The sequence below is a fragment of the Carassius gibelio genome, chromosome A21 (assembly GCF_023724105.1).
Source record: "Carassius gibelio isolate Cgi1373 ecotype wild population from Czech Republic chromosome A21, carGib1.2-hapl.c, whole genome shotgun sequence".
In the NCBI taxonomy this organism is placed as follows: domain Eukaryota; kingdom Metazoa; phylum Chordata; class Actinopteri; order Cypriniformes; family Cyprinidae; genus Carassius; species Carassius gibelio.
The window spans coordinates 7,972,497-8,042,494 of record NC_068391.1 but is presented as its reverse complement, the minus strand read 5'-3'; the positions used below and the strand labels follow the sequence as shown (position 1 = coordinate 8,042,494).

The window sequence follows — 69,998 nt, the reverse complement described above, 5'->3', positions numbered from 1 at the left end:
TTTTTTTTTTTTTTTTTTAAGAGTGGGTAAACTCAATTATTGCCAACATTACACAGTAATATTTCAATTAGAGATCCATATATGTCTGTTGTTTAGGGCTTGCTGGAAGCATTGGTTGGCAGAATGTTTACACTGTTTTTTTTTTTTTTTTCATTTTAAAGAGGGATTTTATATGGCATCTGTTCACTGAGATTAAGATGAGGGCTTTAGGTGAACATATTTAGTTCAAACAATTACAGTTGTTGAGTTGGCATTTACCCCTTTAGCTCCAAACACTGGGTGTAGTAGTCACATGTGGAGGTGCGAAATGCCTCAGAGACTCTCTATACCTAGATTGTGCCTAAAGTATATGGCATAAACACATACATAAGTTCATATGTTGTCACATATGTTGGCGCTAGAGCTGTTAGGGTGTAAATTTCATCGTGATGGTGTTTTAAAGCATGTGTGATTGTGGATCTGAGAGCATTACGGCGTTCTCTCGAGGTGGTCGCTGTACCCCAGAGGCGTGTGACCCCTGTGTGCCTCCGGAATAATCCTTTTCTGCACCTCTACATCCACAGCCTTAAATATACAAGCGTCTGGAGACAGAGGACAAACAAAACAACAAACAAACAGCAAATCAGAAGAGAGAGGGTGAGAATGAGCAAAAGAAAACAAGAAGGGAGAAAGAGAGAGAGAGAGAGAGAGAGAGAGAGAGAGAGAGAGAGACAAGACTAAGCTTATACAAACGCTGCCAATGCCATACTCCATTGCTCTCCTGGGCGTCGTGCCAAACTCCGGTCTCTGTGGAAACCGTCGCCGCCAGCGATATAGGTGGCAGGATGGATGCCAGAATGGCAGAGACGGTGTTAGGGCTGTTGGCAGCTACCAGACTGGGTGGATTGTACGTGTGTCTATGTGTGTGCGTCCGTGTTTTAGTTAGGCCAGGGCATGTGGATGGTGCCAGGGCTGGCTGTTGTGCAGCTGTGCCCAGTGTAGGCTTAGCAGACCTGGGCATCCCCACTCACAAGCACTCCAGCCATACTGGGCTACAGCGCCCCCTGTGGCCACCACTATGTCTAACAACTCTGTCTTTCCAAGTCACCTCTAGAGAGTCCTTCCAGTCTGGGTTTCTTGAAGTTATTGCTCTTTCTGTTACACTCTCCACTCTTTAAGTGGAAGTGAAGCAGTCAGTCAAATTTACATTATTTTGTAAACTGATTTCCACTTTGATTCAAAAATATATAACAAAAACCATTAATGAGCAAACCAACCCTGTGACATCACATGCTTTTTTCTTTCTTTTTTTATTAAAGGGTATAATGTAAACTTGACTGACTCCTTCACTTCCACTTAAGGCCTTTTGAACTGTATGGAGGTACGCGACAGCATTGTAACACTGAGCCAAAAGTTCTAATCATTTCAGCTTTGACCCTATTTGCTGCTGACCATTCTAAAAAAAAAGCCAAAGATTAGCAAACAAATTTCACAGGTAATCTGAACAATTTAACAGCTACTTTTGTGATTTTCACACTTGACTTTGCCTCATTTTATGATCAGTTCTTCTCAACTAGTTGTTGGTAAGTGCTCAGATTAAACATTAGATTTGGCATGAGCCATAATTACACTTTTTCTTTTGTTTTTAAAGTTATTAATATTTTTATTCAGCAAGGATTTGATAAATTGCTAATAAATGCAGATTTTTTTTCTTCTATTCATTAAAGAATCCTGATGAAGTTTTATTAGTATTTCCTTATATATGTTAAGCAGCACAATTGTTTTCAACATAAGAATGAGTGCTTAATCAGCATTAGAATGTTTTCTGAAGGATCATATGGCACTGAAGAATGGAGCAATGGCTGTTGAAAATTCAGCTTTGCATTACAGGAATACTTCTATATATATATATATATATATATATATATATATATATATATATATATATATATATATATATATATATATATATATATATATATATATATATATATATATATATATATATATATTTCAAACTGAAAACAGTTATTTCAAATTAAATCACCTACTGATACTCAACTCAATGGACCCAGGTGGTGAAATTCTTTGGTTCAAATCTTGTAGGTTTCCCCATATTTAATAAAGTCTCGGTCTTATTTTTGCCTGTTGTATAGTTTTGTTCATGATTTTCAACAGTGAAAGCATGTCATGCAACATCTGCCAAATTTAATTAACTTCTGCCAAGTGACAGATACATTTGTAGTAAAATGCTTTGATTGGGCACAGAGGATTTGACATCAGCATCAAAAAATAAAGAGTTTTCTCCTCACTTTTAAAAGTTGAAAAGTTATTTTTTTTTTCTGTTCTAACTATATATGGTTATATATCATGTAATATTTTATTTACATTTAGTGCTGGTTTTCATTTAGTGTCCATGACCCTATCAACCCGAACAATTTACCAACCCCCCAGTTGAAAGCACTGATTTAGTGTACAGCAAATATAAAAAATGCCCTTCTTATAATTTAAATTCATCAAGACTTCTTTTCGATCTCTGCAACGTATCAAAGGCATCGGCAGGACTTTCTTCTGCTCTAGTCTCAAATGTATGTTTTCCCTATTTACAATGCACCCAGTTGCTTTCTTGCTATCTAGCGACCTCGAAAAATCGCCTTGCTGTGACATTATCTGCACTGCTTTTCATGTGGAGGTCAAAGCGGAGTGTAGTCTTTGCTTTAAGAGGTGCATTGAATCCCTGACGTGAGTCATGCGAAAGTGCTCCCCTGGCTCCGTGCCTTTCCTCTTCTCCATCTGCACCTCCTCTCTGTATCATGTGCTAGTACAAGAATGGTACACTCCTTTACCCCACACCAACCTCTCATTTCTTTCCCTACTTCTCTCATCCTCTCTTTCTACAGCTCCACCCTTTTCACCCAGTCTCTGGTACCCGGCCATATGTGTCAGCTGTACCAGCACTCCTCCCTTCCCCTTCATCCTCCTCCTTTAGCCCCCGAGCCCCGGACCCCCTGCATGCGCCACCCCATCCTCTGCTCCCCCTGTGAGGCGCCGGCTTTGTAGGCTAATTAGCAGAGAAATTGGTGAATTGCAGGCTCGGGCACACATGCACAGACACTTCAGCTGCAGCAAGCGCCACTTTAGACACTGAAAGGACCCTGGAATACAGAACACAAAGAGAGAGAGAGAGGAAGAGGGGGCTAGGGCTAGAGGAGAAAGAGGGAGAAAGAAAAGAGAGTTGTGAGAAGAGCGAGAGAGTTTCTCCGTATGAGTGGACCAGTTGGACTCTTTCTCTTTCATTCTATCCCAAGCTGCTTTAAGTTTTATCTCTCACACCACATGCATTCCATCTAGTTTGTTTGTCAACCTGTTGCTGTTAGTTTTTAGGCCTTTGTGATGGTTTGTCATCATACACAAATTGTTGGTACTTTTGCTACAAGTAATTAAATAATCTTGTCTTTTGTATTCATATAATGTAATATTAAAGGAGAAAATAATAAAATCAAATAATAAATATTTAAATATTAACACTGACATTTGTTAAAGTTGGATTTTTAAATTTAAATTAATTTGTATGGTTATTAAAATTTGAAATAAAACTTTTCGAATATTAACACTGAGATAAAAGATTTTGTTCATTTCATTGACTGCAAACATGTGTTAACAATCTGGTTTAATTTAGAGTTTTTAAATTGCCCCATTCTCTGACACGTTGATAATGTTGCTTACATGATGTTCATGTTGGTATCATGATTTATTATATTATATTATATTATATTATATTATATTATATTATATTATATTATATTATATTATATTATATTATATTATATTATATTACACTCTACTTTAATTATTTATTTATACATGGTTGCTACATGGTGTCAAAATTGTAATAATTTTCAATAATATGACCTTTTAATGCACAGCCAGTGATTAGGAGAAGTTTTATTTTATTTTATTTCAGTTACCAGTCAATTATTTAATTTAATTTAATTTAATTTCATTGACAGTTGCACAGGAGACCAGAAGGTAGCAGGGTTAGGATGACACAAGTTGTATTTAAAATGCAGCATTATAGGATGTACAGTGCTTGTCAGGCCACGTCTTTAACACCTCACCATTGCCATATCTATGCTTCTCTCAATAAAAGTGGAAAAAAGCCAAAAATGTAATTTAGAAAAAGACAGAACTGTTTAATTCTTAAAAAAAAAAAAAAAAAAACCTGTGTGGTCTTTTTTCACCCCATCAACAACAAGTGTGTAAGTGCTGGAGTAAGGGTAGACTGATGGACGGACGTCGTCCCTCTCTAATGATGGTTGAGAGAAGACACCCATTCCATCATCCCCCTCTCATCTCCTCTTCCCCCAGTCTCATCAGATCTGATATTAACAGGCAGCATTAAAATCATGCAACGGCTTAACAGACTCATTTAAAATTAATAACTGGTAATTATAGAGGAAGCCGTTTCACCGTAGTTAGGGAGGGGGAAGGGGCTAAAAGAAGGAGACAAGGAATGGAGGACACTGAATATGGCCATAACTCTAGTGTCAATACTGAACATATATATGGTATTTACATACATCCCTCCTGCTTTATTTATTTACTAGTTTTAAGTATTTCTGGGTCTTATATTTTGAGAAGACAGTCGAATATTTTGTCAAAATTTACTCATCATTTGCTCACCTTTTTCAGCTTGCGAAAGATTGAGTCTTTGTTTCACATTCTGAATGTGTTTGGAAATTTAAAATTCTATATACTATAGCATGCACTATATTATGTATGCTGTCTAAAATAGTGCATGAAACAATTTGAAATATGCAATTATGTCACATGAACATAATATGTTTAATTTTATGACTTGTAAGTCAAATATCCTTTTTGATTTAATGCAAAAATGTCTTAACTTGTAATTTTGATACAGATGAACAAAGAAAGTGGTTAATTTCAAGGTTATTATATCTGGTTCTTTGGTCACACTTGAGATGGAAGGTCAGGTGACCACATCGCATTGTGGGATATCCATGTATAAAATGTTAGGTCATCCATGCATACAGAAAATTTGCTTAATTTTTCAAGTACAATATGCCATATGCCATTCTGAGCATAGCCAAAGGGTCTCAGTCTTCTGCAATCCCACAATTCCTCTGGGATTCTGTGTACATAAATGCTCTGTCATTATCACAGAGGTTAATAAACCCTGGCTGGAGAATAACCTTCCATGATCAATACTCTCTCTCTTTCACACACACACAAACACACTTTGCTATGGCAGTGGCTACAGTGTGCTGCTGCTTTCTATAATGGAAAATATTGTGATTCCATTCCACTCAGTTCCATTATCCAGACATTATCATGAAAGAGGGAGAAAAGAGGTGTTGCTGTATCTAGTAAACAGATCAGATGACTTATGTGAGGTGACAACATATGTACACATTTTGTTAGATAGAAAATGTAGCTCAGGTATCACATTGTTTTCCTGTTTTCCAGAAATTCCCCATATGTTCTTTGGACTGGATTGTGGTTTATCCAGCCCTTGTAAAACACAAATGTTTTTTCCCCTCTCTCTCTTTTTCTCCTCATTACAGAAGAGAGGGGCTGAGGGGGATGAGATGACAGGGTGCTGAGGTGTGAGCGTGCTGGTCCCAGCCTGTCTGTGTAAGACCACCGTTGGCAGAAGTGAGATTTGTAATTTTAATTTTAAACATAATTGCAATTAAACAACCGAAACCTGGCATACACAAAAATGTCAGCCTGTACAAAGGTACTTCAACAATAATAGACTTAAACAGTGAATGAATATTTAAAGCAAAGGGCAACATTTTTGTCAATGTGAAATGCTGTTCACACCCTATTTAACTAACATATGATGTACACCAACGTGAGATTTTTTTATGTTTTTGAAAGTCTCTTACATTCACCAAGGCTGCGTTTATTTGATCAAAAATAAAGAGAGACAACAGTAATATTATGGAATATTATTACAATTTAAAATAACCGATTACTATTTTAATATATTTTTAAATGTAATTAAAGGTATAGGTTGCATGACATGCCACGAGAGGGCGCACTACCAAAACAATAACAATCGCGTGGAATGATGGGATTTGTTGTCTTCTACTCAACCGCTGACGGCCATCAATCAGACGGAAAGATAAATCATGGATTTAACGAATGAGGTAAAGTTTTATAAATGTTGTGTTTGATGTCATAATTTTCAAACGCGAGTTCAACGATTTGCGCGAGCAGATTACAAACAAATCAATGCAAAGACGTGACCAGACTATGGATCAGACGCGTCCTTGAATGGGTCTAGAGACACGGTGCCCCGTGTATTTGGCGTGTATGCCCCATAATACTAATATTATTGATCATTATAATAGCATACGTTTTCTGTAAAGATATGAATCAAAACAACTGCTTGAAGCAAGCTAGTGGTTTGCTGGGCGCTAGACACTACTTCAGCATTTATCCATTTTGTCCAGTAAAGGTGGTAACAAAGGGTAACTAACGTCATTGACAGGTGACTGCACTGCCATTTGTCACTGTTTAGAATGGGAATTTTATCATGATTTACAAGTAGTTGAAAACATTAGAGTTTTCTTTCTATTGTAAGTAATCAGCTGGACAAAATATATAACACAAGCCTAGTGGTTTTTGGATATTTTACTGCAAATATCTTACAAATTGTTCCTTTAATTCCTGTGAAGGCAAAACCGATTTTACAGCAGCCATAACTCCAGTTTTTTAAATGTCACATGATCCTTCAAAAATCATTCTAATATGATTTACTGTCACTTTTGATCATTTAAATGTGTACTGGCTGACTTTTGAAGTGAATCAACATATTCTACAAGACAAAAACTAGGCTTTCACTTTATTTCAGTAATGGAACTGAGTATTTAATGAGACAAAATGTCAAATGAGATTTTTGTCTTTTGCAGCCGACCAGTGGGAATGTTTTGGAATCCTTTTTTTTTATTTATTTATTATCATATTATTATTGCAGTTCTGTTCAATTTGATAAATCCAAAGAAGCCATCAAAGAGTTTTAGCTGCGCCTTATTATCTTAAAGGGATCATATGATGCGATTTCAAGTTTTCCTGTCTCTTTGGAGTGTTACAAGCTGTTCGTGAATAGATAAGATCCCTGGAGTTGCAAAGACTAAACTCTCAAACCCAAAGATATATTCTTTATGAAAGCAAAGACTTGTCCACGACCTCCTAAAACGCCTTGTTAAAACCCACATGCCTACATCACTGTGCTGGAAGATTTGCATAATGCCGCCCAAATGTTAACACAAAGAAAGAAAGTTCTTGCTGTAGTATTGTTGCTGCCACCGCCATGTCGTGGAGATGCTGTGTGTTTCGTTCTGAAAGCGAAACTACGTTGTTTGGCCTTCCAAAAGAGGAGACAACTAGAAATCAGTGGTTAAGTTGTATTAACAACACTGTTCCAGAACAGTTCAAACCAAATATTTGTGTGTGTGCAGTGCATTTAACGGAGGACTATTTCCTCAACCTATATGTCGGCTGTTCTGACTCACAACCTGTAAGTATATTTTCATATTTTGAAATTTTGCTACTGATATTTCAAACATGAGTTTTGAGCTTTGCAGAGTTGCGCTTGTTGTTTGTTTTTTCTCAGATCACAAATTCAGACATGGTTTTACGTTCAATACGCAACATGTAAATAGACTATGTAAATCATTTTAATCCGTAATTATGTCCCCACTGGATTAAACAAATACCTGGTTTGTAATGGGTAATTGTTTCATCAAGCAGGGACATGGCATCACAGTATGGTAAGGGGCGTAACATTTCCGTCAAATGTTTGATGTATTTGATCTATCACAACGCACTAGATAGCTGGCCAGTTAGAGAACACCTCACTTTTTAGATCGATGTCTAGAAGTTTCAGAAAGGCGGGGAATAGAAGCAACAATAATGTACAGTATGTGGAAAATAATGTGTTTTTTGAACACCAAATAATCTTCTTTTTAGCAACGTCATCTGAACCCCTTAAATGTTCAGGTTTAAAAAAATTCTTTCACTTTATTAAAGGAGAGGTTGACTGAGCTTTCAATGTGTGTGTGCGTGTGACTGCACCTTGTTAGCACATCTCTTAGCAGGTAGACATTAAAGTCATTTGACCACATTTTAATTAAAAAAAGGTGTAAGAAAACGCTAGAACGGAAAAAGTAGAACGGAAATGACTCGTAGGAACATTTCTTAGGATTTCTCCTTCCTTCTCACACAAACACTCATATACACACAATCAGGTGTGACAGTGATATGTAGCCGTACCTCCTGACACATATACCACTGCACCCAACACACATTACCAAACAGATACACACATTAAATAAAACATTAAAACAGGTCACAGAACAGATATGCAGCCAGCTCAAACACACAAGCAGTCAGTCATTAATGAGCACTAACAAGGCCAAGAGCAGAGCAGCACTCTTTTAAAAAAGCCAAACAAACCCCTCGCTCTCTCTCATACACTCTCTCTCTCGCTCTATCATGATTATACATTGAGCTGGTGAGGCCCAGTCTAGCACCTCTGTCTTATCAAAGGCCAGAGAAGGAAGAGGAGAGGAGAAGAGAAGAGGAAAGTGTATGTGTGTGATGACACCTTCCTTGACGATCCTCCCAGCCCCCTAGCTTTGCCTGTAGGCTTTCTTTAATTAGCTTGACACTTTTTTCCTCTTTCTCTTCAACCTTCTCTCTCCACCTCTCCATTTCTGATTTCTACTTTTCTCCCATAGTATTTCTTTCTACTTTTACCTCAGATATGTTTATTTCAAATGTCCGTTGTGTAATGTTTGCACCAGTAGTGGTATCAAATTAATGATTGTTTCCGAACAGGTTTCCCAGTTACTCCTATTGCCTGTCAGTGATTGGACAAACAAAAAAACAAATGTTGGTTCATTCGGAGATTGGCATTTCAGACAGTTTAAATAGAGCAACAGTATATAGCATTATATAATTAGCATTAGCATGTTGACAGCCATAACTCACATTGAGGACTCCAGCTCATTTATTGTATCCCTAGTTTAAAAACAAAACAAAAAATTCTTCTTCACAAAAATATTTATAATTTATAATATATTTATAACATTTTTCAACATTTGGTGATAATAATAAATGTTTCTTGAGTGCCAAATCAGCTAATTAAAAGGATTTCTGAAGACTGGAGTATGATGGCTGAAATTCATCTTTGCCATCAAAGGAATAAATTACATATGAAAATATATTAAAATAGACTTTTGAATGGTATTGCATGTTGTAGAATGACATTCTAGAACAATGTTGAATATGGTGCAGAGTATAAGTGTTTATACATTTTGTGGATATTCATCACAAATATATGAATTGCTTCTGTGCTTGGTTTCATGCATTGCTGCATTCTAAAACTTAGAACAAAACATGTAACATTGGGCAATGCAAGTACATGTTGCTTTCTCAGGGTTGACTCAAGGAGCGCTAAAGTGTAAAATGCAGTAAATTGTCTTTTAAAGTTTTTCTTATAGGTCAACCAATGTCATGGCCAAGGAAAAGTTCGAAGAGGATCTTCCTGGGTAAGTTAGTTAAGTTGGTTATCTGATCAATAATGCATCTGGTGCCACAGTAATTTGAGGTATCTCTAGCGCCCCCAAAGGAGGTTTATTACTGCCACAGTAAAACTCAAATACTTTTTAAGAATACAATGACTGTGTCAAGCATTTCGAGTTGCGTACGTGTCTAAAGTGTGTTTCTAGTTGTACTCAAGCAAGAATGAGTGAGAGAATGGATCTTAGCACTGAAAAAAATAAATATGCCTGTGTTTTCAAGACCCGTAACATATATCACAACATTCTACGATATATCACTCTCCTGTTATGACATTTAATATGACAGTGAATGTAAGAGACAGGATATTTTGCCCATTAAGGCACAACACAGGAACCGAGGTTGTCATTTTATCTTGCACAAGTGGCAAGTGTGTACAGTATATGTGTTAGTAGCACATTTGTGCTTTGTGGCTAACTCATTGTGGTCACTGTGTGAGTGTGTGTGCATGAATAGGTCTGTGGGGAGGCAGACAGATTGAGCATTAGCAGCCATCGCTGTCATCTCAAACAGCTGTCCTTTTCCCATCGAGCTATTCACACAGACATGTTTGCATTGTGCCGCACGACCTTTCCCAGAGGACCCACACCGAGTGAGAGAGAGAAATAGAAACGCCCCCTTGTGTCATTCATTTTTTCCAATCTCTCCCTCCATCCGTTCTCCCCCTCCTCCCTTCATTTTAAGGAGTTGTTACGTGCTGATGTGTCTTATCATACAGCTCAGAGATATGTCTCAGGCACACACACATGTGCAAACAAATACACACACTTATCATAACTCTCAGAGATGTGTCCACTTTATCTCCCTTTTCCAGAGGCCAGTTGGAAGCTTTCATGCATATTAAATGAACACAATTTTTCCTCCTCCTTTTTTTTTCTAAATTAATGCAGGCAACTGAGGAATTTCTGCTTAACAATCACAACAATAAGCACATATGCTGAAATGCACACATGCCGGGGTCAACATTTGAAAAGGTCTCCATAATTTGGTATAGCGTTCATTTTTAAACTTTAGATTTTATGCAGGTAAAATAATGGGTGTTACATGTAATTTTAACACTTCAACTTTGTGTTTCTATTTCCAACTGAACATTAACACCCAGCATTTCTCAGTGTCGTTAGTGAAGTTCAACCAAACAAGTTCACGTGCAGATTTTCTGTCACATGACTCCACACACATTCTGATCAAGAATAACTGATTTCTTCAGTTTTACATTTTACATTTACATTTTACAATTACATTTGTTTCCTTCCACGGGGATGATGTGTGCCTTGGGCCTTTTGTAGATGATGTTATGTGGTACTTTGTTTTGTCAGATTCTGTCAAGGTTTTGTTTTGCTCTGTTTTGTTTTGTCTTGTTTTATTCTGTTTTTGTTTAGTTTTTAGCTGTTTTTGTTAAGATTTTAGCTGTTTTTCTTTAGTTTTTTCTTATTTTGTTTTGTTGTAATAGTTTTGTTTCGTATTTCTAACGTCTAATGACATGTTTGTAAAGAGAGTTTTAAAAAGCCACACATAGCGGAAAAAAATAAATCCAAATAAAATATAGAAATTGAAATCCAACGCAAGTTCTGAATGCTACCATATACCAAAGAACATAATCAATTCGTCCAATAGGAAAAAGATGTTCACAGTAGCATTTACAATGGAAGTCTATGGGGCAGGTCAACAGCACCCTGAATAATGTTTATAATATAGAGCCAGCCGTGAATGTATCTGTGAACCCATGCCATGACTCAGGCTTTGTTTCTATGAAATTCATGTAAGGATGCCAACAAGTTATGTGACATATGTGTGGAATTTTAACAGCAAGTAAAAAAAAATCTGACATACATCCACTTAAAAAAATAATAAAAAATTCAGTATGCATTTTTGTTCGTAGAAACCGATGGACAAGTTGAAAATATTTCCATTGACAATCATCAGCATGCCACAGATGCCTCTGATGGAGCTTATGTTGCCTGTATTCAACCTGCAATTTTTCTTTGAAAACATAGACATTCATAGGGACCATCGCTGTTAGTTAGGATGAGTGGGCTGTAAATTATGTTCATGCTGTCTCACAGAAAAAGAATCTCCGATTAGATTTCAGTCTTTGGAACCCCACACTTTTCAAATAATAATAACAAATCTGAAAAGGTTTGTCTTCAGTGTTAGGCATTTCATCATTCTATGCTTAAATGAAACAGTGCTGGAACTAAATACGATGTGGATTATTCTTGCACAAAGTGACTTCAACGTGTTGTTTGACTTCAGTTTTGTGCACTACTGAGATCTCTGAAAAAAGTTTTGTGATGATTTTGAGGTCTTTTTGGCTCATAAAGTTTGTTACAAATTCATTGTAGAGCACAAACGCTAGTATTTGGTGATTTTGCTTTCCATGCACCTTATATCTAAATAACACAAATCCAAACCCAATCAGTGTCCAGCATGAGCCACAACCAAAAGCAGATACAGACTGGTGACCCAATGAGAAGCAGGTGGGGTTGGTATAAACGGTCCCCCTATCCCCCCCTTGTCATCGGTCCACTATGGGGCATCCAGGCAAAGAAGGGTCAGAATTGTTGCGATGGCCAGTGATCTACATGTCAGGGGTGATGTGTCTATGTGCATGTGCATGTGTGTGTTGTAGACTGTTGTACTGCGGCTCAGATAGGCATCTCCAGACCCCCCCTCTCAGCCCACAAGAATCAGCCCGGCACAGAGCACCTCAGCTAGGCAGATAGAAGCTCCTCTGGGTGGTGTGGGGAATCACAGGACCTGGAATTAGGAAGCTTAGCCTGCTTCCCAATAACATGATGGGGATCCGAAAAAGTTAGGGATGTGGAAGTGCATGGAATGGGGTGTTTAGAAAGGAGATGCAGGGTGAACATGATCGGATTCGGGGGTAGTTGCAATTTAACTTGGACTGGAAAATACAAAAACTAGAGTAAAATCCTCTAGGGAAATTCTTTTTTTTTTGATGATCCACAAATCTCTATGTGGAGTCCTTTGAGGTTTTAAAGCACTTCCTAAACCGAGAGATATGCTATTTACTGTAGGTTTGTGTACTTTTACGTTAATATAACAGGATTGACTGTATTTCTGGGTCATTTAGTTTTAAGTGTTTTGACAGAGTGTCCGCATTACAAAATATAATTTTCATAAGCAGTAGCTCTGTCTTTTTTTTTTTTTTTTGTAAGCATACTTAAAGAACACTACCAAAGACATGAAGACTTGTTTTTAGAAAATATATCTTAAATTAACTTTTTTTTTTTTTTAACCCTTATCTTGCTGTCATTGTTACCCGGAGAAGATTCGTTTTTTCCTGATAATGCTGTAGTTAATGTTATCGCATTGGACTTCAGCATACTGACTTAGCTCACATAGGGTATAACAACACTCTTTCATGTGAAGAAAAATAGAGATTTGCTCATTACAGTCACATTTGCAGTGTTGTTCTCTCTGAGTGCCTCCACCCCACCCACCCACCCAATTCAATCTAGCAATAATAATTCCTCAACCTCTCTCTTTCTCTGGCAGCCGTATTTTTTCACACTCCTTCTCTCCACGCCCGCCCTCCCCTCTTCTCTCCCATCCGCCGCTTCTCCCTTATCTCCTCTCCGCCGTCCTCAGTAATTATTATTATGTGCTGCAGAGATAATTTGAAAGCTGTGAGGGAAGAGAGAGTAAAAAAAAAAGACGGATGAAAGAAACAGTGACTGTGGCTTCTTGGACTGTGGCTTCTTATCTGACCTTGGGCAGAGCCACCCATTGTTAGGCAAATCTCACAAGCGAGAGAGGGAGAGAGCAATACGAATGGAGGAGGGAGTGTTTTATGGGCCGATAGAAGAACGAGAGGAACGACTAGAGAGAGATGAAGGAGGCGGAACACAGATCGAAGAAGGGTGAAGCCATTCAGAGGAAGGGAGGGGATGAGAGAATGGAGGGGACTTCATTTTACAGCAGTATATTGGCAGAGACGCTCGCAACCTCTCGTCAATAAAAGTCCACATTCAGGAGGAATAGAAATGCTTCCGTTTGTGGAATTCATTGGTTCGGGACACCTGGCCCCTCTCCACACTGTACAGACTCTTTGGAAAGTCTCGTGTCTCGCACGGGTGCTCAGGTGTTCCGCCTCTGTGAAGACGAACAATTCAGCTTGTGCATTTGAGATTATGACAGCCGTGAAAAACCTTTCTCAATCTCTAAGCCTTATGTTACCCCGAGTTCTCTTTTGCACTGATATAGATGATTTCTTGGCTTGCACAATAGCCAAAAACACCTTTCCCAGGTGTAATTTGAGTCATCAGGCTTTCTACACGCTGTACCAGAGAAGGTGACGGGGGATGGAAATGAAAAAGCATATGAGTGGGTTTCTTTGCTCTCCTTAACCAATTTATAACTTCTTTTCTGGGGTTATTTGCACTGAACAGCTAACACAGTGGGGTGTTAATATGCCTTGTCGTTCGCAGGTTCTTTTACTGCTTTCCTCAGGCCTTCCTAAATATCTGCAGCAATGTGAAAACTGACCTGGTGTCTTTTGGGCAAACAGATGTGGCTAATTAAGGCTTCTTGGTGGATGAAGTAGGATGCTATTTTCCTTGCTTTGTTCGAGTAATCAGATTAGAACTATTAAAACCAAACACATTATGCATGACACATAATCTTCAGAATTTAAGGTAAATCTTTACAAGTTGCATTACAAGTACACAACTAAACATCTGTTGATAAGATAAAGGAACAATGTATAGAAATGAGCCGATGTCCAGTGTTCAAGTAATATTACAAGTTTAGTCATTTACTGAATTGTGTGATTTAGGTGCTATGCTTAAAGTGTGGACATTTCAATGTAATGTTTTAACACAACAATAATTATTATTTTAAAGGGGGGGTGAAATGCTATTTCATGCATACTGAGTTTTTTACTCAGTTAAAGAGTTGGATTCCCATGCTAAACATGGACAAAGTTTCAAAAATTAAGTTGTACGTTTGAAGGAGTATTTCTGTTCCAAAAATAGTCCTTCCGGTTTGTCACAAGTTTCGGAAAGTTTTTTTCGAGTATGGCTCTGTGTGACGTTAGATGGAGCGGAATTTCCTTATATGGGTCCTAAGGCACTTCTGCCGGAAGAGCACGCGGTCCCGTATAGCAGAGCACTGAGAGCACAACAGACTTCACTGATCAGAGCGAGAGCGTCGCGAAATGTCACAAAAGAAGTGTGTTTTTGGTTGCCAGGGCAAGACAACCCTGCACAGATTACCAAAAGAGAAACGGCATTAAGGGACCAGTGGATGGAGTTTATTTTTACAGAGCATCAGAGTTGTGCAAGTGTTTGTTCCCCTGCATTTCAAAAATGCTTGTTTTACAAACAAGGTCCAGTTTGACACGGATTTGCACATCGTATATTTCTTAAGGATAATGCAGTCCCAACGAAAAAGGGTCACGATCGAGTGTTGGAACCGCAGGCGGTGAGTAAAACTGCTTCAAATATCTCTGTGTTGTTAACTTAGCTATCGGCACGTAAGCACATCAAGTAAACAACATGCGATGTTGTCATCAAACTGCACTTTCCACATTTACAGCTAAAAAAAAAAAAAAAAAGACGACAAAGAGGAACTTAGTCATTTTCCAAAACCGCTAAGCAAATATATACAGTTTCAGTACATACCACATAGAGACGTCATTGCTGATGCTGCTCTTGTTAAATTTCAGCCTCTGGATCTGATTCTGGATCATAAATATACGCTGAATCTGACTGTTAGCCATGGTTTGTTTTGGTTGTTTTTGTCCTCAAGCTTCCAAACGCTCTCAATGCAAAAGCCTACTCGAGCTCGTGATTCTTTAGCTCCGCCCACACGTCACGCCTCCAGCCGGTCGTGTTTTTCCGGGAAAAATCGGTACAGACTATCTTTCTCTTATGAATATAATAAAGCTAAAGACTTTTTGGAGTTATGAAGGATGCAGTACTACTCTATAGGTACTCAAGATTAACAGGATATTGAGTGAAAACGAGCATTTCACCCCCCCTTTAAAGCTAATAATTTAAAGCCTCGTTTGTCTTTCTTAAAAAAAAAAACCCCAAATGTTATGTTTATATAAAGTCATTTTGTTTGAAGGTCAGCAGCTAAGATTCTGGTTAATAAATGGACTTAAATACATAAAGGATATTTGTGTTACTTAACATTTTGCATTATATTCAGAGTTTGCATTTGATGGTTGCATTTTTATTCATTTTGAGGAATACTGTATCTGTTTTTGTGTAAGTTAGATGAGTAAATGCATGTTGACATTTAGTCTAGAACTACTGAACAGTAATCATGTTCACACAGCGCACACAATGCTTCTGCACTCACTCCTGATTTCTCTCAAGTTGAAGAAAGGAAAGCTGTCAGTCAGTACATGGGAAAACAGTAACTGGTGTTGTATTTGAAAAAGTAACTGATATTTTCTTGTAAATTAAAAAGTAATGCATTACTTTACTAGTTACTTAAAAAAAGTAATGTGATTATGTAACCCACGTTACTTGTAATGCATTACCCCAACACTGTTAATAAACGATATTTAGTGTCAGCACACAAAAATGCTAGAGCATACACAACTCTATAGGTTAATGTTATTTATGTAGGTTTAAAACATTTTGCAATTCCTCCAAAAACTAAAAGATGTAATTAGCCAAAGGAAATCTTTAGGGGAATATGTGACCTTCTACATGTGCTAGAGAGTGTGAGGTGTATGTTTTCAAATGCTAGTGAATGTGTTTGTATCAACATGCACATCTGTGACTGTGTTCAACTTCACCCAGATGTGTGTGTGTGTGCACAAGACGCTGGCTGCTGCCCCAGCACAGTTTCTTGCACTTTCTCCTTCTCTACGAGCTGAAGTAATAAATCCCCATCAGCATTGTCCACGGGCTGCTCGGCGCTGACGTGTGGCCTTTCCCCTTAATTACGTTCCATTCTGCAGGAACAACACTGCGTCCTTCTGCCAGATTTAAAACTGCCTATTCCAGTAATTAATGGCCCCTTGTGTCCTTCACAAGGTGCAATAAGTACAGTGTGTGTGGACCGGGGTTGTGATAGTGAAGAAATGAAGTGTGTGTGTGTGCATGTTAATATGTTCATGTGCTGATGTTGGCCTAAATATGCTGAAGTGACATCTGGAAATATAAACTGTGAAATACAGTTTCGCATGAGACCAGTAGTCTCTTTCTTCTTTGGTGTCTTGCTTACTCTGTCCAAATCTGTAATGTGTTGCAGTGTTAACGAATGAAGGCTGGAAGAAAGGCCCTGACAGAGGTTCATTCATGAGAGGCAGGGCTAGTGTTCGTGATGAAACTCTGGGTGAGGAGGTATTGAGCATCGCCTGCATTGTCAAATGGAGAGACAAAGAAGGAGGTGAACATGCAGTCAGTAAAAACTGACATTCATAGACTTAGGATGGCCTTTCCTTTGGTTCTTTCATTCAGACCACCTTTTGTTCGCCAACACCTCCGCACATACACACACACCCAGGGTCATCCTGCACCTGTTTGTACCAATGGCTTATTTGACAAGATAAGACGTGCCTGAAGAAAAAGTAATAATAAAAAATGAATCTTAGTTTAATTGATAATTGATCTAATTATCAATTAACTAATTTAACTAATTGATCTTAGTACTTAATTAATTCTTTAAGTGCATTAAGTATCATATCTTTAAATAAATAAATAAACACACACATTTGTTTTAGTAAGATTTAATTATTCCAGGTTCCGTAAAAGTTAAAGGAATGGTTCAACAAAAATGAATATTTGCTGAAAATTTACTCTTCCTTAATGCCACAAGTAACAGACACAACTTCAGTCCATCAATGAGCAGCGTGTAAAGTGAAAAGCTGGGAGTTTTTAAGAAACGAATGCGTTAAGGCATTTTAACCTTAAACTGACAGTTCTGCCCCCCCCCCCCCCCCCCAAAAAACACTCTATAACCCATGAAGACACTTCCTCCATTATAAACGTCCAAACCCTGTTGTCCTCACACATCAAAATCCTCTTGAGAGGAATATAACTGTTTTTGGTTGTGAACAGTGCTTGATCTGCGCTTATTTTCTGACACAAACTCTTCTCCATAGACTGAGGGTGAGTAGATTTTCAGCCAATTCTCATTTCTTGAGTGAACTATTCCTTCGCTCAACAGCATTTGTGACATTGTTAATGACCCAAGACATGAACAATATGCACGTTAACTTTACAACAATTTAACTTTTTTTTTAAACCACTTAAAGTCAGCATGAAATGGAAACTCATTATCTTTTCATTTTATTGTCATGTATCTGAGGGAAACGCTTGACTTGATTTTGTGTTAAGAATCAATGGAGTTGTCAGACTCATGTTTTGAGGTAATCAGTATTATACCAAAAATGCCATCAATTGAGCTTAATTTTTATTGAACCTTAGAAATGTACTTTTTTAAAGTGCATAAACTTAATAACCAGTAACTATAAGATATGCGAGTGATGTATTCCTAAATCATTTATAAAAAATAAAACACACGCACACACATATGTGTGTGTGTGTGTGTGTGTGTGTGTGTATGTATATATATATATATATATATATATATATATATATATATATATATATATATATATAAATCATCTACCTTTTGGTCTCTTTCTTTGCTTGTATTTAAAGTGCTTGTGCCCTTTAGCCTGGAGTCCAGAGCTCAAACAAACAGACACAACAAGAAGACAGCCATTGTGAAGGAAGGGCACTTAAAGGGGGATGCCCTCTCATTGAGCAATTATTGAGATATACTGATGAATTCAGGCTGATCTGATGAGGAGAGTTCACCTCGTTTCTTTTAACCCAAAGGTGATTAAACTCTGACCACAGACACCAGGCCAGTTGCAAATATCTTCTTTTGTTCAGCGTGTTGTTCTCTTTATCATGATGTCTACATTGTCAGCGTTGGATGATGTGCATTCCCACACATTCAGCCAATTCACACTGATCTTCCCCCTCCTGTCTCTGGTCGTGATCCTGTCCTGTCTTGTGTGGTGAACCAATAGCTTGGTACTGAAACCTTTTATTCGGGTTCACTGTGAACAGTGTTCTTTTGTGTGCAAAAAGTTTATAGATTTTAAAGGTTTCGACTGATTTGCATACAATTATTTAAAATATTAAGATGGAATTCCTTGTGTGTGTGTGTTGGGGGGGGGTTATGTATGTGTGTGTGTGTGTGTGATATGCATACATATATATCATATATACCATTAGCTGGAATGTATATTGATTTGCTTGAATTAGTGCTGTCATTATCATCTCCTGGCTACGAACTTCTCTGACACATTCTCTCATTCTCTCTGTCTCACACACATTGCACAAATGCAAACATGTGCATAGCCACACCTACACACCCATTACCTATATTATCTTGAATTTTTCTAATTGTACAGGATAGGGACTTTATTGCAGCTGCCAGTGTGCTCGTGTGACTGCAGTAAATGACGCTTCCAAACAGCTCTTGGTAGTAATTACCTAAATGGGCTCATTCAAAAGCTCTTCATTGTAGAATCAGTTAATTAATTAGCTGTTTCACTGACAGGATAATGGTGAAAGCATGCTAAATAGATTAGTCTGGAACTTGATTTATTGTTGAAAGATATCCCCCCCCCCCCCCCATCCTTTTTCTGTTTATCTCTCTTGCTCAATCTCTCACTTTCTCCTGCTGTCTCCCTCGTCTCAAACAACCACACAGGCAAAAAGACCCAGACACAGATGTCCATTACATGTGAAATCTGCTTATTTACAGTGTGCTTCAGATATTATTTCCTCCGTTAGCCTGGTCTGTCCACTTGGACTGATGTATGTAGGACCAATCGAAAATGGCTTAGTCAGACCCATGACATACAGGTCAGCACATTCATATCAGCAATGTGAGTTTGAATCAGGCTTGCAACATTTTCTTTCCTCTTCTCTGGACTGTCCTCTGTATAAAAGAAAATAAATCATGTTTTCATGTTCTTAGTACTAGCCACAACTGTCTAAAAAGTAATCCTGGGGATCATGCTGAGATGTTTAATACACTCAGCAAGTCTTGCACACAGCTGACATAGTTTTATAATGTCTTAATTGTGGTTTCTTCATTAGTTTCAAATCTCCAGTCCACAAATTTTGCTTGTTTTGTTATTTGTTGGATCATTTAAGACCACTCCTGGCATAGTTTTATAGATTTTATGTGAGCAAATAAATGTTTATAATTATTTACACACATATGATGTACTCGGTAATGACAAACAGATATGACTTTGTTGCTATCTGTCACAATGTAAGTAATTATGTTTTAATGCACCATGAATTTCTGGTTGCTATACAGTAGTGTTCAAATGTCTGAGACCAACGGTGAAAATGCTTCTGTTCTGCATTTCAGATTATATTACTAGAATAACAATTGAAGTCAAAAACTTTACTGAAAAATGAACATGAATTTCAGGATGTTTAGCGTTTGGTTTGTCCTCTTAATTTAATGACAGCATGCATGAAATCCAAAAGCTTGTGTAAAACCCGATTATCATGTTATGCAGCCTGATTTGAAATGAACCAAAGAGCATAGCTGACCATCTGCACATGATCACCGATTTAGTTCATTAGTGATAAACTGCAGTTTATTGCAGTTTATTTTTCATCACGTCATAAAACTTCCAGATCTATATTAGATCCTGAATTGCACATTTTCAGTCTTGTCCCAGTCATTTTGCTCAGATATTTGCAATCCATGAATGAATATGCTACATTTGCTACATTTCTGAATTTACGCTAATAAATGCCACACATGGTTTACATCATTCGAGCAGTTGCAGAATATAGAATGCTCAATAATAAAAATTTGAATCATATATAAAGAAACATTGATGGGCGTATAATCTCCCTCAATCATGATGTCATAGAACCCAAATACCTTCAAAGCTATTGGAGGCAAAGAACGAGAGCACGATAGAGAGAGAGACTGGGTGGAGGGGGGAACTTGAGAGAAATAGAGTTTAAAAGAGAGAAAGAGAGTTGGAAAATCTCTTGATTAATCAACAAAGAGAGAGGGAGCTCTCCTACCGAAGCCAATCAAAGTGAGAACGGCTCAGGGTTTAGCGCGCCGTGCCAAATCCTCTTGTTGCTCCTGCGGGGTCCGGAGAGCAGGGAGGGGTGTCTCCTTTGTCTGCACAAAGCCAACCTAACGTGCTTTCACAGCAACAAGGGATGGGAGGGCTGTTTTGGGGGGCCTCGAAAACAGCCAACAAGAGGTGTGAATGAGATGCCATTCTCCTCCGCAGGCTTTTACACTAATTCCCGTCCGTCGGTCCACTCTCTCCTTTCTTCCTCACGTCTGTGGAACAACAAAACAACAAACAGAGAGAAGCAGTGAAAACAAGGGATCCTGAGGGCTTTGTGAGCTTGTAATCCTTTAGCACTTCTGACCTGGTGTCAACGTGTAAGTCCCTGACCTCCCCATTCAGAGCCTATGATGTATGTCTATAGTCTATCACCCGGCCTCCCCAAAACTCGGCCTCTTCAACACCGTGCTCCTTTAAGAAGTGCTGGCCAGGAATCCAGGCTTTGAAACACCTCATGGGCACTGAAAGGGGTTTGTAAGCAGCCTAAGTAGGAGAGGTTTGATCGTGTTTCTTTTCTCCCACCATTTAATTTATGTTCAGAGGCCATCTCGTTAACACGATCTTCCCTCGCTTTATTATTATTATTTTGGAGACCACCCCTCTCTCCTGCACCCCTTCTTCGCGGTCGACTTCAAAGACCTCCACCATATGAAGGAGAAAGTCATGTCTTTCGACCGTTCTTTCCCTCCCTGCGTTCTTTCCCTCCTAAGCAGATGAGGAGAAATCATCTCACTTTCTCCGAGCACTTTGCATTTGAAAAAACGAATAATTAGCCGAATGGGGGGTTGGGTACACGTTGAGTTGGGGGGTGATTAGTTGAATGGAGAGTTTGGACCCCCGTGCCAGCTATGCTCTTATACCACCAGACAAAACTACCTGCTTTTGGATTTAGATTCCAGAAATATTTGATCAGAGATGATTGTTCTTCCTGTAGAGTAAGGAGTGAAATAGGTTCTTCTGCTGGTATGCTTTTATCACAGCTGAAACAGTTCAGCCACAAATTTAAATTCTGTAATTTATTCTCTCTCATGCCATTTTTGGTTAATTGATGGCAAATTAATACATCATTTGTATGGAAATTTATGATTTTTAGAAAAATGCATGAAGGATCACCCCTGAAGCTTAAGCAATTGCACAAATCATACAACTATGAATTGCTATAAGAGTGTGTAGATTTTTTTTTTTAAATCGGTGAAAAGGTCTTAATTTGATCAACAATCATTAAGACAAGATGAGCTTGATGACAGTTATTAATCGTATTCTTGATTTAAATTAAAATCATAAAAAATTATAATAAATTACAAAATAAATAAAGAAAAAAAATACAGTTAGATATTAACAAAGCACTTACAATATTTTTAAAGAATAAAAATCAAAACAGATCTTCACATGTTGTTTTCGGTAAATGTTGATGTATGATTAAATTAATATCTAATATTTGAATATTGGTATTAATTTTGCACTTTTTTGTCAACAAAATTTTCATCAGCAGTAATTTGATGTTTCTATTAAAGCATACTGTTGATTAAAATATGATGATTTATAAAAAAAATAACATTGTTTGATATTAACAATGTATTTGAAATGTTTATTCATGTTTTAATTGCTAGAAAATGTTTATTGCTTGTCAACTAAAATGTTATTTTCATCAACTGAAATTAGAAACAAGAACTATATTTGATTTGAAAACCAAAGGAAAGGGTTTTTTTCTTTTCTTGTGATTAACAAAAATTGAGTTCTATTTATGTGGCTTCAGAAGACTTATTAATATAGATATAAGAAATATAGTGCATAAGTCTTATGGACCGCTTATATAATTCTTTAGAGCTTAACAGCTGTGATGACTTTTATCATTTTAGGGTAAAATGTTTGTAAAGAATATGTTCTTTACAATAGGTACAATAGGTAAAAAAATGTTTTTAGGGAAATGTTTGTAAAGACATGACAGTGAGTCAATAATGACTGATTTATTTTTTTGTGTGTTAGCTATAGCTTTAACACAGAGATGTACAATAGCGGAAAATCTTGTGTCTATTAAAAGGGTCTGGTCAACACATTCAAATTGTCTTCCTTTTATAGGGAATGACTAATAAATGTTAGTAAAGGCCGGTTTGATAATGTTCAGTGTGGTGATTGAAGCAGGTGTTTTCTAAGAGAAGCACAATACTGAAACTGACAGACACAGAATGAGTGTCAGAGGTTTATGGTGAACAGCGGTTGTCTTGGCCCCCTGGTCCCCACGCACCGAGAGAGGGCTGTGTAAGCTAGAGATATGCAGAGCAGCATGTGTGTGTGTGTGTGTGTGTGTGTGTGTGTGTGTGTGTGTGTGTGTGTGTGAGCGTGTCTCCCTCCGCTGAGTCCTTAGGCAGAGATGGACTTGATAACAGGCTTCAGTATTATCACAGCAGAGCAGGCGATTAAACACACTCACCCTCACTCACACACACACACACACACACACACACACACAAGCTCACCTTGCCTTGTTCATGCACACATACTCACACTCACATGAAGTTGACACACGCGCGCACACACACACACACACACACACACACACACACACACACAACAATATACCAAAAAAAAAATAGTGTACTTGTAAGTTTTTGCATGTATATACAAAGAGATTTCAAATATGCATTTTCATATTAAAATATGGATTTGATTTCCAATTTTTAATTTTTCACTTAAAGCATCCCATGCTCCTCTTGACTGTATACAACATGATATATACAGTTAAGATACATATATTTTCTGTATGTTGGTGCCTGACAAGTAAATGCAGTAATATGGAAACTAATGAAACATTCATACATATGGCAATTCAACTTATGGCATGCTGAACTATTGGACTGACCAATATTAGGTCGGTGATTTATTTCATTATTGTTCTTATCATTTCACAGTGTGAAATCAAAACAATTCTGTTTTTAAGTATAGATTTATTATTATTATTATTATTTTACTTATGCTCGTAAAATCAGATAATGGAGTAAAGCACGAGCAAAGATCTTCCATTATTATGTTGCTTCAGTCACTTTCAAAACAGCAGTGCCTTTTTGACTCGGTATCTCCATGTTTGTGGATTTACACAACTTGTTGATTTAGTCTGTGTGATCTTGGACTATGTTGATTCTGTCCAACGTGGCCTTGATTAGCGCTTGGAGCGGAGTGTTTTTGACAGCTCACTAATGTTGATTCAGTCTGAGGTCCATTAGCATGTGCTGTTGATTTGATTTCTCTGCTGTTGGTTTTTCAGTGATGAGCTGCTGTCAACCATCTCAGAAAGTGCGGTCTGTTAGCAGTTCACATCAGGATCTGTTCTACCGAGGGACTGCTGTTTGTACATTTCCAAAGATATTGATCCTCTGCAGAAGGGAAAACATTAGCGCTAACATGGGCTAGCACTGGGGCGAGCTAGGTAAATAGCTTTGTGTGGTCTGAAGAATCCAGTCCCGTCAAGGAAATGAATTGCTGTTGTATTTGCAGAGCATTCGCTGGAGGTGATCTCCAGCTATAGGCAGCTTCAGGGCAGGCTGATCGACGGGGTGTCACAGTGGCTTCACGCGGTGCTCTGGTGTGCTCACAGCACAGACACATTGCTGTGATTATACTGCATTGTGGTATTTGGTGTGGGAATGTCTTCAACTGTTGGCCTTGTGGACTTTTACAAAAAATAATCTGAAAACACACACTCTTGCACTAGCTTTATACATCCACTACCTATGTTTAACAGTGAAAATAAAATCAACACAGTAGAATTTTGTATTTTGTGTGCTCTTTAAAAAAAAATAATAATAATTTAAATGCACAATTGAATTATATTTACACACTTTTTGTATAATTTTGTAGGTTGATTGGAAATTGCATTCAATAATAATTATAATAATAATAATATTTTTCCACACATCACATGCTTCATTTTTGATCTCCAACTTGCGGTAACACTTTCTTTTGATTATGCCCTATAGACATCTATTATAAGTAACTTTGCAGCTATGTCAACTAGAAGTATTTTTATTATTAGTAGACTGTCTGCTTAATATTTGATGGTCACCCAACAGACATTCTGCTGACTATAAGTACTTTTTGCAGGTACATCAACTTATGCTACTAGTTACTTTTAGTCAACTGCATTTCTAAAGACCATCAAAATAAAGTGAACACAGCCTGCTCATTAGAAACACTCTTGTCTTCTCTTGTAAAAAGTTTATCTAACTTTTGATAAAACTTTATTTATCTGAAAAATTGGTGGTTGTTATGTAAATGGCAATTCTTTTTCTTTCACATGACACATTATCACACATTTTATTTTAATTTCATGGTTTATTTTAATATTTTAATTGAAATTGAAGGTCTGTAAACCTTGTGTAAACAACCAAATCTATTTATAAACCAAATTTTGAAAAGGCTGGGACATAAAAGTGCCTGTTACGAAGAAACACACATATTTGAAATCTCTCATTTATAGATTGTTTCAGATTACCAAAATAAGTCTTCTTCATTCACGGATGATGCCTTTTGGTGTAATATTACAGCTAAAAAAGGATCAATAGATTAATTGAAGTTGTCAGATTAGCTCCCTCTTTATGTCATGAGTTTGCCATTTAAAGGGAAGTGCCAGTGGGGGGTTGGCATTAACCAGACACCTAAAGGGCACGCCATTAATCACCATTCCATGTAGGTGGGCACACGGACCAACCACTGAATCCATGTCATGTAGCAAGCGATAAACAAAATTAGTGACTCTATTCGCTACACTTTAATTTTTTAAATATTGTCACTGCACTGTTGAAAATGAGTAATTCTGAGATAAATTACTGCAGAATGACTTAGAATGCATGCAAAGGTGCCTGGCCCACCAGTTTTTGGCTGAAAAACTAACTTTCTCCATTTAGTGATGAACAATTCCCTCATTTAAGACTGAGAATGGTCCAGTCTCGTGGGGACATCAGGCTACAGATTCATTATGAATAATGTGCTTTATATGAAAAATCAATTTCACATTTCATCGCATTTTACAAACAATATAGAGCTTGGACCCGGTAGTGCCAAGATTATTTATTTATTCATGTATTTTCAAAATCCAAGGCCAGCTTTTAGTCTGACCATGTCAAAGGTTATGTAAAAAGTCTTTTTATGATTAAAATGTGCCATTACTGTCCTTGTGAACTGACCTGAGGGCATATGGTAAGAAATAAAGCAGGTGGCTTGATTTTATATGACTATACATATAATACATATAATATTATATAATACATATCTCATTTTCCTCACCTTCCATACGCCCAGAATTTTCAAGGATTCATATTAACAAAAGTACAGACATTTGAACACAAATGCACTGCACTCTCTAACATTTCAAACATGTACTAAGAAAGACCACCACCCCCCAAACACACTCACACACAAACACACACTTTCTGAGAAATATATGCACATTTCTGCATGGATTGAGAAGGACACGCACACGCTCACGCACAGACAGCCTTGCGGGCAGCATATGAATATTTAACAGTATCTTCTCACCGAGCATAGAGCCTGCCAGTCATTGTCAAATAGGACTTAATCTTTTCAATTTCTGGGTGCAAATATTCACACTGGCTGCTGTTTGTCTGCTCCATTAATGAGCCTCTCCCCCATAATCCTCGGCTGCTAATTCAAGTGGCTGCTGGGGCGGCCAGCCAGGAGAGAACAGGGCACAACTGCACATACAGAGCTCAGATTATCCCTACCCTCACAAGCTCTTTCTTCTTTCCTCTCTGTACCTGACTCACTGTAGTCCTTTTCATACATACCTCAGACATTTTCTTTCACATATACAGATGCATCTCTAAAAATTTGAATGTTGTTTAAAAGTTCATTTATTTCAGTAATTCAATCCAAATTGTGAAACTTGTGTATTATATAAATTCAGACTGAAGTAGTTTAAGTCTTTGGTTCTTTTAATTGTTTTGATTTTGGCTCACATTTAACAAAAACCCACCAATTCACTATCTCAACAAATTAGAAAATGATGGTTTATAAGGACACAAATGGGTATGACACAGGTATTACAATATGTGTCCCTGTAATCAACAGTGTTTTTTATTTTTGTTTTTAAATCTAAAACTGCACAAGGTTTTCTGTGAGGGGTAGGTTTAGGTGTAGGGCGATAGAAAATACAATTTGTACAGGGAACCCATTATTTGTTGAGATGGATTTGTTGAGACCTATGGAGAGTCCCCATAAACCACCAATACCAGTGTGTGTTAGAGAAAATTGAGAAAGGTATCCATTTGCACTTCAATGTTGCTTGACAAAGAGGTTCATTGCAGCTAGATGGTGCATTAAGTGTTCATTTGAAAAGTGTTCATGTGATGCTCTCAATAGTTTAAAACACCAAGCACTTATACCTGTATAACATGTAGATTTATAATAAAAACCATAAAATGAAGCATGTAATAATGACGCATTTAAAATAGAGGTCTGCAGCCAGCAAACTGCATGGGGATTATAGTTTGATTTCTGATCAAGTTTGTGTTGGTTAAAAATATGTTATTCGACTAACATCCTCCAAACCCAAGAAGCTGAAGTATAGCTTAGTGTCTAATTGTTCCTCCCACACTAAAATGTAAATTTAGTTGCATGTAATTTTAACTCATGTCTCACAAAACAGTTTTTAGCAGGTGTCATTTTCTTACCAATAATTTGTACTTGCAGTTGTTGTTGATTTTTCCCATCATCCCACTCCTCTTATTCCTTCTCATCTTTGCTCTCTGTCCTGTCATCCTTCCATCCTCTTCCTCTGTCTCTCACCCTACTCCTCTCCATCATGGTAAGCAGTCAGAGCCATTTAACTAAATGCACTTTCAGTCAGTCCATTAGTGCATTATGGGTGTGGGTTGGGGCTCTGGTCGTGGTGTCTGACCCCAACACCAACCCCCGTACCCCCCCCCCCCCATTCTGATTAATGGAGTATATGAGGGCAGAGGCAGAGTTCCCCCCTCCTCTGCACTCATTACCTCATTAAGATGGACCAAAGGCTGCAGGTAATCTCTCTCATCATGCCTCAGTGACATGGTCTGTACCCTATACACAGTCACACACACACACACACACACACACACACACCACACCCACATCCTGCAGGCATGCAATTCAAGTACTTTTATAAACACACACACAAACAAACACACATTGCTTTCATCCAGCTAGCACTACACTTTACTATAATACGCACTGATTTTGATAACACACTATTCAAGCATTTGCTCTCAGTAAGATTTTTTCAGAAATACTTTTATTCAGCAACGATGAATTAAATTGATCAAACATGACATTAAAGACATTTATACTCTTAGAAAAGATTAAATCAATGTGTCGTGGTTTCCACAAAAATATTCAGCATCATAACAGTATTAAACCTTCATGAGAAATGTTTCTTGAGCACCAAATCAGCAAATGACTTCTGAAGGATCATGTGACACTGAAGACTGGAGTAGTGGCTACTGAATATTCAGCTCTGCCATTACAAGAATTAATCACATTCTAAAATATACTAAAAGAAAACATTTTAAAACTGCCATAATATTTCACAATACTGCTGTTTTGCAGCATTTTTGATAAAAACAGAACCTGTTTGAATTTCTCAGACATTCTGCTCAACTTGGAATGGAAAGTAATAATGGCTTTCATATGACATGAAGGTGACTACATAAAACAGAATTTTCATATTTGGGTGTCAAATTTCTGGGTGTCAACTATTTCTATCAAATAGGGGCATTGTAAGCCTTGCTTGTAATAACTTATTAATGATTTGTGGATACTAACATTACAAAGTCATTAAATTAATAATGAATAATGTGCAAAAGTTATTGTCTTAGGCTGAAACACTAAGCTAAACTCTGAAAGCTTCTTACATTTAGCATTGGTTTAAAATAATTTAATGTTGTATTTACATATAATGCATATTTGTAAAAATTCTCATAGAAAGTAATTAGTGGACCCTCTGCGTTAAGACATTTTCCCACATTTTAAACTGTCAACTATAGCAGTAAATGACAGCTCAGTTGCATTTTTGACAAGATGGTTTCCACCCAACTCTAACTGTCTGGTGGCTGTTAATAAGTTTCTTGGCGTTTCAGTGGCTGTGAGAGTGTCGAAAGTGTGAATGTCTGTATGTATTTATACTCTTCAGGACAGGGGTCTCACATTGATGTTCTGAGGATAGTTTGGGTGTAAATGGACAGAGCTCTGATTAGAACAGATAAGTGAGATGGACAGGGCTGTCGATAAAAGGCCCTGAGAGAATGTGAATGTGTGTGTGTGTGTGTGTGTGTGTGTGTGTGTCTACACCTACTGCACTCAGACAGATCAGCTCTTCAGAGAAGTCTTACTCCACAGATACACAGTTTCATATGCATTCACATGTTTTTCTGTGTGAAAATTAGCACGCATGTGCATGCCTGTAAGAACCAGCCCCCCTTCACCACCCCATCCCTGTAGTGTCCGGCTGTGTGATGGCTCCCCTGACAGGCAGCAGTAATGCCCTCTCTGATCTCTGTGAAATTGCCGGGCTGCTTTCAGCAGCTGAGGACTCGCTAGAGACAAACCGCCTTTTAATTCCCAGCGCCAGAGGTGAGAGAGAGGGAGGCCCCTGGGACAGCTACCAATCAACCATCCATCACACTGACCGACCCCCACAACCACATCCCGGCTCACAGCCCCCTCCAGGCCTATCCCAGCAATGCTGCCTCAGCCCTGGGGAGTCATGTACCCCTTTGGTGGATGGATACAGAAAGCGGAGGGATGGGGGGGGGGGGGGTTACAAATCAAAATGCTTGAGATGCCTGTTCACCTCTTCTCCTACCTTTCAAGACTAATGGCACATTGGACTGAGAGTGTGTCTGTCTGCCCGCCTGTGTGCGGTGGACTTGGTGGATTGTGGTACGGCGTAGAAAACATGCTGAGATGGCTTGGTCCCTCCAGGCTAGTTCTGGCAGTCAGAATCAAGGTCTGTGTAGGGGAAGTGGAGGTGTGCCACTCACTACAATGTCTCCAGGGAGACGTGTTTTGAGTGGAGCTCATTTCAAAGTGTGTACGTTCGTGTCTCTAATGTCCTTTTGTCTATTTACTTTACACTTTTCCCTCTGTGTATCTTTTCTTTGCTGAAGTTTTAATATTTTTATTTATTATTTTAGTATTTATTTATTTTTATTTTATTAAGATTATTTATATTTAAAATAATATAATTTAGATCATTCTCTGTATTTTTTTCAGAATTACCTAATTTTAGAATATACACACTTTCTCATTTTCCAAAAGTGAGTTCAAGAAGAAGCATTTTGGGTTCCCCACAGAAACTTTCAGTTAACAGTTCTTGAAAGAACCTTTCTCCACTACAAAGAGCTTTTTGCACATTGATGCCATATAATAACTGTTTTCAGTTCGTTAAAGAACCTTTCAGTGAATTCTTAAATTAAACCTTTTTTCTTAGTATGAAGAACATTTTATTAATCTAAAGAACTATAAACAACCGTTTGAGGAATCAAAAGGTTCCATGGATGATAAAAGTTCTTCATGGAACCACTGATGCCAATAAAGAACCTTAATTCTTAGTGTGTATGTATATTAAAGTTTTTTATTTTTTTTATGGAACCATATATGCTACTAAAGAACTTTTCTTTTTTTTTAAGGGTATGTAGTATTTATAAAATACATTCTGAGAAATATGTGTGTTTATGTCCCTCTCTTTCGATTTCTTTGTGTGTTTTCATTCATGCTAATAGTTTGTGTGTTTATGTGGAAATGTCCACTAAATAAAGCGTGCTTAAATTAGGCCCTCTAAACACTTCTGTCTGTAAATTACACAAAGAACACAGAGCTGTTTTATCTAATATGCATGTATTCACGTCCTATTCATGCAAAACTCTAGAGTTCATGCTTGTGTGATATCTTTGATAGACACCCAAAGCCTTTGAGAATTATATAATAAGGACGTTTGCCTTTAAATGAATCAAATATGCTCTGCTCTTTCAGTTTATGGATTTTTACAATGCTTGTTGCGTAAGTGTAAATGCATTAAATATTTCAGTTGTTCTTTCTTCTTTTTTAATAATGTCAATAATGTCATATCTATGTGCATCGCCAGAAAAATTAGTAGATTAGATGTAATTATGTTGACACAAATGAATAGTAAATATACAGGCATTTGTGTCAAGTTTTCTGCCTCTGCCTCTTAAATTTTAATGAGTTAGGTGAATGTAAAGTTGAACATGATTAAGAAAAAGAGACTTACAAGAATCACTATCCACTCATTGAAAAACTCATAATAACTGTTTTGTCAATTTGGCTCCTGGTGTTGAGTTACTGTATCTTTAAGAGAAAAGTCTTAAAGACCGACCTACCATGTTTAATGGTAAGATGTTTAGGAGAGTGACTAATATGTGATAATATTTGATAATTGCTGACTACTTGTGTCATTATATGCCAAAATAATGAGATAATGGTCAAATATGATTATTTTCTACAAACAATATGGATCAACCAGAAGTAAAATCAAAAAGTGGGTTGGTGGGTGGGTTAGAAGGATGGGTAGGGTATAGTCTTAGTAATATAGTGATATCATTTTTTTTTTTTTTTTTTGCAATATTTTTTTGAATACATAAATGTACACATTTATGTTTAAACAGCATTTCCAAACATTGCCCTAATTCTCATAATGCGTATTCAATTGATGCTAACCAATAGAATCCCCATTCCCATAGGTAACTATAGAAACAGGTGAGCATTCATACACTTTTCATTACAATCTGTTTTAGGTGGTACATTGTTAAACTCTTTGTATGTCATTCAATTATAAATGTACATATGTCATATATGATTTTTTGTTTTTAAGATATGCTAGTAGCCTAAATTATGTGGTGTGAGATGAAAATTAGCCTACATTTGAGCAAAATTTTATTTTAATGAAGAAAAATACTTAACTATGATAAACTATACTATAATATGAACATTTGTTTATAATATCTATCCCTCATGGAAGTTATTGTATAATTTTCACACACTGACTGGGATGTAGGCTATGGACCCTTTCCCTGCAAAAAAAAAAAAAAAAAAAAAAAAAAAAAAAAAAACAATAGACACCATAACAAAATTTGTAATGGTTTTACTGGTTATAATGTGATTTGTATTGCTTTTAATGGAAAATGTAATGTACCCTGTGGGTCTCTACTGGTAACTGGTCACTTTCTATTGGTGGCTTGTTAAAACAAACAACTCCTAATGGAATATGTTCTAAAATACACTACAGAAAAAAAATTTGATTGGTTTTAATGGTTAAAAGTTGATGGTTTGTAATGTTTGTAATGGTATTTGTAGTGGAAACCATTAGAATTTTCTGTGATGGATCTATTGTTTATTATTTTATTTTATTTTATTTTTTTACATTAACGGTCATCATCAGCAGCATCTTAAATCCTCTAAAGTTTTTCATACTTGTATTTTTTATGTATGTGCATAAATAACTATTATTTGTATTATTACAAAAATTACAAGAAAAAAATAGTTAACTAATTACATTTGACATCATGTTCTCTTCTGACTGCCGTTATCAGTCTCTCTCAATGTTTTCCCTTTTATTGAAAGTCATGAAATCACTATCAAGGGGTTTTTCTTTTGCTATTTGTGCAAATGGGAATGCCAAAAAAAATAAAAAATGTGTGGTACTCTCCCATTTAATTCTCTTCAAGTTCACCCAACTATGACGACATCCGCTGCTGAGAAACCCGGAAATGTGAAAAAGCTCCATTAGTTACTCTGAACTGAAATCCCTCCCGCTGTTTTCAGAACCCTGGACAGTTCCTGTGTCTACAGTACACAGCTAGGTGCCTTTGCGCGTTCCATTAACGTTTGTTTGTATTGCAGACCTAAGGCCCTTTTTCTTGGAGGTTCATAGCAATGTAGCCTGTTGATTAGACGTAGAAGAATGAGCTCTCAATAATCGTTTCCAATCCCAAAATGTTTGCTTTCCCAAGCATCAAATGATAACGCGTTTATGTTGCAAGTGGGAAAGTTCTGTGTCATCTAAAGTCAGCTTTTAATAAGTTGTTGCGTGTCTATATTTCGCATTCTCATAGTTTTAGGTGCATATGCGTGTACGCACAAGCTGTGGGCTGATTCGCTATTTAACCAAAAGGCTCGACAAGGTTAGGCCAGTCTGTTAATGGCTCTTCTGTCATGGCGATTGTAAACAGATGGCACTTTTAATTTTAGCATTTAGCTATTTAAAAATATGCAAATGACTGGAAGTAGCCCAGGCGTGCATTTCACTCATATTTGCTTATTCGCGGAGGGTAACGTCAGGGGGAAAACTGAGGATTTCTTAAATGGGAAGTCAACAAAACAATACTTAGTGAGAAAATAAATAGCTTGCGTCACGAAGGGATTAGAAATGTAAGCGAAGCCAAACTCTTGTTCCCTGCCAAGAACAGCAGGGGTCCCGAAACTCGCCCTTGGCTCTCCTTTTCTCCAGCATGCTGCCCACCGGCATCCCCTGACTCCAAATATTACCAAATGCTATTTAGTCGATGCTTAAGCCCTGCATGTTGTAAAAGGATTATTCATTTCAGGGAATAGATAGATAGATAGATAGATAGATAGATAGATAGATAGATAGATAGATAGATAGATAGATAGATAGATAGATAGATAGATAGATAGACAGACAGACAGACAGACAGACAGACAGACAGACAGATAGATAGATAAGGTTATTTATTAATTTAGACTTATATAGGCATTTTTAGCGAAACCCATATTCTAAAATGTTTATAATTGTTTATGTTTTTATAATAATAATATTAATATATATTCAATTGATGTTTATTATTATTCCTACTATATTCCTCTTATTATTAGTATTATTATTATTATTAGATTTTGTTGTTTTAAATAGTCCCCGACTATTTTATTTAACAATGCACAGAGCATTGGTTACGGTGTTTGCGTTCGCTTTCTAATCCGATACACTAACACAACTGTAAACTACGTGCTATTGTTTACATGCAGAGAGGGAAGCGGGTAGACAGACCACGGGTGGTCTGATCCGGATTTATTCCAGTGATCAGACATGCCTGTAGCTTCCAGAACCCGTGAAAACACGGCTCCCTGACAATATGCCACAATGACATTACCCCACACAATATTTAATGATAATGCACAAGGAAATGTGCGCTAAAATATCTAACGATAGTAGATATAATCGCACGCTGCTATTTTAGTTGTTTGCCTTTTAATTTAAAATAAATTATATGTATATATTAATTTGGAACTTCGTGAGAACATACACGAACCAGAATATCTGTACAAAAAAAATATAAAAGGTTTGAATTTAGTCAATATACTATTTTTAGAGTAATTCCACTAAATATTAGGCTAAAACGCTGCCTAAGGCTGTAAATTCAGTCTCTAATTCACTAGAATAAATTAGAGTGTACGCAATGTTTGCATTTCCACAGCTAACAAAATGATTACCTGGGTAAATATTTAAAATCCCTTCGATTTGTGGCTACTTTGTCAAACCGCTGGGCGATCCGGTACTCGCCATTGATGCGAGCCAGTATCTTAATCCAGTGCATTTCCCTGTAAATGGCTTTATGCATGAGAAAAGACCGGGATCCCCCACCGCGCGCACAGATCATTCCTTCAGAATTAAGACACAGAGACGGCTATTTGGATTTTCTACACTTAATTTCTAAAGACATAATGCAAAAAGACGTGCACACTTAAATAGCATCTATAGACGTTTAGAAATATTATCGACGTTTCTAAGTTAATTAGGCTTTGTGGTAGCCACTGCCACTAGACTTTCAGTCTCAAATTAATTATACAGAAAAATTTTTTTGAATCATTATCGTCTTAACAAAAATAATCATCTATGCAGAAATCGAACAGTCTCCCAGTTCAAATGTGCTGTCCAGGATCCAGGTCGAGTGAGGCCAAAAACGCAAGCCTTCTAGCTACACGTTTTTCTGATTTTACTGGTCGAGTCCAAATTCGGTAGAAACAAAAATGCCACGTCGATAAAATCATTCGTTTTACTACCATCAGCCTTTATAGACGTTTTACCAAACTCAAGGTAGAACTTTGGAAGGAATCAGAGAGTACCAATATTTAAACCCGTTGCCATGGCGACTTGTCCACGATTGGCCACAGCGGCGTAAGTACAAGAAAAACGTCATCAAATCTGAATACGGATGCAAGATGCTCCCGCGAACTAGAACAGAGTGATGCAAAAAAGTGTCGTTGAGGTGAGTGGACACAAGCAGGTGGATCAAGAGCACAAAACAAACCCGGGAGGAAACCTTGGAGAAGCCTTTTTGTTAACATCGAATACATTTATTTTATGATTCCATGGATTTCTGGATGCCGACAGGTATGATGCATAACAATCATCACGTCCGGAGGGTTTTCCTCTAGGCGTGTTGGGGACTCATTCTCAAGACGGAACATTTGCTCTGCTGTTGCCTCCCTCTCCAAAAAGCCAAGACGTTGCTCCGCGCCGATTCGTGTGGCCCCAATCCGAGGCGCGGTGCCCGTGTGGGAAGGTCGGCTCTCGGTTCCCTCCAGGGCGGAATGATGGTGCACTGCGCGGGGTGCGAGAGGCCCATTCTCGATCGGTTCCTATTAAATGTCCTCGACCGTGCATGGCACGCCAAGTGTGTCCAATGCTGCGAGTGTAACTGCAACCTGACCGAAAAATGTTTCTCCAGGGATGGAAAGCTCTATTGCAAAATTGACTTTTTCAGGTAAGATCTGAAGCTGCTTGCTTTTGGCTGCCTCACCTCGTCAAACTTCTGGACTAATCCTCATTTGAAGAATGTGTCATGTAGGATTTACCTACCCTTGTTTTCCTCTTATGTGGATGAGACTCGATTTGTGGATTAACCTTCCTAAAATGTGTAATGTACTGTTAAACCTTTGATCCTCCGTCGTTCATTAATAGCTTTTGATTGATGAGCCATTCATTGCTTATTGTATTCACACACATTCGGCGTGAGAATTCCTGCTGAGGACCTTTTTTGCACTTGACTGTGGGGGAAATATCTGTTAGAGAAGTAATTATTTATTATACTCAAAAACACGATATTTTGCGCATTATTACTATTTTGCTTTTGAACCCTGATAGGCAAAAATCACTGGATTACTAATATTAAACATAGACGGCTGTGTTTATTCTCATCTATCCAGAAATATAAACGATAAATCCAGCGAATAGGATTTCAACTTAATATACGAAATATATAATTTACATTAACTTAACCTCAAATTGACAAATAAAATCGCCACGATTATTTAAATGTTTAATTCATTTAGAAACAGCCTAGTTAAATTACAAAACAAACTAATTTCTTAAATAAATAATTAAAAAGGAAATACAAAATGTGCAATAAATTCCAAGAAGATTAGAACCCCAAACAACACAGTCTCAAAACACCCGTGTTGCGTACCTGTAATTATATTGTTGTAGTCTCAGCACAGGCCGCTCATTTACCTTTATTAGTCATTTTATCGCTCAGTGTGTTCTGTCAGGTTTTCTTCTGGTTTACATTTCTCTGAGCCATTTAATGTCATCCAGTGTTTAAGCTTTCATATGTGCCATTGTTATCCCAAACGGCCTTGACCATCACGTTCTATATGGGGCCCATCCAGCTCTGCGCTTCAATGTGGAGCCATTAGTGGGGCGAAACAGTAATCACCCGTAATGCGTCCATTTGTTGTGTAAGTAGTGTTATGGCCTTTCACTAGGAGAGATGCATTTGAAAAGCGCGAGAGCGACTCGATACCATAACAAATGGGGGAAGATTTAGTACATTAGTGTTAAAATAAACCCGAGGGGAGAAACAGAAGGGTAGTAGTGCGCTTGACGTGCCTCACAACCAAGACCGGCATGTATACCTGGTCTTTCCCGTCTCATTGTCATTGAAATATGAATTGAACAAACTACACGAACTCTGTATTATTTTGGCAAATACGTCGTGAAAAACAAACAAACAAACAAACAAAACTGTGTAGGCGCCACTCAGAAAAGTAACAACCACCTGTAATTGGCGGATTATTTCAATTCACAGGATGAATAGATAAATATAAGAAAATCGAAAATCAGGTTTTGTATTTGTAGATGAAAAACACTCTAGTTCCATTTTAATTTCAACGACAACTCACACTCACTAAAAAAAGAATATCATAGGTGAACTGCGTTTGTGTTTAATACTACAGATTAGGCTTTGGTATATCTCAATCCCACAATATCGCTTCATTTAGAGTATGTCGACTTTACCTTGAGCATACTGCCAAGTTCCTTCAGAATTACTGGACGTTATACAAAATGCACATACTACACACAAGCACTTAAACAGATACTTGGAGTGGAAAATCAATTGCTGAATGCTTTTCGGTATCCAGTACGGCCTTTACAGTCCCCGGCGGAGTGTCTGTAAAATAAACAATTATTGGCACAATGTCCATGACGCAACCTTTGTGTTGACCATTGGGCTTAACATGCTGCGGTTATATATATACAGGCACGTGCACAGGTAGGGCTCAACCTGTGCAGAGCACATGCCCTTTTTGCCCTTACACTCCGAAGTGCCCTTTTTTTGGTGGTGTTTTTTTTTTTTTTTTTTAATGCTATTGGTCACCCTTTACGTCTGTCTGTCTGTTTTACAAATATTTAGCAAATGAAAGTTCTTAAACGAGCTTGTGTAAATCTTATTCGATCCTCAAGCGGTCAGTAAGCTGATAACTCCGCCCCCTCTATATTCATTGAATCAACTGAAGTTCCACAGCAGCCGCACAGACAACAGCTGAGCTGAACAAAGTTTTGCGAAGGGTAAATAAATATCTTGTTGTTTGAATAAGTACTACTAAACACTATGTCTATAAAGGCTCATATATTATTTATTTGATGTCTGACTGACTCACTTACTGAGACATGGGACGTCGCCTGAGAGAGAGGGCTAGCATTTGCCATCTATTCATAGCCAATACATAGCCAACACTTAAATAGCCTGTGCATACAGTAGCATTTCATTTTTTATAAAATGCGATTTTGGCCAAATGCATTTTACCACAGGAAAAACTGAGCGCTCCGTCTATATAGCTAGTTTGTAACCTGTAGATGAAAATGTAATGTGATGCCGGCAGCGGCAGGCGCCGTCGCCGTTTTAATGAAGGACAAAAAATAAATAAATAACATTTGAACGCATTCGCTGGTCAAAAACTATATATTGATAAGTAATACAACAGCATATAATTTGTTTTTACCATCGGAAAATCATAACAGGTGCACCCCCCGCTGTTTCGTACTGGAATTTACACAAAGCGACGAGTGATACTCGTCAGCTACATAACATATATTTCTAAGAAATTTCTTCTTTGATTTATGATTGCTGATACACTTAATTTATTTAACATTTATGCTAATCATGTTGTGGTATACTATATAGTGTAATATGTTTACAATTTTAAATAACTGTTTTCTATTTGAATATATTTTAAAATGTAATTTTATTTTTGTGATCAAAGCTGAATTTCAGCATCAGTACTCTTCAGTGTCACGTGATGCTTTTCACTGCAACAGTACTTTTCACACTATTTTTATTTATTTTTTCATTGCTGGCTTATTTCATTTTAGTAGGCGGATACATGTTGGATATGTTATAGTAACGGTATGGCTATAGTTTCTTATAATCTGCAATTAAGTTGGACATAATTACTTAAATTATATTTCAAAAAAGTTTGTCAAAAATACTTGACTCATTGCTCACCTTCCCCTGTTCTCAATGTCATTCATAATAATGTTAATCAAATAATACAAATTAGCTAATAAAACCAAACAGTATAGCTAAAAAAGAGAATATATATAATTGATATAAAAAATGGAGGGGGTGCCCTTTTTCAGTTTCAGCACATGCCCCTCAAAAGGTCTGTGCACGGCCCTGTATATATATATATATATATATATATATATATATATATATATATATATATATATATATATATAGTTCTGTATTGTAATCTTTGTGTCCCTCTGCAGGCGTTTTGGTACGAAATGTGCGGGCTGCTTGCAGGGCATTTCGCCCAGCGACCTCGTGCGAAGAGCGCGCAGCAAGGTGTTCCATCTGAACTGTTTCACGTGCATGGTGTGCAACAAACAGCTGTCCACGGGAGAGGAGCTCTACGTCATCGACGAAAACAAATTTGTGTGTAAAGAGGACTATACGAGCGCGAGCGCTATCAAAGAGGTCAATTTAAATTCAGGTGAGAACGACGGGCTGTGCATTTAAGAATTGATTGTTTGTGTGTGTGTGTGTGTGTGTGAGAGAGAGAGAGAGAGAGAGAGAGAGAAGGTCCCCGTCTCTCAGAATGAATCTGACTCAGTTTTGTGAATAAGGGTTAATGACATGGCACTCATTTTTATCTTTTTCAAAATTACATTAAAATTTATATAAAATGACTTGATTAACATGATTTCTATTGTTATTTATTTTTAAAAACCAGGAAGCAATTCCTTTTAAAACATGATTAATGGTTATATCAATGTCAGTATGGCATAACCTGCATTCAGGAAGCCATGTTGTTGTCATGTGATATGAACTCTTATAAAATAGAGATGACACCCTCATAACTCTGTCAGGGTCATTGTATTAATTTGGACCGTTTTAATACATTTATTAAAACTTGAAATTCACAGAAAAGAAGAGGACAAAAATTACTATATTTGAAAATATCCATTAAGTGTCCAAAAACAATATTTAGACATTTTACTTTTACTTATTAACATTTCTTAAAATGAATCTATTCCTGTTATTAACCTCAAATAAATCGATACACATTTTTATTTTTAAGACATTTTGTGTTCGTTTGTCGCCTGCTACTCATTATATATTGTCTAACGTACTTTATAGCCTACGTATCTTTCTAAAATGTAAATGCACAATAACAGAGCTATAGTGTTGTATTGAAATGTAAAATCCATTGAAAGAAAACGACTAGCCCGATTGAGAGGTGTGTTGGTTCGCTATATACGCGCGTCCCCGTGACTGTGATGCTCATGAGTGTTCAGATCCATGGAGAGGCTGTTTGTTTTCCAACACACAGATGACATCATTATCGCCTCCACTTGTGGGTCAGTGCTAGTCCAATTAATTTAACAGCGACGTAGGGCTTCGTCCAGTCGCTTTAAAAGGGGCGTACAACACTCAGATTCATTAATGCAGCAAATGGTCCTTTGAAAATTATTGCATGCTTTTTTTTACAAGTAATCCTGATTTGTAATGACTGTTACAAATGCATATTTGTAAGAAAAACAATCCAGCCTAGCCGGGGTTTTGTTTAATGATCATGCAAAAAATAGTGTTATTTGAGCAGTTATTTTTTCTTTCTCTCTCTTTTTTTCTTTAATAACTTATTTTAGAAATTCAATACAAGAGTAAATGCATGCCTTTTTAATATGATGTCATGACAGTCCATGTCCGTGACTATAATTCAGTAAATCAAATTTCCATTGCATGCTGAGGACTTTTGGTTTAGTGTTGTCCACATAAGGAGAAGTGTCCATAACTCATTCTCCTCAGCCCATGCGTGCTTGTCAGATAAACGTCTGTAGTCGTCTATTCGCGTTTTTCAGACAATGACAAGCTGTTATCAAGCACAGCAGCCTGTCCCAAGAGACATCCAGACTTAATTCCTCTGAAATTTCGCAGAAGTGATTCACGTTTAGACCTCTGTTTGCTTTCTAAAGTTTCTTTGTCTTTCTTTTTTTTTAAACCCCCATGTTTCCGAGTGATTCATTGTTTCAAAGTTACCAACACACAAATTTTGCAATATTATATCAAATAAAATTGACAATCAATTTAAATGAGTGTAAACTCATGTCTAGTGGTACAGTTAGGCTATACTTGCACAATAAATAAATAAATAAATCCCCATGCCTCACACCTTATTTAATTCAAAACGCACATGTAGACACACACAAATTAAGGCCATTAATCTGTAAGGGTATAGAAAAAGTACAAACCTGCAGGTATGGTCAGCCATGATATTTATATTATTCATTCATGTATATTAAATGTTAAACTGATGTTCTATATCAAATTAATAAAATGAGATCGCCGATTCAGATGATAGGAGTTGTAGCTATTATTTAACATCCATTAATATAGTCACACATGACATTATAAGATTATGGTGATAATGGTAGCCTGTGTTATAGTGAACAGTAAAGAAGAAGAAAAAAATGTTATGCAATGAGTCTATTTCGTTCCTCATTTGTCCTTTATCATACTTCAGTGTCATCGTGTACGGACCGGAGTTTATCGCCTGATCTCCCGGATGCGATCCAGGACGACACGAAGGAGACGGACAATTCCACATCCTCAGATAAGGACACTAACAACAACGAGAACGAGGAGCAAAACTCGTGCACGAAGCGGCGGGGCCCGCGCACCACCATCAAGGCCAAACAGCTCGAGACTCTGAAAGCAGCGTTCGTGGCGACGCCGAAGCCCACGCGACACATCCGCGAGCAGCTCGCGCAGGAGACAGGCCTCAACATGCGAGTCATACAGGCAAGAATACACCTGGATTTATTCATTTATTTATTAAGGCCTTTCCACGATATTCAATGCTGAAAAGTCATTTGATAGGCTATCTACATTTATTTAAGATTTTAAACATTCTATATCATAATGCAATCACCTCGAGCTAAATTAAATAGGCTAATATTATATGTATAGGATATCGCCTTAAGTAGCAGTTACAGATTAACAACCACTACTATCCTAGAGGTCAAGGTCATGACACTGTCCTCATATGGAGAGAGGAATTTTAATGCTTATGTTTCTCCAAAGTTTTTAATTATGGTTGTATTATACACAATCGTTTTTTTACAAGGCCAACATTGAAGACCATCCCCCTACTGACAAACCTCGCAAAATATAAGTTAGGGAAACAATGGGACACTTTAACTTCTTCTGGAAGTTCATCATGAAAGAAAAGTGGTTATAAGTATAATATAACAGGTAATGAGAAAGTTATGTATAAATTATGTCAAAATGCAAATATAGGTTGGGATTTTCACAGTTGTAAAGCAGTTAATTAAAGTCGTTAATGGTTTTTTTTATCAGGTAGTAGGCCTTGAACAAAAAAAAAGCAAGATAATGTCAGCTACATGTTAGGCTTGTCAGTTCCTGCTAAGAAAATATGAATGTGAAAGACAGTCTGCGCTGACAGCAATTACAGCCTACAGTTTCTACTAAATTTAAGAACTTTCGGCGTACAAATTGTTCAGATAATTAATGAGGTAAAACTTAATTGGAGAAGTGTTGGTTGACAAACACAACCATGCTGTAAAGTCCAGGTAAAGATCAACGGCATTAGTGAGAACGAGTTTTCCACCAGTTTTCAGAGAAACATACCAAAAGTATTTAATCCTGAAACATTTAGCCTAGTAATTTCAATATGTTATGTAAATAGTACAATTGAGGAGCTTTGTGGAAAGGATGACTTGATTATAAATCTATAATGCGTCACTGTCATCATCAAGAAATCGCAACCCTCTCTGAATCCCAGCAAGGCTCAGTGCTTTGTTTCTGAGCCAAAATGGAGACGGCCTTTGCCACACGTCCCCGTTCATTTGTTATGTGTTAAATGAGGAGTGCGCTCTGCGCGGGGAGCCCTCCGGAGCCATGCCGGTTCAGCAGCATGTGTGTGTAATCCCTAAGCAACGCTCACTCAGGAGGAGGCAAAACATTTCCATAAAAATGTACCAAACAGTTAGCCGATTGTTCTCAATAAGCAGGTGTTGCCTTTGCTGAGCATGGAGAGGAATGCTTAAGAGGTTTTAGGTAAAGAACATGTTTTCTCACTCTAATATAGTCTCTCTCACTTTCTGTTTTTCTCTTTTGTACGTGGCAGGATTGTGCTTCCAGAGCAGACTAACTGTTGCAAGCATATATTATGCAGTGGCAATGCAGATTCAGGCATGAATGTGTTACATTGTACCATCATGCATAACAATGTCACCTTATGTCAGACATTTTCACATCATTCTCCGCTCTTTGTTTCTGTACAAGCAGTTTATATGTCAACAGTGTGAAAAACGGCCCTTGTGGTGTTTGTTGAACTACACGGTTGTGATTCTTTTGACTAAAAGGTTATATTTGAGTTCTACCAGCACAGTGGTATATCAGATTGCCTTGGTCTTACTAGAAGATTGAAACAATGTTTGACAGTGATGAGTCTGATATTGCATCTGTCACACACTGTTATATCAGGTCTATTTGTAATGAGCTGGTGGCTTCATGATCAAACGATGCTTGTGAACCCCGCGATGTCTCAGAAATTATGTGCATGCATGCACTAAAATGGACTGGTGAAATCATCACAGCATATTAATTTCCACAGGAATATAAATCTTAATAATCTATTGCATTGTATTTCACTAGCACTCTAGGTTTTACTTATTTAACAAGCCGGGAAGGACCATTTAGTTTGTTAGTTTCTTTCATTAATAGGTTGAGTTGCAAGATATACATGATACAAGAAAACAATTGTCTATGCATGATTTATAAATACACACACACACACACACACAAGCTGGTTTCTATATTCATCCTCTTGGTATTGGTATGTTTCTTCAAGCAGATGTGCTGCTAATACCATTAAATCAACAAGAGTGTAGGTAGTAAATCCCTGAGTAGCTGGTTTTCTTTTAGTTTTTGTATGTACTGTATGTTATATAAACATTACAAGCTTATTTAACTTTCCTCTACAAAACACAAAAGAAGATATTTTGAAAAAATGTTTTTGGCTATTCACAGGTTCACAGTTGATTGGACCCCATTTATGTTCACTGTGTAGACAAAAACAGTTCTCAAAATATCTTCTTTGTTTTGTCGTCTTTTGTGAAGAAAGTCCCTTTAACAAGCATAAGACAAGGCATAATGAAAGTAAATATCTTGTTTAGTTGCTGTACGTGGCCTAATTACATCAGGTCACCAGGACAGGTGTGGAAAATGACCCGTTTTCTAATTGGATGATTAGAATAATGTGAAATGTACAAACGTGAGCTCTCATCTCACGTACCTCTTTTGTGTAATTACATAGTATATAATTGTGGCTTTGCCCTTTAGGTGTGGTTTCAAAATCGACGGTCTAAAGAACGCAGAATGAAACAGCTCAGCGTTCTCGGTGCTCGACGACACGCTTTCTTCAGGGGACCACGCAGAATGAGGCCACTTGGAGGAAGACTAGAGGACCCTGACATAATGGGCCCTGGAGGATACAGCTACTATGGAGGTACATGAACACAAATAATCTTCTGTCGGACAAAACACATATGCCCTGTATCCTTAAAGGCTTTTCTCTTACCTGAAACCACAAAGACTTTTACAAGCAGTTTCTTTCCTGGTATTAAGATAAAGTACTTCAGCTTCACCATTGTTCTTTGGAACTTTACCACTCAAACCAAAAACTATGATTATGTCATCAGAGCAGAAAATAAGAAATGTAATATTGGCATCCAACAGAGTTCATTGGAGAACTCTGCAGAGAAATCTGATTAACAAGACCCGGAAAGCGATAAACGATGTGCATTACCTTTTGCTCGACATTCCAGCTTGGTCTCTTTGATTGGATTTTGCACACTTCTGGAATCTGACATACTAACAGGTGTTTGGCAGAGATGCAAGCAGTGTTTTCATTTCTGTAATGAGTGAACATAGCAATACAATCAGAATATGAATTGCCAACCATTCTACAAATAATTGAAAAAGTGCATATTTCAAATCCTTCAAAAAAAAAAAAAAAAGCATACATTTCCAGCTTTTAGAACATGGAAACAGACATACTGATCTCTAGAGGTCTGGCATTGATGTTTTGACTATCTATCACTCAGCGAGCAAGTGGTGTTTCTTTATAGTAAAATGTATTTCGATGATTGATTAGCACATTAAAGTATCTGCAGGGAAAAAAATAATGGAATTGGTGAGGAATGTTAACGACTTTCTGTAGAACTAATTATATAGGCCAGTCGCAAAGGTATGATGTAGTGAGAGGTTGGATATGAGAGGAAAAATGAAGAAACATGCCTCTGCACTCTCCTACGATTTCCACATTTATGGCCTTTTTCCTCACCTTTCACTTGAGTATTTCATTCATGAGCACTTCTTATTCATCAGCATTGTCTTTGTGGTAATCTTGTAATAACATTTTTTAGTCATAGCCAAACTATTCTGACACATTGTCTTGAAAAATGAGAAAAACATGAAATTGGGCATCAAATAAAAGTATTACTCATTGTGACTTAATTAAATGTCACGCACACTGATTTTTCAAAATGTTAAACAAAATAGATCATTGGAGTGTATTTTTTTACAATATAGTATTTAAATTTTTCTACTTCAAAATTTCACATTTAAATTTAAGGTGTTCCTTCCTATTTTGTTTTACTACTTTATGAAATTTACTAACAATTTTTGAGTGAGAACGGTTTCTACACCAATTTTCTCTTCAGTGTACTCGACCCCAAAAGTAAATATCAACAGCATTACTGATTTCTCTGTATTTCTCTACAGAATACCAAGGGGACTATTACGGGCCAGTGGTCAACTATGATTTCTTCCCTCACGGACCCCCTTCCTCACAGGCACAGTCTCCAGCCGAGTCCCCGTACCTCCTCAGCTCGGGTTCAGGAGCCCTGGAGGGCGGTCCAGTCTCCGCTCTCCACCCCTCAGACGACCAAAGGTTCACGGACATGATCTCTCATGCGGATACCCCCAGTCCTGAGCCAGGCATGACTGGACCTCTCCATCCTAATCCACAGGGGGAGGGTGGCTTCACAGGGGGTCCAAGTCCACCCTTCCCCCTGGCCAACAATACCAGTTACAGCGGCCCCATGTCCCATCCTGGTCAAGAGATGGGGGAGAACACTGTTTGGTAGGACAGCAAGAGGCAGGAAAGACTCTTAACAAAGGAAACAGAGGGAATTCCATCCAAACTGGTCTACCTAAGTGCTAAAGGTTACTGAGGGAAGATTTACTGGCTGGTCATGGACCAGAATGAACCAATATTTGGACCATAAACCTGAAAGGTGGAAAGACATCAAGTGCAAATGACCCTCTCTTGCGGTTTAGGTTCTACTGTCAAGGAATGTGTATTGTCAGTGGTCCTCTTGACCAATCACATTGGTTTGATTCCGTTTCTTGAGTTTAATACTATAATTGCGACAATATCTCAGATGTTTGTCCAAGGGGTTTTCTACTGCATTTGATGGTCAGAAGTGAGCTAGAACTTAAAGGTAAATCCATTTTCATTGTTTCGTTGCCGTTAGTTTCTTCCTTTTCTGAGATCCCGAAGGCTTTATGTTTTCTGTTCTGTCTTAAAACTGGTCCATTTGTAACATATTTGGTTCATTCATTAACTGCTGAATTGGTTCATTAAACATTTCAATGAACACTCAGTATACCGGTGTTCTGATAAATCTATGCCTGTCAAAACCCACTTTGCACTAATCAAATATCTGATATGTAATTGGACTTACAGGTACACTCAATCAAAAATTATAACGCATTTCAGAGGGAAAAAGTTATTTTTAGTTTAAACATAACTGTGGTCAAATTGACCCAACAACTAAGGATATCTTGTTTTATCTCTTTTTTAATTATTATTTAGTTTTCACACTTTAAAACAAACATGTGCACCTGCAACATATGGAGACATCTGCCTTACCCAAATCACCTCCCATCCCCCATCTTCTGCACAGAGGCCTTTGCCCACACAGTGATCTGTCATTGAGAAGCTTGCAGAAACGCCTGACGAGCCTGTGCTTTGTTCAACTTCATTTAACCTTCGCTTTAGTACCTTGCTTTGAAAAAAAAAAAAAAGTGTTTTAATGGAAATGATTTTCAAAAGAACATTGAAGCCATAATGAAAAATGTCTTTTAACAGCTGAGGTCTCTCTTCTCAATGGGGGGAAAACAAAAGGATGGGACAGGCAACATCTGTGACTTACCACTGCACCCTGAACAGCCTCCAGACTGAAAGCAGGCGCCATCTGATGGGCTAGTGAAGAAAAACAATCATCTTGACAAATGTCACCTGGCCACAGGGGGTTATAATAATTTTGTAATAATTTAAGTAGTTTTTGGTACTCAAAAGGGTACTCAAATATTGGTAATTTTGGTACTCAAATATAAAATGGGTTTCATTTAATTTCTTAAGACATCCCAGTGTTAGCTAACTGTTGTTAAACCAAAACAAATAATAAAGTACAAATTTTGTAAAGCCAAATAAGCACAAAAGAGTAAGGGTTCAGTGAAAGTTTGTTTTTTAACGGTTAATAAATATAATTTAAAAAGAATCTTCGTGTTGACCAAACTAAACTATTCACCAAAGTCACTAAACAAACTAAACCACCAAACAAAAATCACCAAAGAAATATCTCAAAACAGAAAGACTAAATAAATCTTAAGAGACCACCAAACAAAAGAACAGTTACAAAAAAAAAAAAAAAACACAAAAAGGAAGTGATTAACAACAAATACAATGATCTAACAAATCAGTCACTAGACAAACCAAAAACAACAAAAACTAAGATAATCTTATAGCAAAGAAACATCCCTAAACATGACAGACTATGAAACAAATCAACAAAGTCACTAAAAATGAAAACAGCCAAACAAAACACACATACACACTCACAAGATATCTAAATGTGTTTTCAAGGTTATGACTCTTAATACTCATACATTTAGAGACTTGTAGGTCCCCACTCCTTGTCTCAGTGGGCTCAGGTGGGCCTGTGGAGGACCACGCAGGCCCCAATTTTCCCCCTGACTGGTTTTAACATAACGGGTAATGTGAGAGGAGCAGGCACGGGCTCTTCCACACCATCTTCTCCCCCAGAGGGAGACTCTGAGCCGGGCTGGATCCCACATTCAACCCCTCCTGCCGTGGAAAACGTGGTCTTTAGTGCCACCATACCATTACTGCCTGCCATATCCCTCTGTTATTTACTTCTCCTCGTTCTCTCTGTTTGCTCCCTGGAGCCTGCCAGCACCATATCTCGTTTGGCGAGGTAGAATAGAGGTCTTTATCTCAGGGAGGTGAGGACGTGAAGGCAAGGAGCTTGGGGACTGAAAAGGTGTCTGTATACACATACGGACAGGGGCCATGCTTTGACCAAGAGATTCACAGGACACACTTTGAGATCTCAGAAAAAAATCTTTAGTTTTATAACCCTAATATATCCAATGTCTTGTTTCTGCACACACACACACACACACACATCACACAAGCCTTTTTGTAATGGATTTCCTTGTTTTGCTTCAGTGAGAGGGAAGAGGAGGTGTTGGAGGGGAGAGAAGCCTTCTGTTGTTGTTATAAATCACCTGCTCGTTCTCTCACACCTCTCTCCCTCCCGTTTCTCCGTCCCATGCTATACCACAATGACCCCCTCCACCCGGCACACAATCAGCCCCAAGCACAGGAACCCCCTAGAAACTGCAAATCCTTTCAGCATCCCTCCTCACTTCGGTTTGCTTACTCTATCGCTCTCTTCAGCCTAGATTTTATTATCTTTCTCGTCACCTTTACTTTTCTCTTCAGAGATTACGGTTATATTTGCACATTTTCTTTTTGATTTCAGACTCTTCGAAGGTCAAATGTTTAAGCATAATCATGAAAAGTTTTATTTGAGCAAACTCGAATATAGCAGAGGAAATTGAACAATTAAAAGTTGTTTTTGCTTTAAGCAAATGTGTCAATTAACTATTGATTATGTTGTTGTTGTTGTTTTTTCCAGATGGAAAATTACATTTAGCTTTGTTCTTGTGTATTTTTAGTTCAGTTAAAAATGCAAGTTCCAATTGCAAATTATAAACCTGTTTGGTGGAACTATTTTAAGGGTTTTCATTGTTTCTATTCTGTGCATACAGTATATGCAATAGTGATATAAAATGGTAAATACTGTAAATTTCTTATATATACTGTAATATATACTTATTTCATTAAAATTATTTTTGTAGAATAACTTAAAACTTGATGCAAACAATAGATACTGTTGATATCAAATGGATTAAAGTGGTTAAAATGGCTAGTTAACTTATTCAATATTATATATTTTTTATTTTGTAATATTGATGCAAATATTACATAAATATGCATTAAATGGTTACTTACATTTTACCTATTTTAGGAGAATATAACTTACTGACAAATGTAAATAAACTAAATTATTTCGAGTTTTCAAAATATTTGTAAATATTTTTATTACATTAATATAAAATATAAACATAGTTGAATAGTACCTTTTAGAAAAAAAAACTAGAATTTAGTAAATTACAAGTTTCTTTTTCTTTCAGTGGTTTCTTTCTCCAGAGGTTTTGCAGTTTTAACCCATTCTCTTTTTCCCACAGTTGCCCAAATTCTCCTCTCAAGTGTAGCCAGACCATCCAGAATCCTCTGTAACCTCCACCTGCTCAAACCTCCTGCGTTGTCACCTCTCCTATCACCTCTCGCAATCTGCCTCCCCTCTCCTCTCCAGCACACTTCCTCATGTGCCCAGCCTCTCCTCGCTGTAGCCGGGGGCTGGGAAATCCTATTAGCCTTTACCATGGGAGAGAGCAGGAGACACATCATTAATTACACACACAAACCCACTCCAGACAGTGCCAAGCTTAATCAGCCAGGACCATAAAACACACAGCAGCTAGTGCACCCACACCACAAACACACAGACGTACATACAGGTACACACACACTTGCAGAGCAATACCTCGCACTATTGGTTTGCAAAAACCATGCACAGTTCAAAAGGTTTTTTTCCATTCATTTCCTTGAAAATCCATCAAAATATTCCTTAACCAATTCTTTTTTTCAGATTAGCAGTAACAAATATAGTCAACGAAAAAAAATTCAAAAGATGTGGAAATTGCCTAAAATTTGCTAAAATAGATAAAAGCTGGAAGAACAAGGCAATGGTAAGGTAGAGGAAACCAGCTGGGTGACTTTTGTTAGACAACACAAAAGAGACGGCACATGCACTTTGACATACCTTGCTTAGCAAATGATTGGGAAAGAAATATCATTCAAACCAGCTGTACAAAATCACTCCGCCTCATCCATACGTGTATGTTTACACAGCTCAGAGCACAGTGCATTAATTTGATGCATTCATTTGGAAGAAACTGGTTGAAAAATATTATGAGGATATGGAATTTACAAGAAAGGTATTTATTAACTACAGGAAAATCTAATTTTGAAAAAACAAAAAAACTAGTCCAGAAAAATATTGCTCAAACATCTAAACAAGTAAAATAAAGTTTAAAGCACTCAAGACTGTGATCAAAAATGTCAACTTTTCATTTGATTTCCATCACCAGAAATACATGAACTTTAAGTGGAGAGGAAATCTGGAAGAACACACGTTTCTGGAGTTCTTTTCTTTACCATATTTTCACCTAATATAAAAATGCAAGCAACTGACCTCAGGTGTTAACAATGAGATTACGGCGAAGAAACATCATCGTCATTTAACATCCAAGTGCGCCCTCATGTGGTCACCAACATTAACCATAGAGCGTTAAAACTCGAAACCTGAAATGTGTAAGCGTTTCTTTCAATAGCTTTAACAAAATATGAATTATGTAATAACACGTGGGCTAAAGATTTATAAAAAAAAAAAAAAAAAACGAAATACTTTATGAGGTGTCAACAGGATTTTTTATATTACAGTACTTAAAGCCACAGTTTTAAAGATTCACCACTCACATTTCATGCAGTCGTTTTCCGCTTAATATGAATAAAAAATTAGACATTAAGACATTTAAACGCAAACTTTAGTTATGGATGCTATTGTCAGTCCCTATGATGCTATATAGATCTATATATGTATCCTTAACGAGACAAAGCAGATACTCTTAATAAAAAAAAAAAAAGGAGATTGAAAAAAGTTGAGTAGGGTTTGAACTTGAATTGCTCATGTTAGTACCACAGCTATATATATACACACACACACACACACACACACATATACATATATACATATATATATATATATATATATATATATATATACAGACATGCATACATATATAGACACACACGTAAACTTTATATAAACCTGCACTTTCCTCAGGTATAGGCATGTTTGCATATTTATGTTTGAATACATCTAATAATGTACATGTCGTGTGTACATATGGGCATGCACAGCAATGCCTTAATTCCAAAAATGTTGAAAAAATATTTAAAAACCTGTCACAAAATCATCTGAAAAGTAGTTAAAAATGTGTAAGGGTCTCCTTAATCTCTTTACTGTACGAGTCAATTTTTTTTTTTTTTTTTTTTAATCAAAACATTCTGGTGAAACTCAATCCACAACAGCACACCTAAAACAAGATCTTAGTCTGGGAAATTTGCAAGATTATAGCTACTTTTTTATAAGCAGTTTAAGCTGCATTCAATACGTATAAATTATAAAAGTTAAATCAAAAGTAAAGGAAGATTCAAATCACAGGTATAATTGTGAGCAGTCAGCACTGTAAATCAAGGCCTGTGCTTACAACATATTAATATGAAATACAGCCCGTTTTAATTTTCTCTTTTAGTCACAAAACAAAACCAAAAACTAGATGTTGTATACAATGCCTGTTACCCAAGTATAAAAGACATTTGAATTCTCTCTAGTAAAGATTGTGGTATATAAGTGTGTACTAAGTAGTACTTACTAACTTACGTACTATGGGTTTTGAATGTAGACAATGTAGTGTCGTGGAGAATTAATGTAATAATTTTTTACTGCGTCTTTGTGCTTTAGTGGGTTTGGACTGGATCACTTTGGTTTTCCTCATCAACACTCTCCTGTCAATCACTGGAGGGTCCTCCTCTTCTCCGGAATTGTGTTCAGCAGCTTCATCTTCCTCTGTGCTCCCCTTCTCCTCTTCAGTGCTCGTGAAGTTTTCCTCTTCATCAACCACCTGTATAACAACAGCTTTGCTCAGTCTTCTGGATGTGTGCTTGGGTGTTGGTGGGACGGGTTTGATCCTGCCTCCTCGAAGAATTCGAACGCCTGGAGGAGAATCTTGAATTTCATCGGAGCTTTTCCCCTCATCATCATCATCTTCAGTGGTGGCAGTGTCCTCCTCTTTTTTCTGTTTATTTTCTTCTTCCGCCTGAGGAAAATTCTTTTCCTCTGGCTCCTCTTTTTCGGAGTGCTCCACTGCAGGTTGGCTTTCCTCTGTCTCTAGTGTCTCATCGGAGGCAGTCTCATCTTGTTGGTTCACAGCTGGCTTCTCTGTCTCTATAATGACGTCTTCTCCACCTGCTGCACTAGGAGACGTCTCCTCGTGTGGAGTTTCTAGCTCAGGTGGTCCCTCTACTGTCTCACCGTCCTGCACAGAAGAAACACACTCAACCAGGTTGGCTGGAATGACTGGTGCCTCAGGAACAGCTGGTGAATGATCAGTGTCTTCAGTTTCCTCAACTGCTGAAGCTACATCCTCAACTGCAGGAGCTACTTCCTCTTCCTGGTCCTGCTGAACTTCCTCTTCCTCCTCAACTGGAGGAGAAACTTTCTCCTCAGTAACAAGTTCTTGGTCAATCTGCTCCACTACTTCAGAAACTTCAGGGGTGCCAATGATGTCATCCTTAATGAGACAAAGCAGATACTCTTAATTATAAAAAAACAAAAAAAAAAACACTATGCAATTCATTTTTCCTAAAATGTTTCAAATATCCAGGAAGAGATTGGAAAATGTTGAGTAGGGTTTTGAACTTGTATTGCTCATGTTAGTACCACAGCTTAACATATTAAATCACAATGACTGCTATGAAAACTAGAGACATTAATACAAATATAAACATTTATAAAAAGGATAAAAAAAAAAAATGAAATGACCCAAATGGTAGTGTATACAGATTGCTCAAATCATGTAACAGTACAACCTTAAACCGAACTTAAGTTCACCTGTGATTCTCCCTCTGTCTCCATCTCTTCAGCTAGGCTGTTTTGGTTGACAGTTTCAGCCTCTAGAGGGAGCTCTTGCGTGGTCTGTGCACCATCTGCTGTGACTGCTGACTTCTCATTCTCTTCTTCCTGACTGACACTAATTTCTTCATCGACTTCTGCCACCTTCACAGAGAATCAAAGAATTGGAAACCTGAGGTTTGGGCTTGTACATACTTGCATGTGTGAACTGACAAATCTGGCATTCAGAACATATTGTTTTATGAACCACAAAAATAATTTGCATTGGCAACTTATGTAAGCCAACTTGTTTGGCCTCATATTAAACCAATGATGAAATATATTGTACCACATAAGACAAGCCACAAAGGATGCTGCTGTGTCCCTCACCAGAATTTCTGTGTCTGCTGGGCCCTCCTCCACCTGGACAGAGGTTGCTGCTCCTTGTTCTCCTCCAGTTTCTCCATCCAGATGTTCTTTAGTCTGAGGCACAACAGCATCAGGTTCTATCTCTGCGTCTGGTTCGATCACTCTATAATCAAATTACAGGTTACAAATGACAAGGAGGACAATACAGTAATTTAATCCTGCTAGATTTACATTCCATTTCTTGGTACAGTTTTCAACATTGTTAATAAGAAACTGAGTTTTTAGAGACCTGCAGATTTTTTCAGGTCGGTTCTCCACGTTGCTCTCTTCTGGTTCTTCCCGCTGCCTTTTCTTTTGTCTGCATTCAGTACTGCGCGTGCGTGTGGATATGGGCAACTCACTCATTTCTTGAGTAACAGGATGAAAGAAAAAGAAAAGGGATGAAAGAAAAAGAAAAGGCTTTCACACCAACTTAAACTGTCTGAATTGCCAAGAAAGGGTGTTTTTAGATTGATTAAATAAAAAATCCAAACCTGCTACTTTGAGATGTTTGTTGACTACCACCACCTCCTCCTGTTCAACCAAAATGAAAACAATTCACACTACTCAGTCAAGGGTTAACTGATTCTTTAAATGCAAATATCTCACATTCAAAATAGAAGCACAACAATTAAGCAATCATGTGCATGTGGAGTCTGAATGACTAAAGGAAGCCCTATAATAGGTTCAGATCCACCAGAAACCATTAAACTGTTTCTTAATTACTGAAGCTAAACACAAACCATTGATTGAGTAACTGACAGACTAAACAAAACATTGTTAAATAATATCTTAATGTAAAAGAAACCCTGTCATATTGCTTAAAAAAAGACTTGGAAAGTTGCTTAGTTGTGATTTAGTCAGCAATTTAAAAAAAAATGCTTTTAAAGAGATACATTTAGAGAGGTACAGTAACGGTCCACATGCTAGAATGCTTTTCTGAGAATATACTACAAAAAGACAGGATCACATTTACCGTGATGTCCATGTAGCTCTCCTCGGTCATCTCCACCTCATTAACCGCAACCTCTCCATTTTTGCTTACTTTTGCTGCCCATGAGCTGTGATTGCCTGTATGGAAATGGACACAACAAATCTATAATCTAATCTATAACTCTAATAAATATGTGAAAGTGACCTGATAGTGTGATGTCACTTGCAATGGGATATACTGGTAAAAGCTGCTATTTTAAGAAACAATACAAAAACTGTACAACTTTTAATAATTGCGGGTCAGGAAGAGCCAATGCAAAAGCTCACATTGAAGTGTCATGGAGTCAAGTTTGTTTGCCACTTTCACTTTCTGGTAGGGACCTCCAACTCCTTCCACCTCCCACAACAGGTCCACATCAGCCGGGTATGTGCTCAGGTACTTTCTGCATACTGAAGCATATATTTTTTTTAATTACTCTTTATATACATTTAGAAAAACATATAAAAAGTTCAATTTCTTTAATATGTACTTAATATAATTGCATAATATATAGTAAAAGTTAACAAGTAAATAATTAAATGTATACCGTAAGTGATATATACACATATGTTTAAATTACAATATTGGGGTAGGTACGATAAAAAAAAAAATGAAAGGCTGCATTTATTTGATAAAAAAAAAGAAAAGAAGTCATTTATTCCTGTGATGGCAAAGTTGAATTATCAGCAGCCATTACTCCGGTCTTCAATGTCACATGATCCTTCATAAATCGTTCTAATACATTTGCATCTCAATAAATTAGAATGTCATGGACAAGTTAATTTATTTCAGTAATTCAACTCAAACTGTGAAACTTGTGGATTAAATAAATTCAACGCGCACACACACTGCAGTGGTTTAAGTCTTTGGTTCTTTTAATTGTGATAATTTTGGCTCACATTTAACAAAAACCCACCAATTCTCAACAAATTAGAATATGGTGACATGCCAATCAGCTAATCAACTCAAAACACCTGCAAAGGTTTCCTGAGCCTTAAAAATGGATCTCTCAGTTTGGTTCACTAGGCTACACAATCATGGGGAAGACTGCTGCTCTGACAGTTGTCCAGAAGAGAATCATTGACCCCCTTCACAAGAAGGGTAAGCCACAAACATTCATTGCCAAAGAAGCGGGCTGTTCACAGAGTGCTGTATCCAAGCATGATAACAGAAAGTTGAGTGGAAGGAAAAAGAATGCACAACCAACCAAGAGAACCGGAGATTTATGAGTATTGTCAAGCAAAATCGATTCAAGAATTTGAGTGAACTTCACGAGAAATGGACTGAGGCTGGAGTCAAGGCATACAGACGTGTCAAGGAATTTGGCTACAGTTGTCGTATTCCTCTTGTTAAGCCACTCCTGAACCACAGACAACATTAGAGGTGTCTTACCTGGGATAGGGAGAAGAAGAGCTGGACTGTTGCCATTGGTCCAAAGTCCTCTTTTCAGATGAGAGCAAGTTTTTGTATTTTATTTAGAAACCAAGGTCCTAGAGTCTGGAGGAAGGATGGGGAAGCTCATATCCCAAGTTGCTTGACGTCCAGTGTTAAGTTTCCACAATCTGTGATGATTTGGGGTGCAATGTCATCTGCTGGTGTTGGTCCATTGTGTTTTTTGAAAACCAAAGTCACTTCACCCATTTACCGAGAAGTTTTGGAGCACTTCATGCTTCCTTCCTTTGACCAGCTTTTTGAAGATGCTGATTTCATTTTCCAGAAGGATTTGTCACCTGCACACAAAATTACCATGGTGTTGGTGTGCTTGACTGGCCAGCAAACTCACCAGACCTGAACCCCATAGATTCTCTGTATTTTCTAGAGGAAAATGAGAAACAAGAGACCAAAAATTGCAGATGAGCTGAAGGCCACTTTCAAAAGAACCTGGGCTTCCATACTACCTCAGCAGTGCCACCGACCGATCACCTCCATGCCATGCTGAATGGAGGCAGTAATCAGCGAGCCCCTACTAAGTATTGAGTACATGTACAGTAAACGAACATACTTTCTAGAATAATTTTTTTGTTTGTTTGTTTATTGGTCTTATGAAGTATTCTAATTTGAAGAGATTGTGAATTGGTGGGTCTTTGTTAAATTTGAGGCAAAATCACAATTAAAAGAACCAAAGACTTAAACTACTTCAGTCTGTGTGCATTGAATTTATTTAATACACAATTTTCACAATTTGAGTTGAATTACTGAAATGAAATTTTCCACGACATTCAAATTTATTGAGATGCACCTGTATATATGTATACAGTGTCCTCCATAAGCATTAGAACAGTAAAGACAAAATTGTTCTGCTTGTTGTTGAGTCAAAAAATCTGTAAATATGATTAAAAGATGAATAGGAGACAAAACTACAGAATGTCACATTTTATTATTGGGTGATTAAACACAAAGATGTTTTACCAGCTGAGATCATCATCACTTTCAGAGTTTCATCTTCCTATCTGATGTGAGCATAAGTATTTGAACAGTTGCATCACAGGTCTTTCTAAGTGTTCAGCTGAGTCCTGTTGCATTAATTCTTCATATATTAAAAGTAGGGAATGTGTTTTATCAGTTATATCCATGACTTTTGCATTCCTGCATTCGACAATGACAAACACAAACCAGGATGAAGAAGAGGAAGCCGAATCTGAAAGAAAAGCAAGCAATTTGGATGCTAAAAGAAAAGAGGAAGTCAATTAGAACTATAGGAAAAACAATGGAGAAATCAAGATTTTGGAAATTACCAGTGACATCAGCAACCAACGACGACCTGTAAAGCTTGGTGAAGGTGGTGTCATGGCATGGGCATGCATGGATGTCTCTAGAACAGGACCTCTTAGTTTCAATGTTGACTTTATGTATGATGGCAGTAACAGAATCAATTTGGAAGGGTACAAAATCATCTTGGCTACCAATATTCAAGAAAATGCCACCAAATTCATTAGAAAAGCACTTTATATTGGATCAGGAAAATGACCCAAAACACCCTGCCAGTTCAGTCAAGTAGTTTATCAGGACAAAGAAATGTAAAGTCTTAGAGTTCCCAAATCAATCTCAAGATTTAAATCAGACTGAACATTCATTTCACCAGCTGAAGAGGAGACTAAAGAAAGAAACTCCCCCAAAACAAGCAACAGTTGGAATTGGCTGCATTAAAGGCTGGGGGAAAGCATTTCAATGCATAAGACCAAGAGTCTGGTGATGTCTATGGGTTGCAGACTCACTGCTCTGATTGCATGCAAGGAATATGGCACTTAATATTAGCTTTTTATATCTGCCTTAAATTCAACCATTCCAATACTTATGCTCACATCAAAGAGTGAAATGAACTCTAAAAGTGCTGTCCTTTTTATTTGGTAAAACATATGTGTCGAAAGACCTAATAATAAAATGTGACATTCTGTAGTTTTGTTGCATATTCATCTTTTAATCTTTTAATGTCTTGACTCCACATCAGCGAAAGCGATTTTGTCTTTAATGTTCCAATACTTATGGAGGGCACTGTATATATTTAAATACAGCTTTGGAGTAAATGTCTCAAAACAGCTACACTATAACATAACATTTCAACAGTCATTTGTTTACTAAAGCTCAACACAGTCACTTTATTCAAATGTTTTTTTTTTTTGTTTTTTTTTGTACAGCGTAAGGCTACAAACTAGTAATGGGGCATTTCAAATTTTAAAGAAGTGAAGCAGATTTCTTACCCCTTTGCATTGCTGGTGTTAAAGGGTATTTCACGCCCAGTTCATCATCTGTAAAGGAGTCTACAAAGTCCTCCAACATCTGCAAGCCATGACCGTTACCACGGTGATCCTTCCGCACAAATATAGAGTCCATGACAGGAAGCAGATAGCACTGGCTCACAAAGCTATTACACAAGCTACCTGTAAGAGAGAACGAACACAGCAGATGGACGAGAAGTCTTTTAATTATAATATAAATTTTCTACAATTTATAATTATGACATACCCCAAATAGAAAGTCATAATATAAAAACAAATGTATAAGAAATTATGGCATACCAAGCCATAGTTTTGAGAACAAAAGAAAAAATGAAAGTAATAATTATGACAAATGTGCTTATTTTAATGAGGTGCAATTTCTGTTTTCTAACTGTAATAATGACTTTTTGTTTAAAAAAAAAAAAAAAAAAATCTTACACTTGTTATGACTTGCACTACTGTCTGTTCATCCAGAATACTGAATGATCCATTTGCACATTTTTTTCAATGCACTTTTTTAATGTCCATTGCACTAGTGTAAATGATGTTCATAGTTTCTGCTTGTAGTGTACATACACTTATTACATAATCTATCTGTATATCATGCTGACAGTATTTAAAAATCTGTAATTTATGTCCTTAGTACTGCCTTATCTGTACATTTATTTGTTGTAGATTTGTAACATTGTTAGACCCTTTATATCCTGTACTTACTGCTCATTGCACTTCTGGTTAGATGAGGACTGCATTTCGTTGCCTTGTACCTTACATGTGCAATCACAATAAAGTTGAATGAATCTAATCTAATCTAATCAACTACTTCTCTAATGATAGACTAAAATGTCATAACCATGTCACAACTAATCATAACATGTTTTTTTTTTCTTATGTGTGCTTCCATAGGGCATAACTTTCTATGTCTATCAAATCTTTCACAGGACAATAATAATAATAATAATGTTATTTATTTTGCAGCTGAAGAATCTACAACCTCTCTGTACAAGCCAAGATCTTTATTACTATTCAATTCAATTCAATTCAATTTCAATTCAATTTTGAATTATTACTAGGCCACACCACAGAAGCTTGTGAGCTTGCCTTCTCATAAACTAGGCGAAGCCTAGTCATATATCTCACTCATCCTTTAATGAAGACACTGTAGATTGTTTTATGATGTAAACTTATTCACACAATGGGCAGAATAAGCAATGTATCTACTGTACAGCACAGCCAGACTCTCCAGGGAGAAGGACCGACCTTTAGATTTGACGGAGTAGAAGCCCACCGCCTCTCCATTCTTCCAGAGGATTTTCGCAAAGACATCTTCTCCATGGCACAGGAATGGCACCTCGTTAGAACCCATTTCCATCGTCCGATAAATGATACGGTTCAGCACGTATAGGACAGTCCTCTCCCCGACAGACCTCACCTGCACAAATACAATTATTCACAAAAGAGAATAAATTGCATTTTATAAAGTTTATCTGACATTTCACTTGGAGATTGAGAAATTTTAATTAAAATGACAAAATAAACAAACAAACAAACAAAAATGAATGGATGAATTGACAATAAGATCATAACATACATTTAGGAAATAAGTTGAATTCTCATTTCATGCTGACTTTAAACAACAGGCGTACAATATCATGTAACAGTCAAGTTATAAAGATGATATTCCTGCAGAGGAGATCCAGACTGCCTCACAGGATATTAAACACATGGAGTGTGTTATGCTACACATTACAGTGGAATGTATTTTTGAGTGAGCAAGAAAAAGACTGCCTGTGTACATTTAAAAATCTTTCTGGACTGCATTCTGCATAAAAGCCTATGTATGCAAAGAGTAGTGTCTGAGACAAAAACACCTCTCACTGATCAGCCACAAAAAGAAACAGCCTCAAAAAAAAATTCTGCTTTAATTTACGGTACTTGGAAAAGAAGCGACATTCTAAAAAGACACTGTTCAAAGTACAAAAAATGTGTCTGAATAATTTCATTAAAATGCTTCATGACCAAGATTTCAAAAGAAAGAAAGAAAGGGAGAAAGAAAAAGAAAGAAAGAAAGATTACCTTCACAAGGCCTTCTCTTGCAGGATTTGACGTTCTGAGAATATCTTCCACGGTGTACCACTGGCCAGCTAAGAACAATGCCACAGCTAAATAAAAAATAAAAATAAAAAAAATGATAAGAGAAGGGAGGTGAAGAGGAATAAAAGTAAATAATAGGCTAAAGAAATTCAAATATAACTTTTCTGTAAGACAATCCATGATGTTATTGTCATAAAATCCATTCATGATGTTATCGTGATAGGTATAAGGGGCAGGAAAGTGGACTACCTGTGAACTGGTCCTCAGGAGCAAACAGAGCCAGGACTTTGTGTTTTAGATTTGCTCCATAAAGAGGAACAAACCCGACACTGGCAGGGCTGATCTGGATCTAAAAGAGCAGAATAGGATTCTTAAAGAAATATTGCAGCCTACAGTTTAATCATTGGTGAGGCACAATGAAAGTGAACAGGGTCCATTTTTAAAGGGTTTAAAGACAAAAAAGTACTTGCAAAATTCATTACTGTATTACTTGAGCTGTTTTAACTAATTATTACACTTTTAGGAGTTGTATTAGAAAAGCAAAATTGTAAAATTGGATACAATATAAATTTGCACAGAAAAGTTTCTTTTTTGGTATCATCTGATATTCTCCACATAATCTGAGCTCTTGTGTGTGTGTTTTACCTTTCTCATGCTGGGCAGGGTAAAGTATTGTGTGTTATCTGGGTTGCTGTAGAGCAGTTTGTTCATGTAGCTCTGGGCTCGCCCTTCCAAGTCCTCCAGTCTGCCAGACACCAACACATCTACAGGGAAATCCATCCCTGCAGGGGTCAGAGGTCACAAAAATGGAAACTTTAGTGCTCCGTTGAATGAATTCAACTGTTTTTTGTTTTTTTAAATTACTGTATAAAACCCCTCAAGTATTTTTTATATTTGGTTTCTTCAAAACCTTCTTTTGGTCAGTCAGCATCATTGTACCATGGGATTGTACAGATACTTCAGATTCAGAATATAGTCAGTTAAAATAAAAAAAATGTTGGCAATACAACCACAGAGGATTCAGTAGAAAGTTAATTCTAGCCATTAGATAGGAATAAAAGGAGGTTTAGGCCATCCTTAAAAATATTTTGGTTTGCAGTAACAGTAAAAAAATTTTTTTAAAGGGGTCAGTAGGTCGGTCTATATTTGTTTTTTTTTTCAAGTTTCAATGTAAAAAAAAAAAAAAAAAAAAAAGTAAAATTTTCGTAATGGTGATTACATAGGTATGAATTTAAACAAATTAGCATATCGTGATGTCACTGACTGGGTCTTCAACCTGTGCCTTCGGGCGCATCATTGGAAACCTCATTTTGATGCAGGCTATATAGACCACAAACAAATTTAAATCTTTGTCAAAAAATTTTTTATTGCATGTCGGCCCCCTGGTGTCGTCGGCCCATTCTCCACCATGGCTCCTCCCGCCGTCGAAGCCACCGTGGATCTCCATCCTGGCTGGTCTCTGGAGGACCATCTGGCTCCTCCTGCTCCGGGCTCCTCCCTGGCTCCTCTCTCCATCCACTCCGCCCTGGTCCCTACCTCCATGCTCCCTCTTCATCTGCTCCTTGCCTGCTCCTCGCACGCCACCAGAACCCCCAACCTCCCTCCGCTGGTATTCCTCTTGTGGTGCGAGGACTCACTTTTCCGGGAGGGGGCGAACTGTTACGTTCATGGATTTCTGTTCCCTTATTTGGTCACCTTCCTTTTCTTGTTTTGGTAAATTGATTATTCCCCACCTGTCTCCAGTTCCTTCAGTACCTCCTGTGTGTTTAAATACCCGGTCTGTTCAGTTCCTCCTCGTCCGTGATTGTCTATGTCAAGGCTGTTATTTGTAATATTGTGACGTTAATGTAATGCTGTATTTTGTCTGTTATTCCCCTTCATTATTCCCCTGACGTTCCTCGTCAAGCTCTTTATCCTTACATTAGCACACACCCTACTTGTAACATGAGCTTTGTTTAGTGTAATCTTAACAAAAATATTTGACTTTCTTAATTGAGATTTAGATTAAATATTAAGATTAAATCTTAATCTCACAGAATCAGTTTGGGTAAAGGATAATTCAATTGTCATAAGGGATGTTTACACTTTTTGTATGTGTGCATGACATAAGATCTCTATTATCTTCATTAAATCTCAACATTTCAACTAATGTGAAAATGGTTCTCACGCTAAGTATATATATACTTAGCATGAGAACAATTTATATATATATAAATAAATAAACATTAAATGCAAACAAAGCTGAGAAAAAACACAAATTCATAAATATACATTCTCTGTTCCAACAGTGCAGACACGATCCTGAACATCATGGCTGGCTGCTGTCCATCCTCAGCTGGCCTCAATGAATCCTCTACTGTCAAAAACTATCTGTGTCAAGCTGACAATCAGACCAAACAGTAGCACACACACACACACACAAATGCCTGCTCAAACATACACACATATCCAAGCTTCACTTATTTAAAAAAATATATATATATATATAAAAAAAACTTGAATGAGTGTTGTAGTCCAACAGATCACCATTTTTTTGTATCCAGAGGTTGGGGAGATTTTTTGTTTTCGTTTTTTATAATTTAACATAAAAGTTAAAGGCCTATATCTGAGTGATGTGATCTTTGAAATGGAATCTATTGATGGCTGCCATTGAAATCATGACTGCTAACACTGCTATGTTTTTGCCTTGTTTAAATTTTCTAGATTCTACAGCTGTGACTTTGGAGGACACAGCACACACAAGAAATCAATATGTCTGTCTGTCCATCCAAGCACACCCACACAATCATACACCATAGACGTGAGCCACAAAAACCCAACCAGGCACCAAACACCCCCACAACATCCTACATTCTTTCAATAGAATGCATGATCTCTATATATGTGCCAGAGGGCCACACCACAGGACCCGAGTCTCAGAGTGGTTGTTTATTATCAACACTAAAAGCACAGCTCACTCAGAAGTCACTTACTAAGCAATCAGTTTTCTTATGGTCAGTGTTACAAATCCTTGCAACTAACTTGAACCAGCTGTGAAATCTGTGTGAGGGAATTTTTTGCCCTCATGTGAAATTAATGACCACATTAACCACATTACACATGCTATTTAAATTATTGAACCAGAAAGCGAATTGAATTTGTGTGTTCACACCTTTATGCTAACCATTTATGATAATAACAAAACAGTAATACTGTGAAATATCAATATAATTTAAAATAACAGTTTTCTACGTCTTTATATTTTAAATTCTAATTCATATTTGTGCTGGCAAAGCTGAGTTAGCAGTCCAGTCTTCAGTGTCACATGATCCCTCAGAAAGCATTGTAATATGCAATATTCTTCTCTCTCTTTAATATACGTTATTGAAACTAAGCACATATGGAGTCCAGTATTCCAAAATACCAATGGTCTCACTCTGGCCAAAACAAAGGCAAACCCCCTACCCACTTTGAGTAAAGCTATAGCAATCTGAAACCCCCTATCCTAGGTCCACAGCCACATATCAACAAGTGCTTCTGAATCTATTCTTGGCTCTGTTGTAGTATCATACATGCAGAGCAGATAAAGCCAATTAACTTAATAAATCCAAGGCCAAAATCAGCAGGGGGTTTTATTAGCGCATTACAGGCACTGCACATGGAAGTGAAGTCAGGTTGGTCTAAGGCTCAGATAAAAACCTTACAGTCAGATATATATCCTTTGTGACCATTAGACCCAGTATCTTTTATATAAAAACAAGCAGCTATGACAGTACAAAGGTCTAGTCATGTGCCTGAACAGAGAATGACTGGCTGTAACACTTACGCCGCTTGTAAGTTCTCTCATATTCACACATTGTCAGATACTCAAAAACAAAATCTGTGTGTGAGATTGTGAAGTTTCTGAGGGGAGGATGAGTTGTTTGAATTCTGGTGCTGGATTGAACTGGTTTGGTCAAAAAAGACATGACCAGAAAGCAAACTAAATAATAACTTGGAGATGAAAGTTAAGACATTTGTTTAACTCTGAGGGTTAAAATGCAAAAAAAATAAATAAATATATATACATATATATATTTAACAGATTTTATAGTGAGTAATTTGTTAATCACATGTAGATAACACTATACAAACAATTATTGGTTAAATCAAAGTACATTAAATTGTGGTCTCTTTGGTGCTACAGCCTAGAATAATAAAAAAAAAAAAAAAAGTCAGCAGCATCTGATATCAGCAAAAGTATGTAATTTTCAGTTCATGGTTTAAATTGTAAAACTATTATCTCTTTTAGCAGAACACCCTCACTCTCTCGTTCAAAAAGAACATGGTGTTCTCTTTCATGAAAAGGGGATACGCTGTAAGACACGAATACCACCTCACAACAAACTCCAGTTATGTGAAGTCACGAATCGGTTCTTTCGAACAGTTCATTTTGAAGAACAGGTTCAAAGACCGATTCATCAAATCACTTAAGTACAGGGTTCAAATTTTGCCCAGTATGTTTACGTTAACATTTTGTATTAAAGTAAATAACATTTAGTCCGACCAAATTTGGTTCCCTTATCAGTTTTCGTGTTCGGATCAAATCAGATCGATTCAACAATTCAAATTGATTTGAAGATCCGCTCTGATCGGTTTCTGAACAAAACAGGCTTCAACCCATAGACAGTAAAAGAAATGGACACAGCGACCCCATTAGAACTCAACTGAGACAATTGAAGCCCATTTTTAGCGCTTTTTAGAACTTCCGTTTCTGACGCGCAGACTCAAACGAAGTTTGACGACGTCAGCAACCTGTCTGACATATGTAAATCTTCTAGTGGCTGTGCGTGCAAACTGCCATCGTTAATCTTATTTTGTATAGTATTTTAAAATGTAACGCCAGTACGCCATATTAAGTTAATTGACTGCGAGCTTCTCCTCCTGTCTGTACGGTCATGCGACAGAGAGTCGAGTGGTTATGACGCAATCGTTAGCCTATTTTTTACAAAAACTGTTTCTACGGGGCCATAATGTAACATAGAAGGTAATGGAGCCCTTTATACATTGTCATGTATCTTTAGAAATAAATAATGGACAAACAGAGTCTTTAAACGCCTCAGGTGTAAAGTTATTTGCTGTCAAAGTGACGCCAAAATGAATGGGAGTCAATGGGAATGCTAAAGCAAGTGAAGTTCTGCTACAGGATGGCAGCACGCAGCCGACTTCAACTTCCGGTCGACTTCCTTGCCGCCTGCTTCAACCGGATCATCGAAAAGATCCATCTTAAAGGGTTAGTTCGCCCAAAAATGAAAATTATGTCATTAATAATTCACCCTTATGCTGTTCCAAACATGTAAGGCCTCCTTTTATCTTCGGAACACAGTTTAAGATATTTTAGATTTAGTCCGAGAGCTCTCAGTCCCTCCATTGAAGCTGTGTGTACGGTATACTGTCCATGTCCAGAAAGGTAAGAAAAACATCATCAAAGTAGTCCATGTGACATCAGAGGGTCCGCTGAAATTTTTTGAAGCATCGAAAATACATTTTGGTCCAAAAATAGCAAAAACGACGACTTTATTCAGCATTGTCTTCTCTTCCGTGTCTGTGTGAGAGAGAGTTCAAATCAAAGCAGCTGGATTTCCGGTTCGCGAACGAATCATTCAGTTCACCAAATCGAACTGAATCGTGTTAAACGGTTCAGATCTCTAATACGCATTAATCCACAAATTACTTAAGCTGTTAACTTTTTTTAATGTGGCTGACACTCCCTCTGAGTTCAAACAAACCAATATCCCGGAGTAATTGCACTCAAACAGTACACTGACTGATCTGCTGTGATGAACACCGAGCCGAGCCAGATAACGAACAATAGACTGACTCGTTCACGAGTGAAGAACCGTTTCTGTCAGACGTGTCCGATTCGTGAACCGAGGAGCTGATGATACAGTGCATGTGTGATTCAGCGTGAAGCAGACCGACACACAGAGCGTCTGAACTGAACTGATTCTTTTGGTGATTGATTCTGTGCTAGTGTTATGGGCGTGGGTAAACCGAAGGCTTGAATCAAGGGCAATCATCGCCAATGATGCCTTTACGTCGAGCACAAAAGAACTGGTGAACCGTTTTCTTCAACCGGTTTATTGAATCGAACTGTCCGAAAGAACTACTGGTGATCCGAACACCGATGCAACTGGTTTTTCACTCGTGAACGAGTCAGTCTATTGTTCGTTATCTGGCTCGGCTCGGTGTTCATCACAGCAGTTCAGTCAATGTACTGTTTGAGTACATGAATTACTCTTGGATATTGGTTTGTTTGAACTCAGAGGGAGCGTCAGCCACATTAAAAAAGTTAACAGCTTAAGTCATTTGTGGATTAATGCGTATTAGAGATGCGAACCGTTTAAAACGTTTCAGTTTGATTTGGTGAACTGAATGATTCGTTCGCGAACCGGAAATCCAGCTGCTTTGATTTGAACTCTCTCTCACACAGACACGGAAGAGAAGACAATGCTGAATAAAGTCGTCGTTTTTGCTATTTTTGGACCAAAATGTATTTTCGATGCTTCAAAAAATTCCAACGGACTCTCTGATGTCACATGGACTACTTTGATGATGTTTTTCTTACCTTTCTGGACATGGACAGTATACCGTACACACAGCTTCAATGGAGGGACTGAGAGCTCTCGGACTAAATCTAAAATATCTTAAACTGTGTTCCGAAGATAAAAGGAGGCCTTACATGTTTGGAACAGCATAAGGGTGAGTTATTAATGACATAATTTTAATTTTTGGGCGAACTAACCCTTTAAGTGATTCGCTTACTCGGTTTACAAACTCCGCTAACTAAATGAACTTTATTCAAAATAAGAGACAATTTGCCTCGAAACTTATACAAATTATTAAATGAAGCATTTGTTCTATATGTCGATCCCATTCACACAAACTGGAGGGAACGAGCCAAACTGAGGAGGTGTGTCAGAAAACGTTTCCACATGCTCCTCTATGATAAACAAAAAAGTCATCAAATAAAGCATTAATAAAACTACTTCTTCAAGTTATTTTATCACTGTAACGTTAAACAATAAGGGGAAAACTCCAAGACCCCAACCTATCAAAGGGTCAATATCACTGTAGGGTGCCTTTTGGTGTCCTGAACATAAATAACTCATTTGCCATGATAACTCAACATACAAATGACTATGAAAAGTGTGTTATATTAGGCTATAAGTTTTTTTATTCATAACACAAACATTACTTGGCTCTTTAGATACATTTTCAATATTTTCTTTAGTTTTGTATGAGAGGATGTATGTTGTTTTGCTATGTCCCAGGCACTGCTCATTAAATTTGAATGAGAGTAAAATAGTCAAATAAAAAAAAAAAAAAAATTGTTTTCCTATTAATATTTTGTTAAATAAGATATTACTCAAATTGAGTGTATTGATCATTTTATAATAAAAACAATATTTTTATTTAATAAAAAAGAAGAGTTTGTCCATGTCCCTTGAATGCTTGTCCACCCTGTCGTATTGCGGAATCTGTCCCTTTAAGAAGAGGCCATCACCATTAGTGACATCATCACAACAGATTTTTTTATATATTCAGTGGTGGGAATTTCAACTCCTGGGGTGAGTAACAGCTGAATTTTCAACTGACAAATTTTCTTCACATAAGTTTGCTTACTTGTTTTGCCAAAGCTTAACATGTCCACCCTGTCGCCATAAAATATACAGGAAGTGATTAAAATACAATATTTTCAAAATATGTAAGTTTAAATATACCAAATTTTTTTCAACAACCAGACTAACTATTTAGCTAGTCACAGTTTGTTGTAAGCTAATATGCTAATTGAAGCTCAAAATGTCCACCCTGTCGGCCACTTAGACTTGATGGGGTGGACATACACATGACAGGGTGGACATAGCATTCATTTGTAGTTAATATTGCAATTTATAGAAATGTTATATTACATTTTATAGAAACATCTGCTGTAGATAATAGTTGTAATAAAAAAAAAATATATCAGTGTGATTGAGAATGTAATTATATATTTATTTTTTTAAGTTGAATAAATGTTTCATTGTCATATTTTGTCATGCTTTTTGTGTTCTGCTTTATGTGTCCACTCCGTCGTGGGCTCGTCCACCCTGTCATCTTGGTATTTTTAAATAATATTTAAAATAATAATGTAATCATACCTATATAATCCATTGTGCTAGGTGTGGGGGCAATAACATGCAAACAAAAACTGCGTCCAAATATTCAAATATTTCTCCAAATAAGAAAAAATACATGTGCGAATTGTATGAGTTTCTTTAAAAAAAAAACATTGTTTACATAAAATCTTTTATGTATTTATAATTTGAAAGCAAACAAATAACCCTGTTTAGGAAAGGGACATCATACCTTTCAGAAACTATAATTTGTATCTTAATAGTGCAATGAAAACATATTTAACTGTAATTTATATGTCCACGACAGGGTGGACATATCTATGCTTTATGCTCTAAAAAATGGCCCATAATTAAAAAAAAAACATTGTGGGAGCTCAGATAATATTATTTATTATAGTATTTGAGTGTCTACTATTATGACATGACATAAAGTGAATGGTAAATTAAAATCAAAATCTGTGAGTATTGTGAGGATTGAAAGGCACTCTATAGTGATATTGACCCCAAAACGAAAACAAAATTAGAACAAGTCTAAATAATAATGAATAAATTATAAATTCAGACTTTTTTCAATTACATCAGTTATTAAAAATGCACGCAGATCCAGGAATCAGAAAGTAAACATTTTAAGTGCGTACGCTCATACTTTACCCAAATATTTGTGCGCCCTCACCTGCCTCATGCACATCACAATCGTTCTTTGATTTAAGTAAAATGTCCAGAAATGTAATGTAACATAACAGCACAACGTCTCAGACACGGCCCTCCCTGACATATTATGAAATATATCAGCTTAAATAATCGATTATTAAGTTACTAAGTATATCTAAATAAACTACATCCCCCAGTACTGGGCCGTGCCAGCTCAGTTCAGTTCGCTTTTGCAACACGCGAGAAACTACCAATCATGCACGCGACTGGAGGAAAACTGTCGACTCACCTTAACCCTGCTTACGATTTGGTTTTTATGTGTTTTATATTTTCCTTTGAGCGGGTTATTTACCAGTAGCCGATTTAATCACGTATCCTCCGCTTGTTAATAGCATCAGCTCTTGTGCGCGGTCAGCCTTGCGCGCGCGCACCCGTGGAGCTGCTTTGTACGGAATGTGAGAGGTCTCAAATATCCCCAAGGTAAAGGATTTGAGAAGATTACTATATTTCTCTTATGTTTAAGTGACTTGAGAGGCAAACTATGGCAAATTAAAAATAACACTCAAATAAGAATAAAACAGAAGTTAAATAGTTAAAATATATATAAAAAACTAATACAAATTCCTAAAATTCAAATGAAAACGGAAAATATAATTATATAAATGCTGTATAGTATAATGTCAATAACTTATAAAATTATAGATATAAGAAATCGGAATGTACTGAAAAGTGCATGCAGCACACATAACTAACTTTCATAAATGTTGATGGTACATAATGTATATATATATATATATATATATATATATATAGCTATATATAATTTAAAAAGTATCTCTCGTATATACAAATTAATGATTCTAAAATTCTAAATGACAATTGCTATATCTGATTAGTATTTGGAGATCTGCTTAATGTATACTACATTCATTTTATACGTTTTTTTTTATTATTATTATTTCAATTTGTATGCACGGGTAATATGGTAAACAATGCAATAATTAACCAACTCATGCTCCGTTCTTTTGTACACTGCAGGGGGCGTCAGATAATAACTTGCGACATAAACCCAGATGTCCAGTATTAGTGCTCTCCAGATTGAGTCCATTATTTATACAGGACAGGGGCATCTTAAAAAAATTCACGAGTTCCCGCTTACATATAATTAGCTGTAGTATGATAATGCATATTTTGCGTGATGTCCAGGGAATGGATCCGAACTAAGAGTACCCAACTCCCCGTATTGTGTATTCGAGATGTAGTGGAGGAGGGATGCTGTCAATGGATAGATGTA

At 37.1% G+C, this 69,998-nt stretch overlaps 2 protein-coding genes across 4 annotated transcripts; one reads left to right on the top strand and one right to left on the bottom strand.

Moving 5' to 3' along the window:
* The first annotated feature begins 34,667 nt into the window (after window positions 1-34,667).
* On the top strand, window positions 34,668-46,273 carry LOC127942037 (LIM/homeobox protein Lhx5-like). Its single transcript, XM_052537566.1, has 6 exons — window positions 34,668-35,135; window positions 35,244-35,508; window positions 38,799-39,022; window positions 41,054-41,331; window positions 43,897-44,062; window positions 45,340-46,273. The coding sequence occupies exons 1-6, from the start codon at window positions 35,114-35,116 to the stop codon at window positions 45,702-45,704; spliced, it is 1,320 nt and encodes a 439-aa protein (XP_052393526.1). The 5' UTR covers window positions 34,668-35,113; the 3' UTR covers window positions 45,705-46,273.
* Window positions 46,274-49,077: 2,804 nt separating this feature from the next.
* Window positions 49,078-69,157, bottom strand: LOC127941405 (soluble lamin-associated protein of 75 kDa-like). Of its 3 annotated transcripts, XM_052536405.1 has the most exons (14): window positions 69,057-69,140; window positions 60,564-60,700; window positions 60,168-60,267; window positions 59,901-59,986; window positions 59,085-59,256; window positions 57,810-57,989; window positions 54,399-54,521; window positions 54,115-54,209; window positions 53,633-53,672; window positions 53,389-53,506; window positions 53,121-53,262; window positions 52,731-52,895; window positions 51,564-52,410; window positions 49,078-49,369 (listed from the first exon to the last, which is right to left on the bottom strand). In XM_052536405.1, exons 1-14 carry the CDS (start codon window positions 69,097-69,099, stop codon window positions 49,365-49,367), a joined length of 2,253 nt encoding a protein of 750 aa, XP_052392365.1. In that variant the 5' UTR covers window positions 69,100-69,140; the 3' UTR covers window positions 49,078-49,364. The 3 variants fall into 3 exon arrangements, with proteins under 3 accessions (XP_052392365.1, XP_052392366.1, XP_052392364.1); XM_052536406.1 differs by lacking the exon at window positions 49,078-49,369 and having other exon boundaries at window positions 51,077-52,410; window positions 68,994-69,157; XM_052536404.1 differs by lacking the exon at window positions 49,078-49,369 and having other exon boundaries at window positions 51,077-52,410.
* Window positions 69,158-69,998: the final 841 nt, after the last annotated feature.

Coding starts and splice junctions, on each gene's coding strand:
- LOC127942037 (XM_052537566.1), top strand. CDS start 35,114: ATGGATTTCTGGATGCCGACAG. Junction 35,509..38,798: donor TGCAAAATTGACTTTTTCAG/GTAAGATCTGAA, acceptor GTCCCTCTGCAG/GCGTTTTGGTACGAAATGTG. Junction 41,332..43,896: donor TCAACATGCGAGTCATACAG/GCAAGAATACAC, acceptor TTTGCCCTTTAG/GTGTGGTTTCAAAATCGACG.
- LOC127941405 (XM_052536404.1), bottom strand. CDS start 69,099: ATGCTATTAACAAGCGGAGGATACGTGATTAAATCGGCTACTG. Junction 60,701..69,056: donor CGTGATTAAATCGGCTACTG/GTAAATAACCCG, acceptor TGACCCCTGCAG/GGATGGATTTCCCTGTAGAT. Junction 53,507..53,632: donor CAAACATCTCAAAGTAGCAG/GTTTGGATTTTT, acceptor CTGTTACTCAAG/AAATGAGTGAGTTGCCCATA.